Raw genomic sequence first — 72,089 nt, forward strand, 5'->3', positions numbered from 1 at the left:
CCAAATCTACAACAGCAGGGTGTCAGTTCTTCGGTAAGCGTCTTGTCACCTGGCAATGCAAGAAACAAACCACGGTTTCGTTGTCTACTTGTGAAGCTGAGTATGTAGCTACCTCCAGTTGCTGTTCTCAGGTTCTTTGGCTATAACAACAAATACAGGAATACGGTTTGAATTTTCTTATTACCCCTATCTTCGTAGATAATAATGCAACTATTTCCATAACTAAGAATCCAGTAAACCACTCTAAAACTAAGCATATAGAGATACGGTATCACTTCATTCGTGATTGCTATGAAAAGAAGTTGATTACCGTAGACAAAATTCACACCGATGAACAAAAAGCAGATCTTTTCACCAAAGCTTTTGATAAGTCACAATTTCAATACTTATTAAAACTTAATGTGTGTTGGATAACTTGTGAACCCAAACATCAGAGTCAAATTTTTGTTTTTGTAAATATTTTTTGTATAGTTATTTTATTTTAGGGGGAGAAAATTTCAAGAAAAACCAAAAACATCGAAAGAGTTGAAAAGGCCAAAAACAATATAAATTCAAAAATATCAAAAACATTAAAAAAAGGGGGGGGGGAGGTTGCTCCTCAGAAAATGAGTTTTTGAAACAAAAAGGGAAGATGATAGTACATTGATCATCTTGTCCCAAATCCAGTAAAAAGTAGGCATAAAAGGCTGCGTGCTTAATGGTATTAGTGCATTGGTAGGCCTTTAAAACAAAAAAGTAAGGGAAAGTAAGTGATGTGAACTTAAAATTGCCAAATTGATGGGGTGTTAGTTTCTAGCAAAAGTCTTAATAATGATGGCAGAAATGTAATAGCTGGTCATACTCAAGCCTTTTAATCAGAATGATTGTTTAAATTTGTTAAAACATAACTATCAGTAAGTGGTTAACGCTTCAAGGATGTATGGTTTTATGGCCTTAAATCGTGTATTGATGGGATGCTTTAAGGTTCCTGGATCCATTGGGTCTTTATACGGTTTATCATTTGGGTATTCATTTCGATGAATATTTAAACAAGCTTTAAAAAGCAAATCCGCAGACTAAGCTGCTTTATAAGTCATTAAACTTGATCGCACAATTACTTATGTACTAAATTCATTACTGACTTGATCAAAATCCGCTGTTAGACATACGTTGTCCCCTTACTCGCGTCTTATTACCATTAAGAAACGGACCACAAGGGACACAATGTATGCAAGCTGACAGATGAAATCGTGCATACTCATCCATGGGAAAGGACCTTAGGGTATTGCTAGATAACGGGGGTATGTCTTGTAGTGGGGATTATTTGCTTATATGCTTAAAATAAAAGTCTTTTTATCTTATGATTCTAAGGTTTAAGTCAAGTTGGGGTGACTATGTGAAAATCAAATTACGCCTGAATCAAGATTTGAACTGATAAATCCTGATATCTTGTGCCTAATTAAACCAATTAAACGTATCACAGAAATTCCTGAATCATTTGTTTAAAAAGGTTTAGGTGGAAAACAATATCAATAACTGACTTAACACCAGTTATAATAAACGCTGAAACTAAAACTGTGATGAAAGGACAATTTGGTCAATATGATTCCCTGCTCAAACTCACAAAAATATGTGATTTCAGTATTGATTAATTTCTAGTCTCTACGTTCAGTTGTTAAGATTCATTTTGATATTTGTTTCTATTGAAAAACCAAAAAGATTTCCTTTCTGATTTAGTTTCCGACTCTTGATGTGCAGGTGAACTATCTCTCTAGGGTTTTTCATTGGTCAACAAATCTTGTCATGTTCTATCAAATCAAAATCAAAATATCAAAAAGTTTATCTGTTTTTATTCAAGGTCATTAACTTGGACTTGGTAAAATACTGATTTGTCAAACCAAGCTTATTTAAGTTATTCTTATAATGCACAAGGACATTAATTTGTACTTGGAACATTACAGTGGTGTGATTTGGACATGAAATCAGAGATTTCCAGGACATACTTATGCAACGTATAAGTATTGAAACTTATACGGCGCATAAGTTATGCGCCGTATAAGTTTCATACTTATACGCCGCATATGTTGAGTAGTATATATAGAAGATATACGGCACATAATTCAGTACTTATGCGCCTGACCTTAAATTCTCTCTGTCCTGAAATTCTTTCATAAGTGTGAATTTGCTATCAAGGATTGCTTATTGATATTTGCTTTGGTGATTTACACACCAATTCAGATAGTTAAGGTGAGCTGTTGGTTTAGATTTGATGATGAACAGTGACTTAGACCATGGATATGTCATGTCTGCTTATAATAAACAAGTTTTGAACAAATTAATAATCATTATAGAATCGATTTGATGATACGAGATCAATGATAACAATTAATTGGATTATAATGGGTTCTTAGTGTCGAATCTGAAAAGAAAAACTTATACGTTTGACTAAATATGATATTTGACCAGTGGAACTTTGATAAGTAATAAAATTGATCTCATATGTATACTAAACAGACTTAAACGATGCTTGTGTGATAGGTGTTGAATCCTAATAGTTTGTAGAATTGAGATTTTGATGTTGGTCAAAACTAGAACTTATACGCCGTATATGTTTTGACATATACGGAGTATAAGTATGTGTTAACCAAAGTCAATGACCAAACATATACGTTGATGGACTTATATGTTATTTAGACATATACGTTGATCTCACACTTATACGTTACTTGGACATATACGTTAGAAAGTACTTATACGTTAAATCAGACTTATATGTTGGATTTGACTTATACGTAGATATATACATATACGCTGAATAGAACTTATCCATTGATTGAATTCAATGCTAACAGGTGTATCTGTTTTGTGTTTTCAGATGGGTAAGAAAGGGAAAGTTATTGATCCTAAGCACAACATCTGTGCTTATCTGAACGAAGAGGATCCTAAAGCAGTGAAGTTCAAAGTTGATGTGTTGTAAAACACACTTATTTTCCGCACCTTTTATCTACGTATTATATTATATTTTATGTGTTTTAACTTGTTTTAGATAGCTTTTACATATTAATCTTTATCTTGTAGGCTATGGGTGAAAGATTGAAGAAACCGAGCTTTTCGAGGAGTTTACGAGCCTTTTACGCATACGATTTCAAGAAACAACTCAAAGCCCGGTCCATATGCATCATGGAGGCCCAAGTTTTACAATGATATTATAATATAAAAAAAATAAAACCCTAGGCCACGATATCAATTCCGATCGGCTGTTGGGCAGGAGAGAAAGGAGAGAAAAAACGTGTTGTTCGGCTAGGGTTTGAGTTGTGACGGCTAGGGAAGGAAGAAGAAGGCAAGGACAAGTCTCGGGATAATTCACCATCGGTTTTTACAGCCAAGAGTAGCCCCAAAACAGCCCATATCCTTTCATCTTTTTCATTGTTCATACAATTTGATTTACTTGTTCAATTGATTAGTAGTTTTGCAATTACTTGCGAGATTGAATTGTTTATGATATTTGTTGATCATTGAATGCTTGAATTGATGTTTGAGATGAGTTATATGATGATTTTATTAAGTGTTCATGGCTGTCCAAATATGATTAGAGGCTAAACTTTTTAGTTCTACCTAGGAATGATGATAATTGTTAGTGTTTGATGAGCTTGTTGGATTGTTTGATTGATATATGTTAATTGTTATTGTAATGTTTAATTTAGACATGAAATAGGTTGTGTTTAAGGGCTGGAAAATTTTGTTCATTCATTGCTTAAACCCCTTGTGTCGGTTAATTAGTTTTGTGTTGATTGATCGGTGCATTGTTTGATTCTAGACTTTGTGTTTAGGGTTTGTTTGCGGTAGGTACAACCGTAGGGTTTCGTTGCGTGAATTTGAGGTTAAAGTACAGTGGTTAGGCACCTTCTTAGAGACCAAGAGGTGATAAGAAGTTGGGGTCGTCTCATTGTCTTTGCATGCTAGAATAAGAATTGCGCGAGAGCGAGTTCGTTTATTGTCAGGTTTAGGTGTTTTGAGCGACTAGTTGATCTATTTTGGTTTAGGTTGAATTGTTCCTCTATCCTCTATCCTTGGTTGTGTAGTATTCATTACCATTAGGGTCGAGTGTTGGTGAGACCGATAGGTGAGTCAACATTAGAACACGTTAACAATTGTTTCCCGGTTTGGTCGTTTTAGCCGATTAAGAGTAGTTAGGGTTTATTGAGTGAGACCAAGAGGTGATCCAGTGAGCCTGAGCGATCCTTATTTGTGTCATCTTTAGGGACCGGCGTCTAGATATCATCCAATCCATTAGCTTGTCAGGCCTACAGTTTGATTCAGGCCTAGGTAGACGTTTTTCTCCATCCGAAGTTAACATAGTTAGTTTGTCGTTAAGTCTTCTATTTTACGTAACTTTTGTCAATCATTTTAGTTAGTCCAGTTAAGTAATTAAAAATCAAAAATCAATTAAATATATTTCTTAGGTAGGTCTTGTCTAGGGTTAGTGATCGTTAGCGTCCTTACGTGTCCAAAAGTGATTATGCCATTTCTGAGATGATCTAGAATCTACAAGGCCATTACACATTTGGCAGATCCTTATGAGAATATTGTGACAGAATTTTGGAATATTGCCAAGGTCTTTGGAGCGGATATTCAGGCCAGTACAAGGTCAGTAGATTGTGGTGAATGAAGCATTGATTATGAAGGTTTTGGCGTTCGATGACGAATCAACAGATGTTGTTGATCTTGATGAAGGATGGTGAAAGTTTGTTTGCTCCGGATGGGCTACAGAGATTCTTTGAACAAGATAACTTTGAGGAAGACTGCATTGTCAAGGCCATTCAAGTATCTAGTTCATATTGTGGTTCATTGCCTTGGACATCAGAAAGGATGTTACGAGGAGATCTTAGATTACCAAATGAGCACGATGGCTGCTATGTGCTTGAATCTTAAGTACAATTTTCTCTCGTATGATTCTTGATAACATGAAGATGAATTTCGAAGAAGATCAGTGGCTGCAATACCCGAGATTTGTACAGATGTTTGTTGAGGATGTATTCCCAAATGTCAAGAAGGAGGGCCTAAGATCTTTCTAGATCATGTCACTGGGAATAATCTGGCTAAGTTAGCTTCGTATAGACACGTGAAAGAAGCTGATATTCCTAAGTTCAAAGGATTATTTGGGCATCTCAAGAATCCTGATTATGTGGCACCGTCTGATAATAAGTGGAGAAATGATGGAAGTGATTCTGACCAGGCTGAAGAAGAAAGATTAATTTTGGAGTTTAAACCAGTTGGCAAACGGTTTATCAAGATTGAATTAGATACAAAAGGTGAGTCTGTCATACCGAAGAAGAAAAGGCAGAAGATTATGAAGAAGTGGTTGTAACACCAGTCACACAAGAAGAAGTGTACTCAGCTACTTCTGAGAAGGATCCTGAAGAAACAGATTTCAGATTCAGAAGGCAGGAGACTGAGACTTGCCAATCCAAGGGCTAAGTTTGAGAAAAGGGCTGAAAGTTCAAAGAAAAGAAAATCGACTGATGAACAGGATGTGACATATGTTCCTGAAGTGGTTGTTGAGAAGCCTGTGAAGCCAAAGAAAGTTCATATAAAGAAAAAGTCAAAGAGGGCTACATCTCCTAAATTGAATCTTATTGATGAGCCTGATGTTAAAGAACCAAAGGTGATTGTGACTCCAATAAATTCGGCAATTGTTGTTGAAGAACCAGTTGTTGATTTAAGCAGAGATGATAATGGTCTAAAGACACCAGTTGTGGAACAATCTCCACAAGTTCAAGATCCTCATGTTTCACCTAAGGCAGCTGAAAAAGTTCCTGATTTTTGCTTATCGTCACTTGATGCTAGTTGTTTTGGAGATTTTCCTACTTTCAGAGATCATGATTCACTTAAAGCTATCGTTACTAAACAAGGAATTAGAATTCATAGTCTGGTGATTGAGAACGAGAGGCTGAGGAAAGAGAATACTGAACAACGAAAGATTATTGAAGATGGTGAGATAAGGCGAAAACCACAAGCTGATTTGTTAAATCTTCATATGAGATTCTTTAACATATTGGAAGACAAATTGGGAATAAATCTTGTTGAGGAAATTGGGAAGTCAGAAGACCGAGTGTTCACCAGAGTGTATGGTGGTGAAGCATTGTCTGAAGAAAGTAATTTCAAAGTACAATATGACCAAGATCGTGTTGAGGCCAAAGGTAAAAATAAAGTTGATGAGCCAACAGTACATATGGACATTCCAGAAGTTGGTGGATCATCATCGGGATTTGTGCATATTGATGAACCAGAACAAGTAGTTGAGCCGGTGATTGAACAGATTATTGTTGAACCAGTCATTGAACAAAGTGTTGAGAAAGTGATTGAACAGGTTGAACCGGTTGTTGCAGAGCCTGTTATACCTAATGATCCAGAGGATGAGGAAGGAGATGAAGAATTGTTAGATTATAAAGATTCTCCTTCTCAGGATGATAATGATAATGATGATCAGGATGATCCAAGTGCTAGTGGTGGTTTGGGTGTTTTGGTTGATTCTGATACAAGTGCAAGTGTTGAATCTGTTGTTGAAACAGTGATCGAAAGTGAACCTACTCAGGAACAACATCATACTAGTGGTAATGTTGAAGAGATTGAAGTACTTGATGTTGATCCTATAGCTTACAAGCCTCCTGTGAGATTTTCCTCTACTGGAGAAGAATTAGAAGAAGGTGAAATAGAAGTTACTCGAGCCGATCTTGCCAGAATGTTGAACATAACAGAAGAAGAGTTTGTTTTTTATTTTGAGAAAGAGTTGGGTTAAGTTGATGAAAATGTTCTAGTAAATGAACCTATTGAAGAGGAGGAGTTGGATAAGGAGCCAGTGACATATGTAAATGCGGCTGATCATGTACTTCCTAAATTTGATGAAGAATTTGATGAAGAAATTGAAATGATAAGTCAAGAGCTTGATTGTCAAGGGAATCCAATACCTTCTGACAAAAGCAAGACAAATGAGGAAGCTGAGGTGAACAGTAGAGAACAAGATGATTGGTTTGAGAGGAAGAAAAAATTGAGCCAAAACGCATATACTTGAATCCAGTCAAGTATTACAAGAAAGAAAAGGAAATAAAGTTGGGCAAAGTTGTGAGTATAGCTTATTTGAAGAAAATTTGAAAGATTGTTGTTAGAAGAACGTATGGCGTACGAGAGTCTATGTGAATTGAAATCTCTACCGTGGATGGATGTTGTGGACATAGTCGAGAAAGAGTTATTATATTGTCCTAAACGCGGGCCGGTGAAAGAGATCTGGGAGTTTATTAAGCGTCAAGCAAAATGCAGATTCAGAAGCTGGACTCCTCAAACACCATATCTCCATGTGTCTAAAGTAAAGAAAGATCCAGAAACAGATGATTTTGTGAAGACTTGGAGATATAAAAAACATGAAACTCTTAAAGTGATTCCTATGTACCCTATGGATCAAGACTTCCATGTTTACTTTCGTTGGTGGTATTATGACTAGAACAGGGGTGAAGCTCAAATTGTTTTGAACCTAGATGGAGTGTTGGATGTGATAGATGTGATGGATCCCATGTGGTTAGTAAACTGCTCGAAGAAGGACATAGAGACGCTACATAAGTGCAAGATACAAGTTTCACGTGATAAACATCATGCGTCTACTATGCAATACCAGAAAGTGATCAATATTTGCTATAAGTATAAAATTCATTCTGGTGAAGTATGGAAGAGTAAGTGGTTTGAAATGGGTGAAGAGGAAGCTCAAAAAGAGAAAGAGAGAGAGAGGCGGAGATTAAAGAGAAGATCCAGATTGCATCATTGAAGAAATTTCAATACAAGGGTGTTGGTATATCTATTCCCACTAATCAGAATCCCTCAGATAAACGTTCATGGGAGGATATGAGAAGGGAGTATCGAGAAAGGGTTTTGGGATGAAAGACTGAAGATTGAAGATCAAAGACCTAGCAACATCCAAGGGGGAGTTTATTAGAGCATAATGTCTATTTCTAGGGTCATAGATGTATTAGATATGATTGTATAGGGATTGAAATGTAAAATGTATGTATATGTGTTTGTGATTAACGCATAAGTCCCAAGTACCGCATAAGTTATGTGACGCATAACTTATGCAACGTATATCTTATACGGACTCGATGCGTTACATGTTATTTCCTATAAATAGGGGACTTATGCGTTAATATGTAGACTTTTGATCATTGTTAGAGTGAGAATGTAGAGAGAGAAAGTTGTCATAGAGTCATATCTTGTAATCTTTGAAGTTATCAATGAATATGATGCTTAATGTTTACTTGTATTGTTCATTCTCATTGGATTCCGCACATTGAGACACAAGCTGTAACATCTAGAGATCGTAATTGTCATCATCAATAGGAAATCATCATCTTTCAACGGGTAACATACATGCGAGAGGTTTCCAAGTCAAGACATTGATACCCTTTGTATTGAGAGGAATATCCGATAAAAATGCATGGAAGACTTCGTGGAGCAAGCTTATGATCGGCATAAGCACGTAGATATGGGTAAACCCGATAACCAAAGGTGCGAAAATTATTGTAAACAGGCACGCAACAGAAGAGGAGCTCATACAGAGTCTTGTTGTTGAGCACAGGTGTCGCCAGACGATTAATAATATAAACACGGAGCTGAATGCGTGCACCCAATAAGAAGGGGTTACATGAGCATTAAAAATCATAGCCAAACCCGATTCCACAATATGACAATGTTTCCGTTCAAAGTGACCATTTTGTTCAGGCGTGTAAGGACACGATAATCTGTGAAAGGCGCCATTTGTGGCAAAGATAGTACTAACATTGTTATTAACAAACTCCGTTAACCATCACTTTGAAAAACCATAATCTTGCGGGAAAACTGTGTCTGAACGAAATTCATAAAGGCCATCAAAATCGAGTGACAACCTTATTTTGATTTCAATGGATATAACAACGTAAATGTGAATAGTCATCAACAAAGGCTGTGTCATAACGATAACCATGTTTAGATGTTACTGGATATGGCCACCATAAATCACAATGTACTAAGTCCAATGGATGTAACGAACGTTTTTCATTCAACTCAAATGGTAAATGATGTGCTTTTGACAATTGACAAGAAGAACAAACATTTGGTTTTGGCAATACTGAAGTAACAGAAAGGCAACCCAACTTATTTTAAAAAAGAAATAGCATCAAACGTCATATGACCTAAACGATTATGCCAAAATTCAAAGGATGCCTTAGTTCCCAAAGTAGCAACAACAGCAAACTCTTTAGGCCAATCATTCAGGACATATAAACCTTGCTCACACCTTCCTTTTGCTAGAACCTGTTTTGTTACCCTGTCCTAAATATAAAAGAACGGTTGAGAAAGTAAGACATCTACTTTATTTTCGGTTGTTAGTTTGCTAATTGACAAAAGAGGTTTTGTCAAATTAGGAACCACCAACATGTCACGTAATTGAATATCGGGAGTAAGTTGAGTATGACCCGTGTGAGAAATAGAAAGAATAGTACCATTGCCAAATGTCACATTTGAATTACGCACATATGGAGAAGCTTGTGAAACATGAGCTAGAGATGGGGCAATATGAGCCATAGTACCAGAGTCAGTGCACCAATCTAGTTTAGATTGATTAAAGGCACATTGAGCTTGAAATGCTTCTGCTAGGTGGGCTTCATAGGGGATGGCGTTGGATACATAAGAGGGTAAAGTTGGACATGCATTTGCAGAGTGACCATCAGTTTTACAAAGCTGACAACGTGGTGGTCTGCGACCCCTATAACCACCAACATTACCACCCCTATAACCACTAGTATTACCACCACTATAACCAGAACAAAGATAACCATGAGAAGGACAAGGTCCGCAGTTTTGAGAATGGTAACGAGACTGCCCAGCGTTGAAGGTTGTAGGTGGAGCTGAGGAGCCATGGAGAGATTGCGAAAATAACTCATGGCTCTCTGCTTGGGAGAGCAGATCGCGAAAACCTGGTAATGGTTTTACAGCCCTTATGGTCGTTGAGAAAGACTCAAAAGAGGGTCCAAGACCATGAGAAACCAATGCACCTTCTCTGAATCAACAACATGTTCACCAATAGCTGCTAACTAATCACAAAAACCTTAACTTTCTGCCAAATTCAGAAACTGAAAGAGTGTCTTTGGTTAATTGACGAAGATTATCACGTAATGTATGAACACGTTCAATAGAGAAGTTATTGTAGGCAGATTGTAAGGCCGTCCAAATATCTCGGGAAGTCGACAAACCAAGAACTTTAGATACGGCTTCCTCAGAAAGAGAGGAATGGAGAAGGATGATGGCTCGTTGATCAGTATCAAACCAAGTAGCATAATTTGGATTTGGAACCGATTTTTCCTCAACAGTGATGGTAGCGGCAGAGGAAGAGATCCATCAACATGACCAAGTAGTTTTTGATAAGACAAGAGAGGAACCATTTGATTTTTCCACAGCAAGTAATTCGTGGAAGAAAGATTAATATTTAGCATGTGTAGGATGGTGGACATGGGGAGGGTTCCATCAATGGCAAAGGCAGAAGATGAAGAAGCCATAACGAAGCAGAAGATGAGAGGCGGCAATAGGGTTAGGGTTTAGGGAGGGGAGAAAAAAGAAATCTGGGTCTATACCATGTGAAAAATAGGAAAACGTCAACCCAAATTAGGGTGATTATATATAAATAAATATTACAAGCTAGATACACTAACTAGAAACAATTACAATAATGGAACAATATACTAGGTGACTAAATTAGTTCTTTAGATACCTCGGTGACATTTTCTACGGAAGGTCGATTGTTCATGACAAATTATCGTACATGAGCTAGAAGTGTTACCATAGTGTGCCTTTAGGATGTGGGTCTTTCCTAGAATTGATGACGGGACGGATAACAACATAGTCTCCAGTCATGGTCGTTGATATATTGCAAAATACATATGTTTTCCCTGTAGAGTTTGTATCGTATTTGATTACTTTTAGTTCAATTTTGATTAGAATTTGTATATTACTAACTATTCGTGTTTTGTAGGTCTCGAGACTTAAAAGTTGCTGAAAAGAGCAAGAAACGAAGCTAAATGAGCTAACACCAAGAACCAGGAGGAAGTCGATGTGAACAAGCATTGAACCGACACACAAAAAGAGATGAAACAGGCTGGTCGCGACACGCGACCAGGAAAATCAACCCTGTTGCGCAACATGGCATTGGGTAATGTGAGCCATTTGTTGTTTTTGCATGTCACGAGACGTAACTAATATCCCTTGTGCTCCTCGCGCGACGCAAGGATCCTGTTTTTCCATAAAGTTTTGATGTCTGCAAGGGTTTTTAGGCTTAACTCTCCTATATAAACATACTTATGAAAACCCTAACATTACACACGACTTGAGAGCCACCACGGACGAATTTTGAAGCAAGCAATGCATATTTTGGAGTTCTCGAAGGCTAGGAATCAAGGTTTGAAGAGCTAAACAGGCGGGATTGAAGATTTTACAGGTTTTGTCATCCTGATTTCTCTATTTCCGTTTATTTTACTTTGTCACCATGATTTCCGATTGTGGATTATTTGATGTTTTGCTTGATTTAATAACACTAGGCTAACTATTATTGACTGCCTAGGCTTTATGATGAACTTTTGTTGGCGCTTAACCTTTGTGTTGGATTATGCTTTAGTTTATGGTTTTATGATTTAGTTAAAACAGTTTGATTTTATTCATTCGATGTATGTGTGTGCTTAAATTTGCTTGATGATATTTATTGTTTCACAGAGTCTTTGGTGAATGTCTTTCATATAACAGGATTATCTTAGGTCATATACTATGTGTTCTTGGCTAGTTTATGGTTTATTTGCAATAATGCCATAGAAACAATATTTCTGAATCGAGTAGATCAAAGTGTGTTGCTAATCTAATTATCTGTGAGGTAATAGATTATTTGATAGGTCTTTGTTGGTAAATTGCTAGATCTAGTTCTTTGTGAGGAGTCCATCTATGTTTGATTTATCGATTTTGTCTATCTAGTCGAGTTAATACATTAAACTACCTTTGATTTCGCTGTGAGGTAGGATTTCGTATAAATGTATTTTTTTCATAACTGTTCGGAAAACTGCGAGGAAGTCTGACATTAAAACTAGTGTTTTCAACAACTTAATAGAAATCCATAGGTGTCTTCTTGAGAAGGGTCAGAGATCTTGTTCGAGCTTTCTTTAAATGACTATTTTATGATCCCAGATCCACAACAAAGTATTTTCCGATTAATTGATAACTGATACATAAGGATTTTAGCCTAGATGGTTTCTCATCATCATTTGATTAAATCATATTAAAATCGTCCTTTGTTTATTTAACTTGCTTTTTATTAGTTTACATTTAGTTGTCAGTAAAACTAACTCTTCAAATAATAAAAATTAAATAGTCGTAGTTAGTTAAGTCTAATTAGTTAGTTTACGTAATTTAAAGAGTCTTATGGGTTCGATTTCTGGACCTACTTAGCTGTACTAGAGTCGACCGGTACCATTGCCGATTACTAGTTTTAGTTAAATTTTAAAAGTCTAGAATTATTATTTAGCGTCTAGATTAACGTATCCTTAATTAATAAATTTGTAACTACTTTTAACAATTCTGACATAAATAACCTTTTATCAATGAATAGACCCGAGTGGCAAGGTGGTTAAAAAAAATGAAAGAGGAGTAGATTTCTTTGCCCCTGTAGAGTTCTGAAATTAATATTAAGTGGGACCGCAACTGAAAGACTGACTGACCGACCGGTTTAAAGAAAAGAAGAAGAAGAAGAAGAAGAATAAAAAGAAAAAGAAAAGGCGAAAAGCAATAGCAATAATAGATATATAAAAGGGAGACGCAGTAGAGACTGAAAGCTTACTTGTTCTCAACAGCATCTGTTATCTGTATGCAGTAGATAACCATCACATTCACAATGCAATGCAGCAGTTGATTTAATAGATCAAAGGCAGAAGAGGATCCATGAAACTGGAGCGAGTTGCTCGCAAACTGTTTCACACTTGTGGCTCCTTATCGTTCCGCCGATCTCCAATCGACCACACAGTAAGTGTTTACTTACACCTCCGACTGTTCAATTTCTTCTCTTTTTACTTGCTAATTTGATGTTCATGTTCAGGTAGCTTCAGCTTCGGTTTATAGTTCGCCGGAACCTGAGTTTGACAAGGAAGTTATGGATGACGAATCAGATCTGCTTCATTCGTCTTCCAAGGTATTGTTAATTCATTTCAGAATTTCTTGGATTATTTAGTAAAATAGGGTTATTGATTATGGATTATATTTGGATATTAGTGAAATGGAGCCCTTAATATTCAATGGGGGTTCCTATTTCCATTTATGGATGACTAGTGGGAAACCCGCCTAAATTGTGAAAGATATTGACATAAACACTGCATTCTTGGGTTTAAAATATAAAGAAAAGAAATGATAAGATTGGATAGGGGAAGAAAGGAAAAGAAATTATATATTTAAAAGACATTCTCGAGTTAAAATAAAAGAATGGAAAATAAAGTGTTAATTACATTCTTGAGTTAGATAGAAAGGAAAAGATAGGAAAAAAATTATAACTTTACAATCATGTCCTTATTATTGAGTTAGATAGGATGGAAAATATGGGGTAAATTAGTAATATTATACATGACTATAAACTTTCCTTCCGAATCCGGTCATATTTGGCTGGAAAGTTTTGGAGGAAAAAACACTAACTTTTCTTTCCAGTCTCTTTCTTTTCTTTTAATGAAAAAACTCAAGAATGAAAAAAGTAAAATTTTCTTATCTTTTCTTTTCCAAACCCTTAAATAAAAAACTCAAGAATGCAGTGAAAGGGTATGTTTGGTTGGAGGTAATGGAATGAAGGGGGAATGGAATGAGAGAATGAATGGAATGGATAAGGGAATGCAATGGATTATTACATTCCTTTGTCTTGTTTGGTTAACCTATAGGAATACAATGAATTATTACTTTAAGTTGTTTGGTATCCAAAAAATATTGTAGAAATGAAATAGAAATAATAAAGATACTCCTATCTCAAAATACTTTTTACAAAAAAAAAAAAAAAAAAACTATAATGGCGACGGTGGTTGCTCCGGTGAAGAAAATGGTGGTGGCGGTGGCGGTGGCGGTGGCGATGGTGGTGGTGGTGGTGGCGGTCGAGCGACAGGGGTGGCGGTGGTGCATTGGTAGTAGTGATGGCAATGGTACAGTGGTGGTGGTCAGGCAACGCCGGTGGTGGTGGCGGTGATGGTGATGGTTAGGCTACGGCGGTGACAACGGTTGCGGTGGTAAAGCTGGTGGTGGTGGCGTGGCGGCGGTGGAGCTTGTGGTGGTGCCTATGGTAGTTGTGGTGGTGGTGGTGTTGAGAAAGTACGGTGAAGGATGAATGGAATGAAAAAAAGGAAGGGGGGTGGGAAGGAATGGTTTTGATGGAATATGATTCCATGTGTAATGGATGATTCCATTTCATTGAGCAACCAAACACCAATTTTTTCATTCCTACGTAATGAATCATTCCATTCCCCCTGTCATTCCTGCATACCAAACGTTACCCAAAAGTCGAAAAATTGATCAAATAAAGCATCAGCGTTAAAGAACACGGAACCTAATATGTTGGGGGAATCTATCATAAAATAAATTTGCTCTAGGAATATAGAAACAAAAGGCCAAAAAATTAACAAAAAAAAAAAAAAAAAAAAAAGCCTTCAGTAATATTCATTTCCATTTACGGATGATGAATGGCAGGGCTTTCTTAATACAATAATATCTGGAGGTATGTGAGCACATAATGCAAGTGTGCTGTGTGCATGTTTATGTTGCTTTGGATGTGATACACAGGGCGGTTATTAATCACTTTTGTTTCCCTCCCACACTACCTTTGATTTTGTTTTATGGATATTGTGCAAATGCGTCACGAGGTTCTCACACTTCACAACATATTATTGACCCAAGGGGTGTTGATCGGTTTTGATATTTGGGTTTTTGATGTTTAAAGGTCAACAACAACTAGTTTTATACCCGTCTGGTGGACGGGTAGTGTAATGTTATAATGACAAACTATTTATTCTTTACATCTCAAACCAAAATAGAGCATATTTAAGAAATATGACAAAATATATTTCAAAAATATTATTTGAAAAAAGAATATGGAAACTAATATTACAATAATGATCTAAATCCACTGAACTGTTCAACTAAATTATTCAAGAAACTAAATTATTATTGTAACAACACAGGTTTTGCGATGACACTTAAACTTATTTACAGAAAAAACAAACAAAAGAACGTTCACTTTCGGATCAACCTACCTAAATTGACCCGTTTCAACCTGCACCAAATAATTTAGGCGCATTACAAGCCAACTAAATTTAAAATTAAAAATAGAATGAGTTTAGTGGAGTTGGAGCTTGAGGAGAAACTGGAGGAGCTTGCAGGTTAGCATTACCAGCAAACTGTGACAAAATAAAAGTTTAATTAACATAAGCTGTCACATTTTGCAATAAGTTAAAAACAATAATTGGGTATGAGCAAAGTTGGTTACCATATAATATATAATTGGTTTAATCAGTTTTTGGTTATTCGGGTAACGGGTTGTTGGCAGATCGCTTAGCCCCGTTCATCTTCGGCTTAAGAGTGCTTGATCAGGTGAACGGGGCCTAATTAGCCTCCTAATTTCTTACCAGCTTTCTGTACAAATTAGTTGTAGTTTCTTGGTATTTTTGGTTATGATTCATTCATTCTTTTATTCTTGTGTAGACCATGTGTGCAATCTGTCTTGAAGTTCTTAACTACAACACATGCACAACTCCAGGCCAGGCTATATTCACAGCTCAATGCTCTCACGCCTTCCATTTCGATTGTATTGCTTCCAATGTCCGGCATGGTGGGATCACCTGCCCTGTATGCCGGGCAGAGTGGACCCACCTGCCCGGCAACCTAAAAACCCCACCTTGCAGTTATCTTTACGGCAACCAAACCGCTGACCCGATCCTCCAAATCCTCGACGACTCAATCGCCACTTTCCGAGTCCAAAGACGGTCAATCCTTCGGTCAGCCCGTTACGATGACGACGATCCAATTGACCCGGGTCAAAGCGTCGACCATCAACGCCTCCATCTCTCCATATTCACTGAACCTTCGGGTTACAAACTTTGTGTACGAATAACCCATCAACCCGCTATCGATTTAGTACTCGTCGCGTGCCCAAACGGGCCCCACCTTCGGCTCATAAAACAGTCAATGGCGGTAGTTGTATTTTCACTTCGTCCGATTGATCGTTTAGCAGTTGTAACGTACTCATCGGCTGCAGCGCGTGTGTTCCCACTTAGGCGAATGACATCATACGGTAAACGTGCAGCACTTCAAGTAATCGATCGTTTGTTTTACATGGGCCAGGCGGATCCTGTTGAGGGGTTAAAGAAAGGGGTGAAGGTGTTAATGGACCGCGCATATGAAAACCCACAATCATGTATTTTGCATTTGTCGGATAACCCAACCCGATCGTACCAAGATGGTTTTGACAGAGAGATAGCTATTCGAATACACCGGTTTCATGTCGGGTATAGTTTTGGAACATCGAACGGGTTTGTGATGCATGAGTTTGAAGAGTTTTTGTGTAGAATACTGGGAGATAAAATAAGGGATATTAATCTAAGGATTAGAGAAGATGGCAGGATTGTGGGAGTTGGTGAACTAAGAAGTGGTGAAGAAAGGCGGATACCGTTGAATAATATTGTAAACGAAGGCGGGAATGCTAATGTTCGGGTGGAGTATAGTTATGTGGAAGATGGGGTGCGGGGGTGTGTGAGGACCGGGGAGGTGGTGGTGGCTGCGGGGGAGAAGCGGGAGGCGGGAGGCGGTGGTGATGGAGATGGGAGGGGTGGTAATGCTGGGAACTGGGATTACCATGACCCTTATATGGCTAGAAGATGGGCTAAACATTTGCATGCCTTAAGACTTTAGAAAAACAGCAAGAATTGAAGTCCATTATTGAGTATTTATTTGTGTTCGTTCATTTGTGAAGTGTCATTTAATGGTAACTTTGATGCAGAATCAATAATACGTAGAAAACTGCAATAGCTGCGGCGTAAACATACGTGGTTGTCGTGGTTCTCTATTTAAATTTGATTATGTATTGAATATGCCCGGTGTTGTATAGGTAGTGTTGTTCATTTGTGTACCGGAACTTTGGTAAAAGTGGGCCAATCCTTGTGAAACAAGGTGGAAATGGACAAGAGCTTTGTGTGAATTTGGTCCTTTATGACATTTGATTATGCATCCATATATATCTTTAAACATGTTTTTTTTTTCTCATATATTTATATACTAGGTTTTATCCCCCGTATTACGGGGGTTGTTTGATATTTTTCGTTGTTTAATATTTATTTTTTAGATTTTAAATTTCTTTATTTTAAGAAAGTTAATAATATACTTAGGCCATGTTTGGGATTCCTTATTTGCACCTCTATTTGACTTATATAAGTTATTTTTGATAAGTTACTCCCTCCAAACTTATCAAATCCTCCTTTTTCCTTCTTTAAAAACTTAAAAAAGTCTCATTACCTAACACCTTTTTAACTTATAAAAGTTAATAAGTTATAAGAAGGAAAAAGTAAGGAATCTCAAACACCCCATAGAGTTTGATAATGACTGTGTTTTACAAATAAATGATATGTTATAACTCATTTAAAAGCTATATGGTTTTTGTGACATGTGACCCGTTTATTTTTTTTACTATAAAATTGTTTCTTAATTATAAATAATATCTTTTTTTTAAAAAAATCAGATATTAATTTTTAGTATATCCCTGTTTTATAGGATTTTCACATCAAATATTTGGTAAAAATAGTTTTTTAATTTAATGAAATGTTATAAACCGTTTAAGAGTTATCTGGGTTTGATGAGACCTATACACGTGAGTTCGGGTCAAATGCATGAGAACCCTCTATTTACAAATAAAGTAATCTGGTGGCTTGAGAGAAATTAGGGAGCAACCAGAGAGCTTTTAAAGACTTTCGTTTATATATATTATAGATTTGAAGTTAACACATATATCCAAGAAAATCGAACTGGATTAAACGAATTAATTAAGAGGGTAAAGTTAAATGTGTGAGAAAAATTTGTGGTCGCACAAAAAAATCCTTAAAAAAATTCAAAAAAAATAAAAATAAAAAAATCATAACACAAAATATCAATAAAAAACGAAAATTTTAAAAAAACCAAAATGTTTTCCTCACCATTCTCGTTAAAAAACGACGAAAAGACACAATACCGAGAAAAAAGACAGTGACGAAAATGAACAAACAACACTATAAATAAAAAAAGACACAATAGATCACAAAATTTTATACAATGCCGAACAAAAAATAGCGCAACGTTGAATAATATAACATAATATCAAGAACAAAAGACACAATGTCAAGGAAAAAAGACACAATCAATAACGAAAATAATCATAAAAACACTATGATAAATAAAAAAACAATATTTTTTCTTCAACAATTTTTGTTTTTTTTGTTTTTTTTTTTTTTTTGAGAATTAGAAAGATGGTGGAAATATTTTTTCGTTTTACATTTTTCTTTTTTTTTAATTAAATTTTGAGTTATAATTTTTTTTTTCATTATTTTATTGAGGGTTTTTTTTTTGTTAAAAATCCTTCTCATTCTTCTCATTTTTTGTCCCCCTTTGTAAAATAACATGGCCCTAATTAAGATACCAATGGTCCGGTTTTGGGCGTTGATAGTTGTTCAGTTAACATATTTATTTAATTTTGACATGAATAACAAACCAATATCAAAAGTGGTCACAAGTTCAAAATCGGTAAAGGTATCAAACCGAATCACCCTTCGCAAGCAATGAAGCAATAACATATTTAAACGTGTTCTAGTGGACTATGTGTCATTTGTTAAAGTGTCGGTTTTTAAAGTATTGAATTTGAAGAAACACTAACCGGACCCCTGGCAGATTACTGGTAACCTGGGGGTTAGATAGCTGTTTCCCGCGAGGGGTTAGACCCAGAAAAGATGGTTCTTCTGATAACCTGCAAAACAGACACCGTGAGCTCGTCACTGAGAAGGGGGGGGGGGTTCCTCCTTGTGACCACCCTCCGGCGTGAGAATCAGACTAGATTGCTCTTTAAATATAAATATATATTAAGAGATTGCTAGAGCAGATATCAGGTATAATATGATGATAATATGTTAAGATCAGATGATCATACCATTCGTGGTATTTATAGCCGGAGGTAGGTTTCCAAGGAGGTGTGGCCTGCTGAATAGTATTCATGTTCAACCAACAGTGGCCTACGCACGTGCCCTGCTGGTAGTTGGTGAGTAGGCAGCGGCTGATAGTGACCAGGTCTGCTGTGTACTATTCCTTTTTCACCAACTACAGGCTAGGCACGTGGTATGTCAGGAGTTGGTGAGTAGGTAGCGGCTAATAGTGACATACAGTACAAGAGCATGTTGCTCGCCATACTGTTGTCAATGAGCTGTCGTATCTTTGGACAGATCTTTTGCTCATACCTCGTCAGGTACAGTAAAAGATCCTCAGTATCGTACGGACTGGCTCATTTGGGCGGGAGTATTCCCCCTCCCGCCTTTGTGCGGGAATGTTCCCGGCTTGCTCATTCCTTCTTCAGGTGACTGCTGAATTATTATGAGTTAAGCCTTGTGCGTGTAGCCATGCTGCGCGGGTGGCCTTCCCTGATGGCCGGTATCCGTAACTGCGGGAACAGGCGGAGTACCTGAAAACCATTGGTAGGCGTTTCCTGCGGGGACAGCTTGCGTACCGCACGTGAGGACGTCACGTCTCTGAGCGTGGTGGGTCCTGCTGATCCAGTTGGTTTCTGCGCAGACGTTCCTTTAGTTTAGTCTTGCGGGTTCAACCGCGCAGACGTCCGTTAAGGAGTCTTGCGGGTTGAACTGCGCAGACGTCCCTTTTCAAGGTGAGTCTGTGGGTCCAACTGGGCTCTGCTGGGACCTACCTCTTCAAGTCCCCCCAGTCCAATGTTCTTCTCATGAATGTTTAATAAAGTGAGGTGAACTTTTGGACTTAAGCAAAGGGTTTTTGAAAAGGGTTGTTTTAAGTTTTTCCATGGGGATTCTTCCCACGGAAGTCCTAATGTCACGCAGAATTTCCCATTGTTCTGCTTGATCTTTGGGTATGATGCGGGTAGGTCTATAACCTCCTTGCAAGTCAGGAGCGTTAAGTACCTCTTGTGTAGATTCTCCATGAGGTTTTGGTAGTTTTGAACATAGTGATCAATTATGTTAAAACCACCAATTCCATCTTGAAGTTTCAAACAATCTAGTTCTCGACGTTCCCGCTATGCGGGGATGTTATTCCCGTTTGCGCAAGCATGGCCCAGAAGATCCTTCTTGGTTTCATTTCCCTGCGGAGTGCTAGGTATGTGAAGGGTTTCGCCTTGACACTGTACCCGCACCCGTCTTATAGTTACTTTACTCCCAAGGTATTCCTGGCATCAATTCCCTGCAGGTGCTAGGTATGTGAAGGGTTTTGCCTTAACACTGTACCCGCACCCGTCTTATAGTTACTTGGTTGCCGAGGTATTCCTGGCGTCAATTCCCTGCAGGTGCTAGGTATGTGAAGGGTTTTACCTTAACACTGTACCCGCACCCGTCTTATAGTTACTTGGTTGCCGAGGTATTTTTGGCTTCAATTCCCTGCGGGTGCTAAGTATGTGAAGGGTTTTGCCTTGACACTGTACCCGCACCCGTCTTATAGTTACTTGGTTGCCAAGGTAAGGGGTATATTCCCGCTTACTTTTGAATCTTTGAGACTTGCGTTATAAACGTTATATGAATTGCGCATGCATATTTTAGTTTATTTTAGCAATTTTCCCAGTGTTTTGGATAAGTTAACCTTTGAACGTGACAGAATAGGTGTGAAGTTTTGCTTCCTTTCGTGATTGTGCGGGTAGGACCGTCACTTGAACTTAGTAGGATGGCTAAACTTTACCTATACCTGACCTGCGTGTAGGTTTTCCTCATCCTTTTGTTGAGATTCTCTGTTTTGAATAATTTAACCGTTCGACGCGCGGTTGTCAATAGGTTAGTGTTCAGTTTCCTTTATCATGATTCATGCGGATAGACCGGCACTTTCATTTAGTGGGATGACTGAACTTTTCCCCTTCAACTGACCTGCGTGAAGGTTTGCCGTTTTTTGGGTTTATGCGGGTTTTGCCGCCATCCCCACGCAACGACTTTCCTCGTAATTATGCGGTGAAGACCGGCATATCCGTGTGGAAAGTTTACAAGTATAAAATCATCAGCGTCAATGTTCTAAAGAGAATCATTTCCATTAAAAGTGGCTCTGGGCCTTTTACAAATTTGGAATTGATCTACATGTAACACTTGCGTAATTGAGCTCCGTTCCATGTTCTTGGGACGGGAGTGCCATCGAGCCTTTCGAGCCGGTATGCGCCCTTTCCCAGCACTTGTTTGATAACGTACGGACCTTCCCAGACAGGAGTCAGCTTTCCTGGGCGATCTTGGTTCGAAGCCTCGTTGTTACGCAATATGTAGTCTCCTTCATTGAAGTTGCAGAGTTTTACCCGCGTGTTGTAGTACTTTTGCATTTGTCGTTTGTAGTTCTCTTCACGCATTGCGGCTAAGTCTCTGCGTTCCTCGGTTAGCATGAGGTCTAACCGTCTTTCCGCATTATTGTCCTCTGGTTGAATCATGACCCTTGGCGAGGGTAAACCAATTTCGACCGGGACCATGGCTTCAGTGCCATAAGTGAGGCTGAACGGGGTTTCTCCCGTACTTGCCTTTTTCATCGTTCTGTGTGCCCAAAGTACGTGTGGAACTTCGTCCACCCAGCCGGATCTGTGTTTCAATAGTCTTCTCTTTATGCCGTCGACGATGCTCCTATTTGCTCTTTCCACCTCACCATTACCCTGCGGGTGCGCCACCGAGGTAAAGGTGTGTGTGATTTGAAGTTCTTTAAGCCACTGTTGTAGCTTCTTGTCAGCAAAGTTGGTGCCGTTATCGCTCACCAAATTCTGTGGGAGCCCGAAACGACAAATGATAAATTCCCAAATGAATTTCTTGATATGTTTTGCGGTCGTTTGGGCTAAGGGTTTTGCTTCTATCCACTTGGTGAAGTAGTCGATGGCGACCACTAGAAACTGGACGTTCCCTGCTGCTGTGGGAAATGGGCCAGTCACGTCGATGGCCCACTTCTGAAATGGCCATGCAGAGGTGACTGGAACAAGTTCATTCTTCGGGCGATGCGTGTTGGGTGCGTAGAGCTGACAAGACCTGCATTTTCTAATGTACGCCAGCGCATCCGTATGCATCCCCGGCCAAAAGTATCCCGCGTTGTTTAGCTTAGCTACAACTGCGCGTGGACCTGCATGTATCCCACAGATGCCTTCGTGTACTTCCCTTAGGAGGTAGTTGGCATCTTGGTCGTCAACGCATCTGAGGAGGGGGCCAAGAAAGTTACGTCTGTAAAGGACGTCATCAATGAGTTGATAGTTCAGTGCTTTACAGCGTAGTTTTCTTGCCTGTGTTTTTGACTCTGGTAGTATGCCCGCCGCAAGGTAATTTATTATTGGTGTCATCCACGTTTCTGTGCCGGTTTGGATGACACAGATTTCCTTGTGTGGGACTGATGGTGCTCCCAGGAGTTCAATGCGGATGTCCTTTCCCAAGTGAGTGAAAGCTAATGACGCAAGCTTGCTTAACGCATCCGCAGATTTGTTTTCGCTACGCTTGACGTGTATGACTTTACAATCATTAAAATCGCGCATGAGGGTTTTTGCTTAAGCGAGGTACAGGGCCATTGTGTCGTTCACGGCCGTGTACGTCCCGTTTATCTGATTGGCAACTAACATGGAATCCACACGGGCTTCCAAGTTCTTTACTCCCATTTTACGCGCAATCCTTAACCCGGCCAAGAATGCTTCATACTCAGCTTCGTTATTCGTACTTGGAAAGTCCAGTCGAATAGCGTAAGTGTATTCTTGGCCTGTTGGGTTGGTAAGTTTTAACCCTGCGCCTGAGCCCTCGCTGCTGGCCGCTCCATCGGTGTAAAGTCGCCAGACTTCATCGATGTCTAGTGCTGGAGAGGGCTGAGCCTCGTCCTAGCACTCTTTCTCCCGCGATGCGGGGACTTCGGCAATAAAGTCGGCCAAGACCTGGCCTTTTATAGCTGGCCTTGGCTTGTATTTTATCGCGTATTCTCCCAATTCTATTGCCCATTTGGCTAGGCGTCCCGAAAGTTCGGGTTTGCCTAAAACGTTTGCGAGTTTGAAGTTAGTGAGAATAGTAATTGGGTGACCTTGGAAATATCGTCTTAACCTGCGTGAAGCCTGTACAAGTGCTAAGACTAATTTTTCCAGGGTAGAGTGCCGAGTTTCGACGTCTGTTAGGAGACGGCTAACATAGTAGATTGGCATCTGGATGCCTTTTCGCTCGACTAACAGGACGGCCCCGGTCGCTCTATCTGTGGCGGAGAGGTATAGGATTAATTCATCTCCCGCCTCTGGTACTGTGAGCGTTGGGAGTTCGATCAAACGTGACCGAATTTCCTGAAAAGCTGCTTCCGCTTCTGGTGTCCAGCGGAAGTGCGTTTTCTTTAGACAGTTTCTCAGCGTCGACACGAATGGGAACGACCTATCCGCATGATTTGCCAAGAAGCGGTTAAGTGCAACTAGGCGTCCGTTCAGTGTCTGAGCTTGTTTGATGGTGGTAGGTGATTCCATTTTAATAATGGCTTCGACCTTTTCAGGGTTCGCTCTGAAGCCATCTTTTGTAACGATGACTCCTAAGAACTTCCCTTCTTCCATCCCAAAGGAACACTTGCTCGGGTTGAGCTTCATGTTTATCCTTCTGAGTGTGTTGAATGTTTCTTCGATGTCTTTCAACATCGCTTCTGGGTTAAGGCTTTTAATGACCAGGTCATCCATGTATACTTCCAAGTTTCTCCCAATTTGGGCATGAAACTCTTTGTCCATCAGGCGCTGGTATGTGGACCCGGCATTCTTAAGTCCGAATGGCATCATTTGATAACAGAATGTGCCATCGGGCGTCCGAAATGCGGTTTTGTCCTGATCGTCAACGGCCATGTGGATTTGATGGTATCCTTTATACGCATCAAGGAAGCATTTAAGGCGAAACGGTGATAATGAATCTACCTTAAGATCAATTTCTGGTAACGGGTAACAATCTTTGGGGCATGCTTTGTTCAAGTCTTTGAAATCTATGCACATGCGCCATTGCTTGTTAGACTTTGGTACCATAACGGGATTTGCAACCCAATTTTGATATCTGCTAACGCGTACGATGCCCGCGTCAAGGAGTTCCTTGACTTGGGTTCTACACGCGTTAGCTTGTTCCGCCCCCATTACTCTACGCTTTTGTATGACCGGCGTAAAAGCCTGGTCACACTTGAGCTTATGCTCTGCTTTACTTCGAGGTACACCAGTCATGTCTGCTGGTTTCCATGCGAAGATGTCAGTGTTTTTTTGTAGTAAGCGTTTGAGTAATGTGCGCGTAGGATCAGTTATTGTTGGGCCAATGGTAACCGCCTGGTCGGGTATTTTCCATTAAAAGCCCATTCTTCTGGTTCGGTGATGGTGGGTTTAGCCATCTTTGGTTTGGGTGTTGATGAGACAGATGCGATGCATACCTGGGGAATACCGGTGACCATCGCCACGCCCTCAGCTGTTGGCCATCCCATCATGCCGTGGACTGAAGATACTACGGCGTTGAATCTTGCCATCCCGTCTCTCCCGAAGAGAATGTCGTACGTGTGGTGTGGCTTCCTCATTACGACAAAATCTACATCCTCTGTGCGGGAGAGTTTTCCGTCTGTGAGAGTGACGGGGAAAGATAGGATGCCCAGAGGGGTGTTTGTGCTGCCGTCGAACCCTTCCATCGAGGCGTAGACCGTTTCCAAGCGTTCCTTGTCTTCATCATCTAACTTGTCGAAGAACTGCCTGTACATAACTGTTGACGAGGCACCGTTGTCAACAAGAGTGCGGGAAGTGATGTAGTGTCCCAGCTGGCTTTTGATGACGATAGGGCCTTCTTTGCTGGGTCCTCCTGGCACTCGCGGGAAGCGCACCTCAGCTTCTTTCCATGCGCATGGTTCTGTCGTCTGTCTTTTTCTTCCTCTGATGTTACCACGAACCATGTGAATGCTGATGTCAACGGGCTTTCGTCCGTTGCTTTTGTATCGGTTGTCATTCTGCCCTCTATTCCTGATTGATGCCACCAGGTGTGTAAGTTTGCCTTCCTTGACGAATGTTTCGATAATATTCCTCAGAGATAAACACTTCTCAGTGGTGTGACCCTTTGTGCCGTGGAAGTCACAGTATTTGCTCTGGTCCGCGTCAGGTCGTTGTCGGACCGTTGGAGCTTTTGGCCATGGGAGTTTCTCAGTGGCAAATATCTCCGTGACGCTTTTGGTGAGGGGCGTCCACCTGGTGTGTTGGCCTGATGGGTGTGTATTATCCCTTCCGCCTAATAGGGAGCGAGAGCTGGATGAGGTGTCAAAGTTTACCCTTGACTGCCATATGCTTGGCTTCCTCCTTTTGTTTTGCCAGGCGGACTGGACGCTGTTTTCTCTAGTCCCCTGCGTGTAGAAGTTTGTAGTCTGGGGCAGATTCCCACCCAGTTGCTTCTCCATTTCGGCAAAGCGCTTGGCTGCCGTCATGATGGCATCCCATGTGGGTTGCATGCCATCTTTTCCCGTCAACGTGCGGATAAGTTCTGGGTATTCGGCGCCCTGGATGAAAGCGGCGCGAACAAGGTCTTCGCTTATAACGCCCAGACTCAGCTTTTTCGAGTCAAAGCGAGTGATGAAGTCTAGTAAAGGTTCATCCTTATCTCTAACGCAGTTGAGGATCGTCCACTGTTCTTCAATATACTTCCTCTGTTGACTGAAGTGTTGGCTGAACTTGTGTTGGAAGTCCGCCCAATCATAAATGTGGTGGACCGGTAAACGGTCAAACCACGCTCTAGCCGCTCCAACCAGTGTCATCTGGAACATATAACACCACGTGGGTTCCGTCCAGCTGCTGACGGTTGCCCCCGCTATGAATCTGTTCAGGTGATCATCTGGGTCGGATATACCATCATAGGTGCCGATGTTGGGCATCTGCTTGGCACTTTTTGGGGCGATTGCTTCCGCAATGTCCCTTGCAAACTTGGATGTTCCCGCGTTTGCAGCAGTTGGTCTGAAGGTTTTGGAGAAGTCACGTGGGTTTCCCCCCGCGTTTCTTTGTTTGAAGGTTTCTCCGAAATTCCTTCTCGTTTGGAAGTCCGTTTCCTTACGCTTCCCTTTCGCCCTAAGGCGAGGGTTTGCGTCGGTGTCGGATTCCTCCTGATCATCGTCCGAGGACTCGCACTCACTGCTCATGTTGAGCTGTTGGCGAGTGCTTCCAAATTCGTCAGCCTGTTGGACGGAACGTAAGCGTTCGTCCAACTCAGCTTGGAATTCCTTCTGATGTGCCTCCGCCCACGCTTTAACTTGTTCAAGTGTTTGGCGGGGGAGTCTCGTCTGCTGTCTTTCCACCTGGGTATTATTGAATCCCAGGGGATGGTTGTTTACAGCACTTGCCCCAGCTTGGGTAACTGGGGTAGTGTTCGTAAAATTTACTGCACTTGCCCCGGCTTGGGTAACCGGGGTAGTGTTCGTAAAATTTGTGTGCTCGCCAGTGTTCCCCCCAGTAGCTGGGGTTGTGGTTACCGGGGCTTCCTGGTAACTCGTTGGCCTTAGGACCGGAGTAACGTTAACCATCTTTCCAGAAGTTTGAAAAAACTGGAGAAAAATGAAGTTCTAGCTTTTATGCACGGATGGCGCCAATGAAGAAACACTAACCGGACCCCTGGCAGATTACTGGTAACCTGGGGGTTAGATAGCTGTTTCCCGCGAGAGGTTAGACCCAGAAAAGATGGTTCTTCTGATAACCTGCAAAACAGACACCGTGAGCTCGTCACTGAGAAGGGGGGGGGGTTCCTCCTTGTGACCACCCTCCGGCGTGAGAATCAGACTAGATTGCTCTTTAAATATAAATATATATTAAGAGATTGCTAGAGCAGATATCAGGTATAATATGATGATAATATGTTAAGATCAGATGATCATACCATTCGTGGTATTTATAGCCGGAGGTAGGTTTCCAAGGAGGTGTGGCCTGCTGAATAGTATTCCTGTTCAACCAACAGTGGCCTACGCACGTGCCCTGCTGGTAGTTGGTGAGTAGGCAGCGGCTGATAGTGACCAGGCCTGCTGTGTACTATTCCTTTTTCACCAACTACAGGCTAGGCACGTGGTATGTCAGGAGTTGGTGAGTAGGTAGCGGCTAATAGTGACATACAGTACAAGAGCATGCTGCTCGCCATACTGTTGTCAATGAGCTGTCGTATCTTTGGACAAATCTTTTGCCCATACCTCGTCAGGTACAGTAAAAGATCCTCAGTATCGTACGGACTGGCTCATTTGGGCGGGAGTATTCCCCCTCCCGCCTTTGTGCGGGAATGTTCCCGGCTTGCTCATTCCTTCTTCAGGCGACTGCTGAATTATTATGAGAGTTAAGCCTTGTGCGTGTAGCCATGCTGCGCGGGTGGCCTTCCCTGATGGCCGGTATCCGTAACTGCGGGAACAGGCGGAGTACCTGAAAACCATTGGTAGGCGTTTCCTGCGGGGACAGCTTGCGTACCGCACATGAGGACGTCACGTCTCTGAGCGTGGTGGGTCCTGCTGATCCAGTTGGTTTCTGCGCAAACGTTCCTTTAGTTTAGTCTTGCGGGTTCAACCGCGCAGACGTCCGTTAAGGAGTCTTGCGGGTTGAACTGCGCAGACGTCCCTTTTCAAGGTGAGTCTGTGGGTCCAACTGGGACCTACCTCTTCAGAATTGTAACCGGATTCCGCATTTAATAAAATCATTTTATTATTTTTTGTTAGTTCTTATTTTTGTTTTAGTTTGAACTATCAAACTTGTGCAAATAACATACTTATCGTAAGTTGTACCAAAGATGATCATCCAAAAGAGACCAGGGACTAGCTGTAACCCCTCTAAATCTCTCCTCTTTCCTTCCTTCTTTCCCATCGACGTTATGTACCCTCTCCCCCCCCCTTCCGATATGCTGCGTGAAAGTAGCTAGAAATCACGAGAACAGCTATCACAAATCATTAATTTGTTTAAAAAACGTTTAACATATAGTTTATCTTGGAATAAGATAGCTGATCGATTTGAATATACGACCTTATCAAACCACGGTTAATTCGACCTTGGCTATATATACACGTCCATAACGCAATTAAGCGAAACCACACAATCCCCTCAGCAGCGTTAACCTTTCCCCTAACTCAATTTCACCTCAGAAGTTGTTTAAGATCAAGATTGAGTTCGTGTTCTTGGTCGAAACCCTAACCTATCATTCACTATCAATTCAAATCATTTTCTGGTAATTGATTTTTGATTCTTGAACGAAATAGAGCAAGGATCAAAAGCCCTTAGTCAATTTCTATTAACAAAGTGCAATTAATCCTCAATTGGGTTTAAAATCAAATTGGGGTTTTATCAAAATTGGGGTTTTGAACATGAATTGTTTATTAATTTATGTTTCCATTATAGAAACAAATTGAGATATTGGCCTGATGGCCATCACATGTCTGCTAAAGCCGTGAGCCGGCCTCGAGTGCGAGTTCGAGTCCGAGTTCGAGTCCCCCAGACCCGGTTTTGTTATTTTATTTATTTACTTTTTAGTTTTAAATGTTTTTAAAAGCCTCTTAATAATAATAATAATAGTGACTAAACTAATAATATTTTAATTACATTTTTATTTTTAAAACTCTATCGATCCCAAATCTGTTATGTCGTATTTCCTTACTCGTTAGATTATTTATATTGTTTATAGATTTATTTATAGGCAAAAACTCGGAAATCTTCGTGGAACTAACCAACTCGTTTAAAACTTTTTCTCGTTAAGATCTATATTTTAAGGTGAGTTATTCGCACCCCATTTTCCGCTTTGTTTTGAGGGTAACATGCGTACCGCAAAGTATAATATTTAGTTTAAACGAGTCCTCAACCACAATTCATATTACTACGTTTACCTGTAATTAAGCGTTAATTGTTATATGCTTATTTGTCAAGGTATTTATTTATTGTTATGATGAACTTCATCCTCATCCTCGTCCTCATTGGAATGATCATACACACATCTTAGTATCTTGACTTAGTGTCATGATGAACGGATTTTATTAGTTATTATTTCAATTAATTGTTGTAGTTACCACATCCGCATTGAGTTATTATTTAATGCTGTATATACATCAAAACTTGTGTTTTGCTTATCAACCGTTATGTTGACAATATACATATATATGTATATGTATACATATATATATATATATATATACGGATGTTGCAGGTACATATATCGATGAAAGAAGTTGAAGCAAGTAGATGATACCGTTAGAATATCAACAAATATTTATTTGAAATTTATTTGTTTTAAGTTATGGTTTATTTGGATAATGTTTATTTAAATTTTGTGATGTACCATGGTTATTTTAAAATTAAATAATTATTTATGGTCACTATATCATTGTTAGTGTTTAATGAGCTACTGTGCAATCAGTTGCGTCCCAACATTCCCCCGTAGGTTGGGGATGTGACAGATTGGTATCAGAGTTTAGGGTCCCATATGTGCTTTGTTCTACCCTAATTTTTTTAATTTATTCGATTGCTTTAGCTTGTTAATTAATTATTTAAATTTTAAATAATTGATGCACTCACACAACTCAGAGGTTATCCTCATCCTCAAAATTATTTTCAAACATTTGATATTATCTTTTTATGAAATAAATTAAGAACTCCCTCGATTTATATTTTCCCTTCTTTCTTAAAGTATGGGAAGGTGTGGCGGGTTTTCGTAGTAACTTGAAGGGGGGGTGGATATTTGGAACGAACCCTGGCTAAATGATTCCGAAAATCAAAGAAAATATGCTATTCCTTTCCTGGGGGTTTAAATCCAAACATAATATTCGATCTTATAGGCCAAAGCGAAAATGTGTTATATACTTCAAAGCTTTAAGTGGTCTAGTGGTTATCTTGACTAAAGATAACTACATCCCTCGTTTATAATCGAATTCACGATGATACGTGACTAAACTCGGTTTTCTTATTATTGTTTTGTTGAATGAACGAGTGAAGTAAATGGGTGATTGTTCACTTCAACCCCCTCACCTTGTTTTTGATTATTTTGTTGAAGATCCATGATGATTCATGGACAACTCAACACCCAACATTTTGATTTTTACTTTGAATTTCGATTACTTTATTGGATAAACATGGTGATTCATGAAAGATCCAATCATCTATTTTCAAATATTTTAAAGTTTATTTGTTAATTAAAACACAAAAATTATGGTGGTTTATGGATGTTTCAGTTATCCGATAAAATTTTCAAATTGTTTAATATATTATTATTTATGTTTTAAATCTTCAATCCTCAACCTTAATCACAATTTCAACCTCAAAATAATGACTAACTTTGTATATTTTAATATTTTATTTTCATAACAACCTCATGAATTTCCTCATCTCATAAAATTTCTTATTTTGTTTTCATAGAATGTCTTCCGGTCGCTACGTTCACTCCTCAAGAAACAAGAACTCTAAGAAGAAAATAGCCTCATAGTTTTCCAAGGAGATGGCTGCCATGCTCCCCGAATTCATGATCCAAATGCAAACTATTAATGCCGTTACCGCAACCGCAAACCTTGTTGCTTGTTCATACAAGCAATTCACATATGCTAATACACCCCAATTTGTTGGAGATAAGGATACTACTACTCTCCTCCAATGGCTTGATCGCATGGAGAGCGTTTTCCTCCATTACCAATGTCCCGAGGAAAAGAAAACTACTTATGCCTTGAGTGTGTTTGAATTGAGAGCCCTTACGTGGTGTAACAATGAGAAATATTCCCGAGGAGCCGCTTGCTTTTCAAAAATCGATCTTCATTCGGGTTATCATCAACTACGTGTCAATGAAGAAGATAAACCCAAAACCGCATTCCGAACTCGATATGGGCATTACGAATTTTGTGTTATGCATTTTGGGCTAACCAAACTAAACGAACAACACGGTAGCTGCAACAAATGATTAATCAATACACGAACTAAAATACACTTTTATTAATAAATCAAGACCTGAATTATAGTACGGGACGGGTACAACGAAAATGAAAAAAATGTTATAAGGGATTCCCAATATTTAAGAGGAATATAAAGTACAAACTTGATGTGGAACCCTCTCTAACCCTTGATCAAAGAAAGGAAAGGAGGGCACAAGAACTAAACTCGTCTAGATATGCTCCTGAAAATCCTAATTGGACCATTCGTGAAGCTATGAGATTACGAAGGTATACAACACGTCCAAATGCTAAAGTTATACCTCATTGAAGAATTATTGGAATAAAGTTTGTTCCGAGCACTGAGAATGTCATCTTACTTGGTGAGAGAAAAATTCTTGGAACAGTTGAAAGCGATGATGAGATCAAATTCATGCACGAAGATGATCCGTGGGATATTGTTGAGTTGGAGATTCCACTAACACATGGATATTATGTGTGTTACAACCCAACCTAAGGCAGAAATGCCAGGGTACGAACCGTTGGTTCACAACTCACAAGTTACTATCATACAATTTAAATATAACAATATATAATTATTTATTTATTACAAAATTTCAATCAAGTACACAAAGATTAAAAAATTACCAAAACAAAAATAATACGTAATTATCTTTTATTTCATTAACTAAGGTCGCTCTAAGTGTTTCTTCATCTTAGCTTCAAATCAAATGATAACCTGCAAATACGTACAAAATAATATAGATTTGTCAGCACAAGATTGAGTGAGAAAAGTCACCAGTTTTGATATAATAATAATGTATAAGTAAAATGAGCAAAACTGATATTGTGGTATAAATCAATCAAACCATGAGCAAATAGTTGTGCCAGTTGACCGTTGCCTTGCGAATTGGGCATTGGCTACTATGACTAGCATATACAAATGTGGGTGTCGGTTGACCATCACCATCGAATCGGGCTTTGGCTACTAAGACGGCGTATGATCATACTATAATGTGATTATGATGTACCTCTCGAATGCGATAAAGTAAACAATTAAACAATTAAGCAATTAACATTTAATTGATAACGCACAACACTCATAGTTTGCTAGTGCGAATAATATATAATATGTAAATACTGATAAGTACGCAAGTGTCCCCAAAACTTTTAAAAGCTGTAAAAATGGGGGAATGACTTCTCACCTTGACAATTAAGCGAATAAACTAGGAGATCGAATAAGCGAGCAATGTTAATGTGACAAGTGTTCTGATCCAAACAGACCTGAGACTTATAAAAAATAAAATAGAGTCAAAACCGAGAACATAGCCGCTAGAACCAACCCATTTAGAACTTCAGTTATGAGATTTTCAGTAAATAAGCGAGCTGGTACTGACCAGAATTCGAACAGCGAGTCGGAAGTCGGGTTTTGATTAGTACACTCAAAATATCGAGATAAAACTAAAAGTCTTTTGGACCGAAAGCTAATCCCAATCGGAAGATATAGTAATTGAAAAATCATTAAAATTGACTTTTATGCCCTTAAATGGGTCGGAAAGCAATTGATTGACAAAATCCCATCAATCAGTAAAATTGATTGAGGGCTTTTGTTAGTTAGATAAAAACCAACATTTTTCATGAAAACAACTTACCCAGACGATGAATGGAACAAGAGATAATCAAGGTCAAAGTGGTATTGAACATCAAAGTCAAAACGTAGATGAAAGAACTTGAACAATCTTTAAGAAATTGATAAAAAAAGAAGGTGGATTTCGAGATTAATGGATGGTGGCTGATGTTTTCAGGAGTTTTTAGGGTTTAGAGGTGTGTTTTGATTAAGTATAATGAATTATAACTTGTTTATGAAGCAATCCACTCTATTAGGAAACGAAATAAGTTATTAATGGGAAAATCAGGTACAATAACTGAAATAATTCGGCTTGGACAACAAGATAACAACTTGGATCTGCAATAACATTTCTTGGAGTTTAAGTTTCGTTAATTTAATCGAAAATAGGAAAGCATTGGCAAAATTAGTCCCTGTAGTTCCTGAAAATGCATTTTTAACCATTTTAAGAGTTTCTAAGGACTATTTGGCATGATTGAAAGTTATGAAAGTATAAAATAAGTTAAATCACGTTAAATACCAATAAAATAAGTTTAAATAGTTCAAAAGATCCGAATTACATTCCCGAATCAGTTTAAAAATAAACGAATACAAATACGAAAAATCTGAGATGTTACAATGTGGAACTCAACATGTTCCAACAAAGGGTTGCATTGGTACTTGAAAGAAAAATGTATGAATGAGAAAGAGAGATCAAGAGAAGATATCATAGACCAGATCAATGAAGAAGATTACTAGATTTGTCTTTTGTATTTTTGTTTTTTGATGTAATTTTTATTTTATGTGCTTTAATGTGTAATGCCTATTTGGCAGAATAATTTTGTAATCATTCCTTTTAAGTAATGAAATTTATTGTTTTTAGGGATTTTATGTGTATTTTGGCAAGTGTATGTAACCTTGGTATGTTTTGGGTGCATCTGAGTTGGATTCAAACAAGGGGGAGATTGTTGGGTCAAATGGATGATTGAAATATTCAAAACCTCCCTAAAAATCACTAAGTATGGGTTCCGAGCAAGCCAGTGCACTCTAAGCAAAGGATTTATTTTCTTGAGCAAGATACCCACTACTGAGTAGAAAAAAGTCTTCAAGAATCTTCTAAGTGTTTAGTTCGAAAAGACTAATACTTCCTCCAATAAAGGATGTCTGAGAGCACACAAGTTTAATATGGAGCAAACTTGTTGTTGAGCAACTGCTTAAACTAAGTTCCCAAGAAACTTAGTGGGTCGAGTAAGTTGCCATTTGAATAAAAGATCACAAGCATGCTGGTAGGGAATTTATGAAATTATTATAAATGTTACTCCCAACAAGGTTCAGTCTCGAGCAATCTACAATACTCGAGCAGAATGGTGATTGTTCTAATAAATACTAAGTTAAAGACTGAAGTGATTTGAGCAAGGATCCACTTGCTTGTGGTAGCAATGCCGAGCAAAGTTTGGTTTTGCATGAGAAGAGGAAGCTTACTTGAGAGAAATGTTTGCACGATGCAAACATTTTAAGTTTTTGCTTACTCGTTGAAGGCCAAAGCATACTTTAAGTTTACAAGGTCAAAGGAGCTAGGATCTGTGCTTAACAAATATAAAACTTGCTCGAAGACCTTTTACACTTGTATATTTTACTGTTTTGTTAATGATTAGGGTCTCTAGAAGGAATGTTATGGTCCCTATAAATAGAAAGAATGCTAGCATTGATGGGACACCTCTTGACAGCGTCTTACACATCTGACTAGCCGACATTTCTTAAAACCATAATATTCCATTGTAATGAACATTTATTGACATATATGAGAATGGAAATCTTTTGAGTTAATCTGCGATCTGTGCTTTCCTATTTTAGTAGCTTACTAATGTTATTTGGTTCCGCCAGCTATTATTAGTGTTCTTCATTAATATTATTCCGTTATTGTTCTTGTTTGTTACGGCTTGCCGTTATACACATGAAATATCGTTCCTGACATCACTGTGTGGATCAATTAGTGAGAAAATAGGGTTTGGGTGGGCCCTAGTTTAAAATATAAATGTACAAAATGGCTCTTTGATGCATTAGAAAAAAAAATGTTGGTATATGAGAACAAAAGGTGTATGAGGTTGCTTATTTTAGGCTACTTATAATTTGAAAAAGTTAAAAGGTGTTTGTTATTTTGACTTATTGTGAGGGGATCAGTTAACAAGTCACCATATTGTGACTTATTAACTTCTGGAAAAAGGTTATAAGGAGGTAAAATAAAGAATCCAAAACAATCCCAAAGTAGGGAATTCTTTGGGTTTAATTTTTCGGGTTTCGGGTTTTTGGCCTGGAAAAAGTGACCCGATAGCCAACCCAAATAAATTTGGGTTGGCCGTGTTCAGGGTGTTCGGGTTCGGGTTCGGGTTAGTTCGGGTAGGGTTGTTTTGGTTTTCGAGTTGAAATGTAAAATGAAAAAACAAACAAAATTATTCAAAAAATATCATCATTCTACGATACTAATATCATGTAAAATCAAGCATCATATGATAATATGATATGATAATGTTCAAAAGTCCCATCACTAACTATAAAACATAATATTTCAAATACCAAATACTTAAAGCCAAAAGCAATTACAATGAAAAGTCAATAAATATTCGGGTTGTTTTCGGGTTTCGTGTATTGGGTTGTTTGGGTCAGGTTATTCGTGTCTTTCGTTGAGAAAAAATGACCTGATAACCGAACCATTTAAGGTTCGGGTTGGTCGGGCTTGGTTTTTCTGGGTATTCTCTAATTCGGGTTCATTTGGATTCGAGTGGGGTTTGGTATTCGAGTAAGGTTAAAAAACACACCCCTACCCCAAAGTTTTAGGTTCAGATCCATGTAATGGCATTTTTAAAAAAAGCTTTCCATGCCTATTTCTTAACTTTAAACCTTTTTTGTATTAACCTACATAATTTGTTTCACCACATAACTTGAACCCTCACACATTCTCAAAATCCTTTGATAAACTAGACTAGAAGCCGTTGCTTTTTATCTACACCTCCCAATCCTAGTTTTTTTTTTTTGAAATACAAATTTCTATAAACAAGCCAAACACCCATCCTATCGAGAAGATAGCATGGGCTGGAACAATACAAACAGATAAACATTACTTAATAAAATATTTCCAACTACTCCAATCTAATCAAGCTATTGGCCCTGTTTTTAATTCACAAAAAGTTAGAACTTTTATTTCTCCGAAAATGTTTTTGATCTTCAAAGGCTTATTTTTGAAGATAATGTTATTCCAATTCCTCCATATACACCAAATAGCCACCATAATTATAGATTGAGCCATTTTCCTCTTGTGCGCAGTATCCGGAATCTGTTTAACAACATCTAAAATGCCATTTACTGAATCGACGTGAAAATTAGGTATTTACACCACATGCTTATTCTTTGCCACAGCACTGTCGCAATATAACAAGACGTAAAGATGTGATCAAGCGATTCTCCCGCCGCCCTACAATTGCTGCAAATATCCGGGCCTAAAAACACGTTTCGTTTAATTAAATTATCACTTGCGGGATGACGATTTTGAAGGGCCCGTCACACTATAGCATTCACTTTCAATGGAACACGATTATTCCACTCCAAAATGTATTTCTTTAATAACGGGCAACCTCCCAACCTTAGTTACTAAAATACCTTTCATAAAAAAACTTACCGAGCCAGCCAGTCACATTAGTAAACCCATTTACAAGTCAACATGTTTACCCAAAATAATATCACCTTTCATTCAATCCGACCCGATTGAAGCCATTTGGACGGGTCAATGATGTAAGGAAGTGAATAGCCAAATGTTGACAAAAAAAAAAGAGAGAATCTAGCCAAGAGATATAACAATGAAAAAGACAAAAGCAACGTGAATAGCAAAGCAAAGCATATAACAAATAATAAACAAACTCACTCCGGTGACCTTCAACTCCCCATTCCATTTTTCAACTCAACTCCAACAAGAAGAAGAAGAAGAAGAAGAAGAAGAAGAAGAAGAAAAAGAAGATATTATTATTGTTATACCACCACCGCCGGCATCATCATCCTCCTCCACCGCCGGCAACATTCGAATCTTCATCAGATCGGTACATCTTTTTTCCTTCAAATCAATTGCGTAATTAGGTCTTCCTCCCAACCCTAGGTAGTAGTATGTTTGATTTGATTATATTTCTTTACTAATCATTATTTAATCTGTTGCTTTATTACAAGTTATGTCTTATCTGTCGATTTAGGTTCTAGACTTCGGGACCTCTGATTCCTTAATTTTACTGCTAATGTTTCTATTTAACCTAATGCATATTTGCTGGCTGAACTGGAGCCATATGACAAATACTCAAATATGAATATAATAGCATTTCTTACGGTCAACTAGGTCAAACGCGCTATTCGGGCTTACTCCAAACCATTAAAAAGTAATAATTGGTTCTTAACTCGAATTAGTAAGGGTCGGGTTTGTTATAGTTATTTAGGTTCGGGTTAATAGTTATTCGGGTTACGGATAAAAATGACAGCCACCCCCATATAACAGTCCGTTAGCAAAGGAATCACATGGACAAAAGGTGGTCCCCAGAATAACGGCCGCGATTGTAAGGGCCCCGCCATAGTGTATCATAAAGTCTCCTGAGATAGTGAAGTGTAATGGTCCCTCGGGGACCATTGCAAGAATACCACCATGTAGATGCGATTGGGTATAGGATGTAATATAAGTATGTAATTGTAAGAATAACGGAGCTAATACCAGAATTCATTTACACCCACAACTGTGCGTTCTTAGGTTTGATCATTACTCTCGTATTGTTCTTGTTATTATCACGCTCATGCAATTACACGATGAAGTTGATATCCTCTTAGATCAAGATGAGTTCTGCTTAAACATTTAGCCTGTAAGATAAGACCAGACTTTGTTCACTTTCTCTTGGTTTTCTCATAGTTGTCTGGTACTTCTGTAGTGTCTAGCCTTCTATTAATATTTTTCATTGATTTTGTAATTGGCTTTAACCGTATATTGACCCATAGTAATTAAAAGCCCTTGCTTCTTGCGCATAGGCCCATTTTTTTGGTGATGCCCAATATATGCGCTTCTAGTTCCTAGGCCCACGCTTCTTGAAGTTGACGACACCTCTATAGGTATCGATGATTGATCAAGAACAATGATCATTTGAACCTTTACTATTTGTTACTTTTTTGAACTTTTGGTTTTCCTGTTTTAACTCTTGGTACTTTACTTTGAACATTTTGTTACTCAAGTTTTGGAATTACATTTGAATGTTGACTCTTTTATAACTTTTGGTACTATTTAGATGATATTAAATGTTATATAATAGCTTTGTTTATTCTATATGAAGAATAGTATTATTTTTCTAATACATACTATATTATATATATTTTTTTTAATTTAAGTTCTTAAGCCCTCACTTTTCGTGTGCCATGCGCCTAGGCTCCAAGCGAGTCCTATACGCCTAGCGCCTTGATAACTATGGCTGACCCGAATATTTTGGGGATGACCACAAGTGGTTCTGTAAACCATGCTTTTATTATCACAATATGACAAAGATATTATAACCATTTATGCCCGATTATGTCTTGAGTTCCTAAAAACTCTATTTGTTTATCTTTTTAAACTATTAAGTTTTAATATAATTATGTTATGGTTTGGCCTTATACAAGCAAAAGTGGCATAGGTTTTTTTAAACATATTCTCTGGCGATAGTATGCTAATGATATTTTGTTGTTTAAATTTACGTTCTATCTTAGATGCCATAAGCTGCTAAACTACCATTCTGATACCTGACGATAACCTCACTCACTTTCTACTGTATCGAATATATTTAATTAAAAAACTCATTTTACTGTTGTGAGAACATTTATGTTTAAACTGGTAAAGAGTTTACAGTGAACTAAAAACAGCAAGGGTGGCTATGAGTCATTTTGATACATATTATAAAACAAGAAGGTATGTGTGTGTGTGTGTGTGGGATACTTCTCCCTCACCAAATGCACTCAATAGTTTTTATTTTATTGGTTAGAATATTTTTATCATTGCAGTTCAAGTTCCGACATTTAGGAATACCTGTTTATTGAGTTTTAAACTTCATACTTTACTTTGTCTCTATGATTCACTTCGAATTAGGTGAATAACTTGTATACCAAGCAAAGAGTGGTGGTAGTTAACCTTTAGCTTGCAAGAACTTATTATGCGTGATTAGAGCTTCAAATACCGGTTCAAATAATAATGGATGTGGCGAATGGTGTCAACAACTCTCCTAGTCTAGCTTCTAAACAACGACTCCGTTGGACTCATGAGCTTCATGAACGCTTTGTCGATGCTGTTGCACAACTTGGTGGCCCCGATAGTGAGTTACCTTTATATTTATTGCATATGCTTCTTGCACTTTCTTTCCCCAATCAGCTATTAAAAATTTGAAACTTTTCTACCTTTGACATAACTTTATAAAAGAAGCGTAAAATGGCTACGTCTTTTTATATGTTAATGACTGTACAGGGGCTACTCCAAAAGGCGTGCTCAGAGTCATGGGCGTTCAAGGTTTAACCATTTATCATGTGAAGAGCCATTTGCAGGTAGGTGACATGTTACTTTTATGATATGTATACAGACTAATGTTTGGATACATTGTTGACTTTTTGGATGACTGTTATTTATTCAGAAATATCGGCTCGCAAAGTACCTTCCGGATTCTTCTTCTGAAGGTATTCTTCAATATTATTATAAAATAGCTGATTACAACCTTTATTATAGATAATGTTACCCTTCTTTTACAATTTACAAAAAACATGTGGCAATTTCGTTTATACCCCTGAAAACATGAGCAATATCATATTTATCCAGCAAAAACGTTAATATCAAATATAACTATACCTAGGCTTGTAAACGAACCGAACGAACGTGGCATGCTTGTGTTCATTCGTTTAACTGTCACAGAACAAACCATTGAACATGAATAATTAAATGAACATGGTTTTCTTGTTGGTGTTTGTTCGTTAAGAAAATGATCGTGCTGATGCTCGTTTATGATCGTTTGTTAGGAGTATAAACGAACGGTTCACGAGCGAACATAACCGAGCGAATATCAGTTGAAGTAAACATGAGCATCAATCTGTGGGACCTAAAATTAATAAAACACTAAGTTGTTGTAGTGGGTCTAAAAGTTTAAATGAATATATAAATGAACGAAGCTAAACAAACACAAACTACCAAACGTTCACAAACATAAATGATGCAACGAGACATGTTCATGTTTGTTCGTTTAATTAAATGAACAAAATTTTTTGTCATGTTCGTTTGTTTATTAAATAAATCAACATAAACGAGCTTTTCGCTGAATGGTTCACTGAACGTTTGGTTTCATTAAATGCGATTTTGGTATGACCTACCCTTCTCTTTCTTGCACTCCAAACATCTTAATGTGATTTTGGTAAGCGAAGGGCATAAATGTCATAAATTTGAAAATGGGTCTATTTGATATTTTGATTGTTAGTTGCTTATATATGATATCATACCAAGTTTCGAGGGGATATGTGAAATTATCTCAAGAAAATAAATGAGTATGCTGATTATATTGTTCAAATTTCTGATGCAAGGAAAAGCATTCGACCAGAAAGAATCGGGTGACATGCTTTCTAGTTTGGACGGGTCATCGTGAGTCCATACTTATCTCATATTATTCTGTTGTGTTCATCAAAGTAATGTTGTTTTTCGACTTAAACGTGCTTGTAACTTATTATGTTTTTGTACAGTGGAATGCAGATTACTGAAGCACTCAAGCTGCAGATGGAGGTACAAAAGAGACTGCATGAGCAATTAGAGGTATTATTATTCTATATATCATCCTTTTACTTCTAATAAATAATAATTTAATATGCTACAAAAACCATTCTATTTAGTTACAATGAATCAATAATAATAGGTGCAAAGACAGCTCCAGTTACGGATCGAAGCCCAAGGGAAATACTTGAAGAAAATTATTGAAGAGCAGCAGAAGCTGAGTGGCGTTTTATCTGACACGCCTGGTGGCATCGAAGACCACCCGGAGTCCAAAAACATAACCGACCCCATGACCCCAGTGGCTCCTGCTGCTGCTGAAAGACGTGAGCCATTAACACCTGACTCGGGTTCACCAACAGGAGAACGGTCCATGAAAAAGCAACGAGTGGGCATGGGGCTAACTCACCAAATGCTGGACCCATCATTCCACCAGCAGCAGCAGTCGCTTTATCTGACCGGAGAGCAGTTTGGTCATTCGGCTGGGATGCCACTTGACAATGAGAATTGATTAACATGTAGTTTGTTTTGTACCTGTGCAGTTTATAGAATATATAATCTGGTTGGTTAGAAGGTCCAAAGAGTTGTAAGATTGAAAAACTTTTAATTTGAGTTTTCATGTTAAGACAAATTAGATTATATTATTAATCAATGTATTTGTTTGTTGTTATATTCAAGTTACCACGGAAAACCGCCACCGACCATCTCCACTGCTTACTGTAACTCTGTAAACGAACCTAGTGAATTGCTTGATGAATGGAAGATGCATGTCCGTTTTTTTTAATAAACAAATAAACATGAACAGAAAATTTTTTTTGTTTATTAAATAAATATGAAAAAATGCCTTATTTATGTTGGTTTACGTTCGATCCTTTCATTTATGTTCATGAATATTGGTTTAGGTTGTTTCATTTAAATTTGATTATGTTTGTACGTTTACATTTCTTGGTAAATGATCCAATACAATAATCCGTACATTACGTACGCGACACTCTTAACCTTTGATTTCAAAAACACTCTAAACCTAAAATCACAACTTCGCAATTTGTTTGTTGTCCACCACCTCTTTTGTCCCGTCAAAGTCCACCATCCACCGTCGCGACCATCGTCTACCGTTGTGTGCACCGTCCTCTTCCATCACGACCATCGATCATTGTTCACATGTTAATTGATCAATTTCCAATTAAAATTGAAATTGTTGAATCTAATTGATCAATGAACCTTGAAATTGATCCAATTAATCATCAATTTGAAACTTCAATCGATCAATTTTGAGTTTTAAATGATGTGTTTTAACCTTGAATGTATCAGGATTTAAAGTTGAACGTTTTAGGTTTTAAGACTGAACGTTTTAGTTTCTAAGCTTGAGGTTTTAGATTTTGGAATTTGGCTTGAACGTTTTTGTTTTTTATTAAAATTGAACGTATTTCGCATACGTAATACGTTAACATAACCCTACATTTCTTACAGTACCCCTAAAAACCATTAAGACCCATTACAATTTAGTTTGGTTTTAATAACTTTTTAGGAGTATGCCGCATAACACAGATTCACATTACTACAAACACGAACAAGCTTCATCTGACGCAAGGTTACAAGAAACGATTGAGCTAAGTAATCGACGTATATAAAAACAAGACAAAGGTAAAGATAAGATACATAAGTTGTTGAAAGCTTCAACTACATAAATCCCATTAAAAGAGCACATCCATCCTCTCACACAAATATTCTTCAACCAAACACATGACAAAACTCTTAGCGTCTGAACGCATTTCCTTCACTCTTGTGTTGTGAATAATGCGTTCGCCGCCTAACACTTTCCTCTATCGTTGAACTGCCCCCCTTCTCCGCCCCATAAATGCTTTTATGAGCGGCATCCAGAAAGTTCTTGCCGCCCGAACTTGCATGACTAACCTCCTTAGCATCGTCATCATCCGCCTGCTTCAACCGCCTCCATCTTTGTTCTTCATGCAACTCAGCATCCATTTGCATCTCCTTCAGTTTTGCAGCTCTATCCTCTTGTGAAAGCCGACCTTTCTCATGTGTCGGTGGGCGGCGATTTCTATCTTCCCGGTCTCTTTTTGCAGACTGAGAATTAAGACGGGTTTCTCTTTCATGTTCAGTATTCGTCCTGTAACGTTCATTATCTTCTGAAAGCCGGCCTTTATTATGTGTTGGTGGGCGGTGGTTTCTGTCTTCCCGATCTCTTTTAGTAGATTGAGAATCAGAACAGTTTCCTCTTTTGCGTTCAGTATTCGTCCTGTAACGTTCGTTATCCTTGTATTTTGAGTCATGGCGGGGACTGACACTTCGTTCTTCTTCGTCAGAGTTGATACGATGTTTAGATGATGATGATGAATGATGCTTTTCGCGTTTTGATTTCTTGTGACGGTGTTTTTCTTTGCGGTTTTCTCCATCTGAGCCTTTTTGTTTATGTTTCTTGGCTTCAACCTAACAAACAACAATATTAATGGAAATCAGAATAATTTAAAACTCTCAAATAATTTAATAACTTTCAAAACTCTTATCAACCAATCATATCAATTATTATTGTATATATTTAATATTATTTTAGGGCTGTTTTATAACTTCTTATATGTAGTTTTACGATTATCTAATACGTAAACTGGTTTTTACACATGTTAATTGTTTATTGCACACATATGTAACTTGGTTAGTGCACATGTGTAAACTTGTGATTACATAATATGGGTTCATTTGGGTCACCTCACTGGGTCAATTTGGGTCTACTCAAATTAGCTAATGGGTCAAAACAAGCAAATATTATAAATGTAACTTAAAAAGGATCTAAATAGGTTAGCATCACCAACAACCATTGTTTTCTCCACCACATGCTCGTTGTCATCGGCACAACCACTGACGCCGCCACCTCCACCGTCAACACTCCACCGCCACCACCACCAACGCGCCCACCTCCGACTAAGCTGCTCCCACCGCCGACGCCACCAACGGGTCGCACCACGGTGGCTGCCACTCCACCAATGCTGTGCCCACCAGCGCCACCCTCCTCACAACCAATGACATTGCGCATATTGTTTCCACTTCTTGGTCTAACAACCAACCTCGTCCTGCAAAGGTGGCTAAGGCCATTGTTAACGTTTCTTCCTCCGTCGTCACGATCCCGCACACGGTGGGCGAAGATGTAATGGATAATAACATGTTGTGTATAATAATAATTGTAAGTATTTACGTTCTTGCATTGATATCAATTTTGTACAGTTTTGAGGTTGTGGAAAATGTTCATAAGTCTTTATTTTTAAAGAACGATGGCACGTTTCAGTTCATGCTGGTATGCCCCTTCATCTCTACACATTTATTTTCTTCCACACCATGTTTTTATATTTAAACATATATTCTTTAATTCTTGAAAATAATGCAGCTCTCAAGATTTTTAGTAGTCAAGGCTCAATTTTTAAAATTGTATTCTGTTTTATAACCACCGGCTTCATTTCGCCATGAATCCGTTTTAACCCGAACAAAATTGGCACTTTCCTAAAACGACCCATTCAGAACCCATTTTGACCGGAACTCAATTTGATATGATGTATGTATGTATGTATGATAACAATTATATTATGATAAAAAGAATCGCATTGACTTACAGATTTGCGGATCATAGCCATCTGAACAGGATTATTCTTGACACGAGCTAGTGCTTCATGTTCACGCTGCTTTATCATAAGCAAAGGATCTGAGTGCAGTTTCCTCCATGCATCATTAGCAGACTTCAAATAAAGCTCCTGGAGCAGAGGGCTTGGTGGGGGCGGCAGGCTGTTCTGACTCAAGCGTCTTGAATCCTCCTCCTCCTCCTCCACCGTCAGAAGTAGCCTTCCCTACGGACAATCCAGAATCATACAAAAAATCCAATCCTGAAACAAGAAAGAATTAGTCGGAAAGCAAACCCTAATAATAATAATATTAGGAAAAACTTACGGGACAAGTCCAGCCTGTTCCTGAAGAGCACGAAACTCGGCTTTCTCCCGTTCCTCGTGAATCTGCTTTCGGAGCTCTTCGAGTTTCCTTTGCTCGGCTTCGTGTTTCTGTTCGGCTTTCCACACGTTTTCTATGTTCCGGAGACTGCCCGTGTGCCACCCTTTCTTGTTCAGAAATTTCATACCCATGATTGCTTCCTGATTACAACACAACACCCAGATAGATGGATGATGCCGTTTGCAGGATTCTATCGATCGATCAATTTGGGGATCGGAAAGAACAACATATAATAATAATAATAATAAATGGGGTTTGTATTTTGTCGTCACTCTTCCATTATATACGGCACAAATGAGGAGGATACATAAGGTAATTTATATACTTCCTCCGAACCATTACGAGTTATTAACATAGATCGAATGATTACCTTTTTTACATACCAAATAATAATGTTTTTAGAAATTGGGTCCATCAATATTGTTTATTAATACTAGTTTTGTAGGATTAAGGGTAAACTTGAAAATTAGATAATAAAGTTTGAAAGTAGACATTTGTAATGGGACAAATAAAAAAGGAAATGTGGACACTTCTAATGGGACGGAGAGAGTAACAATTCATACCCAGTCGTGGATTTTTTATAATGCTGGTTGTTTTTTTGTAATTGGGTTTTTCGTTTATTTGACCGTTAAATTCAGGGGTAAAGTCGTCTTTTCAAGCCAAATAATAATAATAATAACAATAACAATAACAATAACAGATAGATAGATAAACATACAATATTTATCATCCTCATTCTTGTCTCAATTGGAAAAAGAGGTTTCAAAACCCAGCTAAATTAGAATTAGGATTTTGTCATGGCTGCAATTGGGGCTATGTATGTATTGAATGTGTTACCAGATGTTGTGATTTTGATTCTGTCTTTTTGGATTGGGGTTGTATTGAGAGTTTTGGTTGGGTGGGGTATTGAATTTGGGGTTTTGATACATCAAACATGATTTCTGAATTAAACAAATCAAGAGTAAAAGCTTGGTTTTGGTTCCCTATAGCTGTTTTTTTACAAGTGCAGTATAAATACCATTCTTAACTAGAAGATCATCATGGGTCCCTTGTTCTACAATCTTTCCATCTGACACAACTGTCACACCCCAACCTATGACGAAAATACCGGGTGCGAACCGTTGGTTCATAGCTCACAAGGTACTATCGTACCATTTAAAATATGACAATAACTAATTAATTTATTTATTACAAACAAGTATACAAGGTTCAAGTCATGACAAAAATAATCCAAATTCCAAAACAAAATAAAACGCAAATATCCTTTAATTTATTAACTAAGGTCTCACTATATGTTTTTTCAGCTTACTTCAAACCAAATGATAACCTGCAAATGCTTACAAAATAATATAGATTTGCCAACACGGGTTGAGTGAGAAAATTCACCAGTTTTGATGTAATAATAATAATATATAAATAAAATGAGCAAAACTGATATTGTGAGTATAAATCAATCAAACATGAGTAAATAAAGGTGTCAGTTGGCCATGCCTCTCGAACACGGGCTATGGCTACTATGACGGTCGTATGATCATACTATAATGTGATTATGTTGGACCTATTCGAAATGTGATAAATAAACAATTAAACATATAGCAGTTAGTCATTCAATTGATAACACACAACACTCATAGTTTGCTAGTTCGAATAATATCTAAGCATGTAAATATTGATAAGTATGCAAGTGTCCCCAAAACGTTTAAAAACTGTAAAAATATGAGTAATAACTTCTCACTTAGGCGAGTTAGATAATAGTAACAAGAATAAACGAGTAAACCGTTTTTAGCGCACTGACTGAGGTATTCTGAACATACGTAAAACATAGAGATAACAAACTACAATTAAATCCAACAACATAGCCGCTGGAATCAATCCAAACAGATGTCTAGAACTCCGGTTATGAGATTTTAAGTAAATTTAGCGAGCTGGCGCTGACCAGAATTCGAACAGTGAGTCAGAAGTCAGGTTTTAATCAGTACACTCAAAATCTTGATATAAAACTAAACGTCTTTTGGACCGAAAGCTAGTTCTGACCAGAAGTGATAGAAATCAGTTGGTCAACTTTGTTGACCAATGTGCCCTTGAACAGGCCTGAGTCCGATTGACCCGTCAATTCCCCTCAATCTCATAAATTGATTGAGGGTTATTGATCATTGAACAATATAGAACAACTTTATAGAAGACAAATACCCGGAAAGTGCTTAGATTGATAAGGAAACAGAGTCAAACACCCGGAAAACACCAAAGTCAACTTAAATACGAGCAATCTTTGAGAAAATAATAAAGAACGAAGAGGAAAACAGGTCTTTCTTGAGGGTGATGGCTTCTGCAGAGTATATTAGGGTTTGGGGAAGAGGTTTTCAGATTATAATGGCTTTGTTTATATAGGATTAGTAAACAAAAGCTAATTTTAGTCAAATGGCTCGTTTAAGCAACAATATCTCGTTTAATGATCCAATCAACTGAATATAACAAACCATAAAAACAATAAAAAAGAAATAAAATAATCAAAAGAAAAAATGAAGAAATAAAAAGGAAAAGAGAAGAAATAATACAAGTAAAAGGAAGAATGGAGAAAGTAAATAAAGTAAAAATTCCATCCCACATTGGTGGAGAAAAGAAAATTGAAGGCTTCCACCATGGTTTAAATAAGATTTCTAATTCTTGTCCCACATCGCTAGATTATAAAACTTTTAATCTCTTTATAAGGAAGAGATCTCACATGATAATATTCTTATGTGCCAAATCATACCCAGTAGTTTTAGCGGAGGGTGCTTTCACAAGCGCACGGGCACGGGCACGAGCTCGGGCGAAGTGCGATGGGCGCAATGTGGCGTTTTGATGGCGCACTTCGCACGCTCGCATCGTCGGCCTCTTAAGTGCCTCCTTATTATTTTTGTTCCTTCGTGCTACGCGAAGGAGTGAAGATAAGCTTCTTCGCGCTACGCGAAGCAGTAGTAGTTATCCATAGAGTCCTTTGTCTTTCACGTGACGCGAAGTATCTCTTCGCGCTACGCGACGTGAGATCCACGCAACGGTGCCACATGGAATTAGCTAGAGCTAACTCGACAACCCTATACCTAATTTGCGCGACGCGAACCAATTGTGTAGGTTTCTTTCACGCTACACGAAGGAGCCCAATTTCAAGTATAAATATGGTTGAAATCTGGACCGTCATTCTTCGTCCCATAATTCACGTTCTCTCTAAAATTTTCTCATATATAAGAGTGTTGGTATAATTCCCTGGTAGTTGTAACGATACCTTTTCTCCGATTGAAAGAAACTTTAATACACGAATCCGAAAGCTCTACCTGAACAAGGTAAGACATTGTGCTATCGTGTAAAGTTTCATGTCTCGTGATTATCATTATGATTATGGGGTTTATGCTAACTTAGATATACTCCATTGTGCTTAACTTAGGTGCTTAATATCAGGAGGCTTGTTAATTATAAACTTTCAAGGTGAGACATTCGAGTTTTTGCACAACTCACATTTACGTGAGACAACTGATTTTCCAATACTGTCATGATGCTTTTCTAAACCCATTAAACTCATGACAGATAGTCCAAATGCTTTCAAAGGGTTTTAAGTACATTACCATGATTAAGTCTCTTTAAACTTACGGGATGGTTACTACTGGTATTGTGGGGTTTTGTACACAAGGCTTGCCTACTGGGTTATTACACGTTACTTATTGGACAAGTGTTAGCCAATAAGTAATATGACCACAGTCACAGATACGGTCGAGTGACAAGTACCTTTTGGTAATTTGTAAGCAGACATATGTAAAAATATCTTAATGCTGTAACTGTAAAATGTGTCATTTATAAATGAATTTACTCACCAGTATTTCCTGCTGATCAAATATTTTTAAACATGTTTCAGGTGACTTGTTAGAGACAAAGGAATGATGCATGCGGGCTTCCAGCTTATATAAGTGCCTTGTCACTAGAATAAAGAAACGTGTTTTGTAACTTTGGGTTTATCCCTATAAAATCTATATTTGTATAAAAATGGGGTTTTAATCCCAGTTTATGAAATAAGAATCATGGTGTTTTTATAACTCTGATCATTTTTCCTAACTATGGTTCTGATGAAATATTCCGCTGCAAAGTATTTTAATAAACACGATACCACCACTCGATGTTCGCGGCTCCCCTCCCGGGGTATAAGGGTCGGGGGATGTGACACAGAAAATCAACCAAAATTCGTTCTTGAGGAAGGGGCTAATGTATATGGACATGTACCAAGTCTAGGAGGGTTTTCTTGGAGCTTAAAACACGCGATTTGGTCCAAAATTAAGCGATATAGCATTAAATACGAGTTAGGACTCAAAATAGAAGAGTCTTGCTGATCTGGGGGTCTGGCCGCACCATACGACCTGATGAGGCCTTCCACATTGCGCAACAAGGCATGGGGGATAATTTGATCATTTCCTTTTGTCAGTTTTGGTCTCTGATGTTCCCAAAATGTCATTTTTGGCCTTTTAAGAGTTTTTAAGCAATAAATGGCAAGTTTAAATAACACAAAGAGTGTAAAATGAAAATACACCAATGAATACTTATAAATGCATTATTTTATTAATAATCAAGTTCCGAATTACATTCCCGAATTGATAAAACAAATACTAATACGATTACAAAAGATCCGAAATGTTACGGTATCCCCTACTTTTGGGAATTTCGTCCCAAAATTAGAGAATTAACTATAGCGAACATATGAGGGTACTTCAGCTTCATTTGATCTTTACGCTCCCAAATAAACTTTGCGCCATGTTAGGTTCCTAACAAACCTTAACCAATGGTACGCGACTTCTTTTGGTAACTTTGCCCTTGTGGTCCATAATCTCAATGGGTCTTTCAATAAAATGCATGGTCTCATTGATACGAATTTCATCGAGAGGTATTTGAAGATTACCCTAGGCAAGACACTTCTTTAGATTTGAAACGTGAAAAACAGGGGTGAACATTTGAGATTTTTGGGTCGGATTTTTGATAAGGAAGATTGGAATCTTCTCAACCTCCTCAGGAAACGGCTAAGTATGGACTTCGAGCAAGCTTAGACTATCGAGCATGGTTTTACTACTTTGAGCAAGGTCTTTAGAACCATTTGTGGTTGATTCTTCTAAGTGTTAAAGCTTCGAGCAAGCTACACTTCATCAAGTAAGAGTGTTCTTCTATCGAGTATGGATTGCCAATCGAGCAAACAACTTGATCATTCAAGTTATAACTAAGTGATTCCGAGCACATGGTGACCAACATGGATGCAATAAGAAGATGTCATATGTTCAAAGCAAGGACTTCGAGCATGGTTCAATCCCCCGAGCAAGATTTACATCCGAGCGTGCTAAAGATTGTTCAATAAGTCTATTAGACAAGACTAAAGGCATCAAGAAGAATGGGCTTGCTCGATGGGCTAATTCGAGCAAAGCAAGGATTGGTCAAGAGGAATGAAGCTTGCTGGAGGAGAATATCTTCACTGATGATATTCTAAGTAAAGTATGCTCGAAGACACTCATCGAGCATACCCAGCATAGTGAGTCTGCTCGAGCAAGATGCTTTTCATGCTCTAAGACTCTTACACTTGTATTTGTTTTTGTCTTTCATGATGTAATGTTTAGGGATTCTAGAAGGAATGTCAGGGTCTATAAATAGGGTCCTAGGTTTCCATTTAGGACGGGATACGGGAAACATTCTAACGAATATTCATTTTGTCTCCTCGTACATCCGCCGCCGTTTACATGAAACCCTAGACATTCCTTTCACTGTTTCATTGACATGATGTATTAAATACAATGAATATTTGTCTTTGATTCTCTTTACTGATTATCATTTATTGTTTCGTTTGTTATTATATCACCCCTTCACTCCCATCCGTTGGATGCCCTGATTCCACCGGGATATTCAATAGGCTTTTGGGTTATTGAGTCTGTGTGTTCTTGTCAACTTTATTTAGATTTGCACTAGATTCTCGGTCCTGACAAGTGGTATCAGAGCCACTGGAAGTTCGCTGAAGGCCACGAGACTGAAGGCTTGTGATAAAGCTTGAAGCTTTACTGTGTTTGACTGCTTCAAAGGTCAGATCTGCTGAATGGAAGACCAGGAAGTATCTACGAACAAGATTCCAAGACTTCTTGGACAAGAGAACTTCATAAAATGGAAGGTGCTCTTTGAAGCGACTGTGAACTACAACGACCCCGAACTCTGGACTTCTATCACAGAAAGACAGTATGTTCCTTCTACTGCTGCAAATAACAGTGCCACTATTGAACTGAAAATGAAGAAAAAGATGACAAAGCACTGTCTATGCTAAAGCTAGGTCAATCATGGGAAATACTGACAACTATCAATCATCACGAAACTGCAAAAGAGATGTATGATGCAGTTATTAACATGTTTGAGGGTAATACTGAACTAAGAGACAATAAAAATGATAAACTAAAGTAACAGTTGGATAGATTCAAGTTCAAGGAAGGCGAAAGATTGAAGTATGTACTACAGAGATTCATGGTCATTGTAAATGAGATTAGAACGACTGACTTGCAAATCTCTGACTTTGACCTAAACAAGAAACTGTTGTCTTCATTGTCTGGTGAATGGTACACAGCCGGCAAATTTATCAAGGAAAAGGCCAGTTTTCCCAACTTTAAGTTGGATGATGTGATAGCTTTCCTAAAAGCTGCTGAGCACGAGATGATTGAGAATCACATGATCAGAGAAGACAATCCCAGCTTTCCAATGACAAATGCGCTTGTAGCACCAATGGGAAATCTCTCTGTCAAGAATCAGCAACAACCAATCATTGAAGAACCAGCAAACAAGCTCGGTGTGTGGAGGAAGTCAGTCAAGGTTCAATGTATAAATGATAGAAGATGACACCACCTCATCAGCAAGTGGACACCCTCCATACACGCCAAGAAACTCAAGCAATGGAGCAGACTATCAAAATCTATTTTCTATGTTCACTGATTCATATCATGCCTTTGTGGCCAAGAACCTGATCAACACAAGCATTGTACAGGAAGATCTTGAGCAAATTGATGCAGATGACTTAGAAGATATGGATATTAAATGGCAGGCTGCCATGTTTGCTGTGAGAAGCAAGAGGCTGTACAATAGGACAGGAAGAACAAGCTTCTCTGAACCTAATGGAAGAATAGGGTTTGACAAGTCAAAAGCTATCTGCTACAACTGTCAGCAACCTGGACACTTCGCCATAGAATGTAACCAGCCCAAGCAAGTGGGAAATCAAGTGAATCAGAATCAGTTCTACCAAAATCAAAACCAAAAGTTCCAGAATCAGAGAAACCAAATGGTCACCCAAAACCCCTATCAACAACAAAACAGACCTCAACAACAACATTTCCAGCCACAAAGAAATAACCAACTACAGATTCAAAACAATCAGAACAGAGGACACCCAAATGCTGTGAATCAAGTGAGGGATCAAGGAAATGCTGCTGTCACAAGGGTACCACATGATGGGGAGTTTGACTGGAGCAACCATGCGACAGAGATGGAAAAGGCAAATGTTGCTTTCATGGAAAGGGTATGGTATATGGACAGTGGTTGTTCAAGGCACATGACCTGTGACAGGGGAGCTCTTGTAAACTATGAAAGAAAGTATGAAGGTCCAGTTGCCTTTGGCAATGATGAAAATGGTGGGAATATTATTGGAAGAGGTACTCTCACGAATGGCAAGGCATCCTTTGAGAATGTGCTGCATATTGAAGGACTACAATATAACCTACTCAGCATTTCTCAAGTCTGTAACAAAGGATACAAAGTGGCTTTCAATGATGAACACTGTCTAATCCTAAAGCCTGAATTTGTGATTCCAACTGATATGATCATGATGATGGCTCCAAGGAATGGCAACCTCTATGAGCTGAGAATGAATACTGCTACATCTAGAGGTGGTTCATGCTTTGTCTCCAAAGCCACTGAAAATGAGACAAAAATGTGGCATAGCAAGATGTGTCATGTCAACTTGAAGAATATGAACAAATTGGTGAAAGAAGAACATGTTGTTGGACTCCCTACAAGAGAATTTAAGCTTGAAGAAAGATGTTCATCATGTCTCAAGGGAAAACAACATAAATCCTCTCATAAGAGCAAACTGATTAATACAATTGATGAGGTATTGGAACTGCTCCACATGGATCTGTTTGGTCTTGTGAGTGTTCCAAGCATTAGAAAGAAAAGATACTGTCTAGTCATCACTGATGATTACTCAAGATTCACATGGGTTTACTTCTTGGGAACAAAGGACGAAACACCTGAATTGATCAAAGGATGTGTGATCAGAATGGAAAATCTACTTGACAAGAAGGTGAAGGTCATTAGAAGTGATAATGGCACATAATTCAAGAATGGATTAATGGAAGAATTCTGCACTTCTAAGGGGATTTTTCAGTAGTATAGTGCTCCAAAAACTCCTGAGCAGAATGGTGTTGCAGAAAGAAGAAACATGACTTTAATTGAGGCTGCAAGAACCATGATTGCTGATGCAAATCTGCCAGTTACATTCTGGGCAGAGGCAATTAACACTGCTTGCTATGTACAAAACAGGGATCTATTAAAAAAGACTCAAAATAAGACTCCATATGAGGTTATCTTTAAAAGAAAACCTCATGTGAAGTTCTTAAAGCCTTTTGGATGCAAATGCTTTGAATACAAAGGATTATCTCAACAAATTCCAGTCAAAATCATTGGAATGCTTCTTTGTTGGCTACTCATCTCATTCAAATGCTTACAGAGTCTATGTTAAGGAGCACATGATAGTGATGTGCGAAAAATATATATAAATAAAATGCGATTCGCAACTAAGCTTTAAAAACCAAACAACCTAACCTAGTTCACACAATCGGCAAGTGTACAGGTCGCGTGTAGCAAAGAGAATGGAAATCTGGGTATCGAACTTAAAGACACTAGAGGTGGATCGGATACTAAACCCTAACTAAGTCATTCCCTAAAAACAATATTTAATTAATTATTATTATTAATTTTTTATTTTATTTTAATTAATTTAAACTAATTTAACTAACTTACTTAACTTAACGGAACTAACGGGAAAACTTAACGGCACTAACGAGGTTTTAACGAATATGGAGAAACGACTAACTAGGCAAGAATCCTATTGACAGTTCAACGGCTAATGGAATTAACTAATCACACGACACCGGATCTTAAAAATAAATAAATCAACTAAGGCTCACTAAAGTTCGCTAGATCACCTCTCGGTCTCACCAACTAACCCTCACGAATCTAAGAAGATTAAATTAACCTACCTGGATAAAGATTACTAAGGTACCCTATTGACGCATCTCCTCTCGGACTCAACGACACAAAACCCGCTAAAAATCGGTACTAGTGACTCTAGGGATAAAGGGGTAACAATATCTAACTTGATCTAGGAACTTATTCGCACGCAAATCTAAACCAGACAAAGCCAAAACTCGCTCTCGCGCAATTCTAACTTAACCAATAAAGACGCGAGACAAACCGACTCCCTATTACCTCTCGGTCACAAGAAAGGTGAACCTATTGAATTTTAATAATTAATTGCACAAAATATTCCTATGGTCGCGCTACCCACAAATAGATCAAAAACAACAAGTCTAAGACCTAACCAAATAACCCTAACCGAACGACACAAAATCATCCAATCAAGGCAATAAAGGGAATCACATGCAAAAATTATATAAAAACAATAACTAACACATCCAAGATCGAATTAAATAAAGCTTTTCAATAATAATACGTCGTGTAACTAGTCAAAACCAAATAAGCCATCAAACAAAATCAATATTCATCTCAACCTAGGTAGTTCAAGAGGTTTAGCCAATAATCATAACCAACGACACAAAAATATAATAAATATTATGTTTCATTGTCAAAAACCTCACCACGAAAATAATAATATAACTTGGTGGCGAATTCTTTCTTGTCCTTCGTTTCACACAGCTTTCCTTTGAATAGAATAAATGCCCTTTTTCTCTTGTTTAATTCTTTCTTCCTCCCAATAATAGCTGCCTCTCCAATCACTTTTTTTTCCTCTTCCGACCCTCATCCTCTCTGCCGACACCAGTTTTATATCTAATCCCTAAGACCCTAAAGCTTGAGCAATACTCCACCGTATGGGCTGCCAAAAACAAATCATGGTGGGCCTAAGTATTACATCCAAAACCTTAAGTAAAAGAAACTGACTCATGACTCATGTTTAAAACTGACATCGTGCCTTTCAATTCCCCTTTTACTCATATTATTATATGTGTGAGTTTTATTATTATTATTATTATTATTATTATTATTACTACTCACGTATGGTAGCATACATAAAACTCTTTTTAGAAAACTACTAATAGCTTTACATTGAACATGTACGAAGTTTCATTTGTTAAGTTTTGTAAAAATGCTCCGATTTAACTTGTTATCTTATGAGACCTTTAGAATCCAAATATGAGCTAAAAAGTAGTTATATTCAATAAAAACTTAGCTCAAAATTACTCAAACTGTAGGAAATATTTCTATAATAGTATGTATGTTTTAGCTCACATCAAATATCCCCACACTTAAATCTTTTTCGTCCCTGAAAAAGAAATCCGCACAGGATCAGAACCAAACAACAACGACAACTCTCGGTTTATTATTATTATTATTATTATTATTATTATTATTATTATTATTATTATTATTATTATTATTATTATCTTTTAAAATAGCAGAACAAATAACCATGAACCCAGACATTTTTTTGTCCACTTATCACATTTCACCTAATAAGCCAGATCAGGCCGATTGTCAGTATTACAATTCTCTTAAACCCATGCCCCTAATACTTACCGAGACAGATAGGGTGTGAAAAGTATATTAGTTTGTATGACAAAGTGAGACCCACAGTAAAGAACAATTTCTTACGGTTTTACTGGACCCGAGCCACCCCAATAGGTGGATATTGTTTATCCACCTAAGCTTAAGCATCAAGGTCTACCTAGCAGCCATTAGATATGATTAAGGTATGTATTTAGTAACTAACTAGTAAGTGTTCCCCACTGCATGACATACCTCCGTTATCAAGTAATACCCCAAAGTCCATCTCCATAGGTGAATATGCACAAATTTATCTGTAGGGCTTACATATGACGTGTCCCTTGTGGTCAGTTTCTTAATGGTAATAGGACGCGAGCAAGGGGACCCCGTATGACTAACAACGTGGATGATCAAGTCAGTAGTGTATTTGTACTTTGAAGTACGAGATGATCATGTTTAATGACTTATGTTTGGCAGAAAAACTGCGGGTTTGCTCTTTGAGCTCTTTTAATATTCATAAATCCACTTAGGAGATATGAATACCCAGATGACATATCGCATAAAGACCCATGGTCTCCAAACCCCGAAGCATCCCATCAATACAGGATTTAAGGTTATAAAACCATACGCCTATGAAGTGTTAACCACTAAAACTAGAAGTATGAAATTTATATTTATATCACAGGCTACTTGGGCATACCCTAACGTTAAACCTACCCAAGCATCGGATGATTAGTCTATTCAGATTTTGATAACATTTTTAATTTTTACGATCAAACTAAACATAAGGCTTGAGTATGACCCGATCTTTCATCCCATTTTCTATAGTCTAACATGCATCCCACTAAAAATCAAGAATTTTAAAGGGTTCAATTAAGTCAACAACCAAACCGCCCTTTCATTCTTAAAGGCTGAGCCTACTAACACACCGAACACTGAGTCTAAACCGTTCAGCTACAGTACTTATGTGTAGGCCTATCGACACTGCTCTTATTTATTATATATATATATATATATATATATATATATATATATTGTGACATTCGTGACAAAACTGGATACACCTTAGTACTTACAAACTCGAATAAGCGTTTAACCGCTTATTGCGTAATGAACAAACGAATAACCGAACGGCTCTGGTTATGACCCGGATGTCCCAGGGGAACATTTATAAATGATATACGTTTAATATAGGCCAATATATTAGTATTATGGCCTCAGTTTGATAGAAACCAGTTAAACGAAAACATGCTCGTTTAACTACCCGCTATGGATTTAATCGCGAAAGATAGTTCCGAAACAAGCATTGTATCATCCGTTAGGCCGAAAAAGATTTACCAAACACTTATTGGGAATTTTTTAAGCGATCCGTGAAAATATTTTTTATTTTTACAACTAAATAGTATGTTTTTATAAATTTATACAAAAATGGCCGAAAAACGATTGTTTTTGCACTGTTTGTCTTACCCGGTATATTTTTTGCGTCAAAAACTGAACCCGAAATAAATGTGCACTCGGCATTTCACATATGGACACAAAACTTGAGAGATTTGGGCCAAAACTAGGCCCAAATGGGCTTTGCCCATTCCGTATGCATAATGGCTAAACCCCCCTTAAATTCTTCATCTTATTATATAATATATGAAAGATATTTTAAGATCAGTTCTTTTACAAAATCTGGAGGATTCTTGCTGCCTTCTTCAACCAAGTTCAAAGACACTAGGTAAAGATTCATTTTAATCAAGTTTTCAACTTGTTAATCATGTTTAAATTCATATAACCATAGCTTGATTACTGTAAATTATTTCTAACCATGCAAAAATCCTAAAAATGGTCCAAAAACCTGTTTTGATCATACACATGGTTAGGAATCAGAATTATACTCTTTTTTGGCTATAAACACGGATTAAAGGGTTTAAACGGCGTTTTTACGGTCCAAAAGTTCGGTTTAATACCCTGGCCGAAACCCTAAGTTCCAAGGCTGTCATACTGATGAAACATGCTTGTTTTGTGACATAGGACCTGTATCTAACTTGCATAAAAGCACAAGAACTAGAAAACTTGATTAAGAGAGCGAAAATGAACCAAAATCGCAAAGGTAATACCGATTTACTCGATTACGGGCTGTTTAGGATTCGATTGTGATGTGAATGTTTTTAGGCTATAAAATTTGGTAGGGACATAAGGGACCATAGGAATGAGTCCGTGTCAAAATTTGGTAATTTTTCGACCATCAGAGAATATTTGACGAATTTATTATCGAATTGGGACGTTTATTTGGGAAAAATAGTTAAAATGCTTTAAAAATTATAAGCATTTTTGGGAACTAAGATTTGATATATTATGATCACATATGAAATTTGGGGCATTTGGAAAAAGCTAGGTATGTCTTACGCATTTGCATTCATTCGGATTTTCATAGTCGTTTTTGGCTCGAAAATGATATTTGGAAAGATTGTTAGATTCTGGAATTGCTACAAGTTATTTTGGGAAGTGTTTTGGTCACTCAAGAATTTTGGCAGATTTTTCGGAAATCATTTGGTATAAACAAATGATATTCGGGCTAATTATAGCACATAAAGTGATTTTTTTAAATTTATAAATCAGTAAATAATTCCAGAAATATTTTTATAAAAATATACATATTTTATTTGATAGGTCTCTAAATTTTCATAATCTAATGATTAACGGATAATTAATTATGCTAATTTGAAGATTAAACAAGTTTAATTCTGACGAAAACCGGCAAGTTCGTGATTAACAAACTTGTTAGAATATCAGAACATCAAGAGTGATCAAAAAGCATATTTTCGGATTAATTATGTAAAAAACAAACTAAATAAACGGAAACGAGCACACATTGTGTGCGTTTTTCTCCAAATCAAACTAAATAAACGGAAACGAGCCCCATAACGAATCCAGACCCCTGCATTGTGATCTTTCTTTATAACTTAATCATTTTATCAACCAACACGTTTACCCAAGCTTACATTCCCATAAATGTTTACCAAACGCATAAACGAGCAACTTGGTCCAGCTGGTGAAATAGCGAAACTGAGCGAAGTTCGATTTTAAACATTAGACATTGAACAACATCACAATCTAAGCCTATTGACACACTCTGGGCGTTACAGCCACACCCAGACTAGCTATACAGCACAGCTTAGTATAAAGATTATAGTAATATTAAAATATTAATATTAATATGATATTGAGTATAGGGACTAAGTGATAGCAAGGGAAACTAACCCCAAGCTGATCTCGCACTGAGTGCCTACAAAACCGTGAGTTTCATGACCCCACCCTTTAAACTGTGTTACGAACTTTTGGGGTGAAAAGCATGTTCATATGCATTATCTATCTGAAAACGGTTCAGAACCAAAAATACCTGAACCTTAATATATGAAAAATTCCTAAAAGCATAATGATAAACTACGTGCTGATGAAAGGTGATTATTATTGTGATTGATATATTAAATGGAAACACTACGAAATCCAAAACATAATGAAATCATACGTGAAAACCTGTTTATACAAATACGCTATATAATGCTAAACACAACAGGTTGGGGAAATAACGTGGTCTGTAACGGCCATGGGTGAATAACGTGGTGTGTAACGGCCATGGGTGAATAACGTGGTCTGTAACGGCCATGGGTGAATAATGTGGTCTGTAACGGCCATGGGTAAATAACGTGGTCTGTGATGACCATGGGGCTATTGTAGGCGGAAGGGGGGCTACAATAGTACCAAACTAAAGTTGAGTATGGCCTATGAGCCAAGTTCTGCTGCAACTTATAAACTAAAGTTGAGTATGGCCTATGGGCCAAGTTCTGCTGCAACTTATAAACTAAAGTTGAGTATGGCCTATGAGCCAAGTTCTGCTGCAACTTATAAACTAAATTGAGTATGGCCTATGAGCCAAGTTCTGCTGCAACTTATTAAACGAACTAACTTGATTATGAGATGAATGTTAAGAAAATTATGTGATTATGCGTATTGTGGACGGATGGGGAGCCACAGTGTTTGGTGATACGTGATAAATACTATATGTGTATATGTGTCTACATACATACTATGTGAATAGGCGTAGGAAATACTATGTCTAGAAAATACTAATTATTTGAGTGTACACTATATAATGTTTGAGTTTATGTAGAATCATTGTGGGCGGAAGGGGGACCACAGTGGTTGATGATACGCGGAACCGTTGTGGGCGGAAGGGGGGCCACAGTGGTTGGTTAAACACGGAAATTGGAAACACGTAGTACGAACAAACAATCACGATTTTACCGAAATTTCGAATTCATATTATAAACTTGCATGTGTGCATATGACACACACAAGGATACGGCTGTACATATTTATACAAACGTAAATACATATTTTTACATACGTGGGTACATACAAACTATGACTGTGTGGTACGCAGAACTGATTTCGTTAAACTTATGAAACTCACCAACTATTCGTAGTTGAGCGTTTTTTAAACATGATTTTCAGGTAATCAGAAAAGGTGGAATAGATTGCTTATGTGTTTCGTGTTGGGATTGTGATCGGTGCTATGAGCATTCGAGTATGAAGCGAAGTAGTTAACGGACTAGTTTGATTGAATCACTTAGTTTGTAAAAGATGTCAGAACGATGTAATATATTGTAAATTAGTTAGTAATGATTCTTCACGAACAATGTATTTGATACCAGTTGTATCTGTTGCATTTCTGTTTTACGCTTCTGCAGATCGCTCAATGAGTTGTGACATAAGTTGGTATCAGAGCCATTGGTTATAAAGGATTAGGTTATTCCTTAGGATACCTATAATATACCTATAATATGGGAAACTTAATAATGAGTAACGATAGATACTGATGGATGCCGGGATGAACTCGTGGGGCAAGTGAGTTATTATGGTCCGGAACGTAATAACAGACTTGCTTGTACGAGGGAATTCGGGGAGAAGTCGCGGAACATACTGATGAGTAAAAATGGCAACATACGTGCATAAAAGTGATGTTGAGTATATATGTAACGTGCATACATGCTTATCTGAAACGAGGTATAGGGATACGGGTACGTACGGTACTACCGATATTATTGAATCTTATCGAAACGAACATTATATTCGGTTATGATCAATACTAATCTTTATATTAATTAAAATTATGTTTTACCAAAATTAATAATATATTTTATTTCAATTAATATTATATCTGTACCTAACAAATAAAATATTTTATTTTTGCCCTAATTAATAATATCCTCTACTCTGATTAAAGCTATTGGAAAATGCTATTTTATGACTAACTGTTACACCAAAGGATATCAAGATCGGGTAGCCTTATGACAAATAAGGAAACGGTGTTGCCTGTAAACGAGAATGCGAGAGCGCTTAACCGAGTTCAAACTAAATCTGGTGATATGACGGAACCACAAAGGGGCTTAATATGCAAGGCCCGGGAAAGAACCGTGGGAGGTGTGTCCTACAGACCATGATTTCAAGAAAATATATATATACACATATAATATCTCTCAGCCTGGGTCTAACCTTTATTTCATATACTCGTTTCTTTGACACTAAACTAAACTATTTTTTGGTCATCCTTCCATTTATGTTGTTTGAAAAACAAACACCATCCCTGGGGAAAATACTTAGTGATGAATCTAAGTTATTGAATTATAAATATAATAACTACTTTATTGAGTCCCTAATTCTATAAATAGACCATGACTACCAGTACATATAATGTATTAATGATATTTCAAAAAAAAAATATTAATAATAATAATTTCCTTTACATATCACCAGCACAACTAATTCTGATGAACCTCCTTAACTAGCAAACTCTTCGAATCATCTATGTTCGAGAACCTTCAACCTCTCCTATATTTCGCTATTTCAATCGATTATTATAAAATGAAAACCCCATAATCATGAAATGATTGCGTGCCCCGACAGGAATGGAACCTACTTACCTCCAACCGGTAAACTACTACTTTTACTAAGCCCGACATGTCTACGAATACTGAATGACCCGGCGGAAGAATATATTTTATGATTATAGTTAACAAAAATTCAGAAGACAGGTGGAATGTATATGTGCATTCCCATTATAACGTACTGATTACACTCGTAACGAGCAAATATCTACTTACGGGAGAGAACGAACAAAAACAACTTCCCAATAATGGGATCATATTGGAACAATTTTCGTACAAGTTGTGAACTTTTAATAATTGTTATATCGCATACTTGGATAGATAAGGATAGTACGATATTGTCGTGTATAGCTTCTGATACTCCATACAAGCATATGGTGGTGCACTATGCTAATATGGAGGACGATTTGGGGTTTTTTTAATACAAACATATTACCCCTATTGGGTTAAAATTTCTTGTCATGAGATGACAACTTTCAATGTATATGCAAACTTGGCCTTTGTTAGGCTAGTTTTACATACTATCCTTAGTATTCAGACTTGAGAACAAACCCGTGTGATACATACGTGTTAATTGAAATACCTGATTACTTGTTAATGTGATTCCTTTTGTGATTAATTGCATAAGTGAATTTTGTTAATTATGCTATGACTGGTTATTATTATAGAATGGCCCCGAAGAAAGTAAACACATTGTCTAAGGCAGACGTAGCCGAGATGATTGCTCGGCAACTACAAACAGTACTTCCAACTATAGCGGCACGATTCGCTGCCGGTATTAATACAACTATGAATACAAATCAAGTGCCGAACACTAACGTGGCCATAAATACTAATCCCCCGACAAATGCTAATACAACCACAAATGCTCCCTCGATAAATATTGACACTGTCACAACTAATACTCCCCTGTTGAATACTAATTCTACTCTCAATAATGATATTCCCCCACCGAACCTGAACGATAGTCGTAACAGCCAAAATCGCCCGCGATACGGATATCAACTTAAGAACTTCATGTTAGGTAAACCTACGGATTTTAGTGGGACTGAAGGACCAAATGGACTGGTAAAGTGGATCGAAAAATTGAATCCATCATTATATCACTAACTGTTCACCAGATTGTATTGTCAAATTTGCTACTTCTACGTTTGTGGACCACGCGCTAATGTGGTGGAATACTGTTGTGCAAATTCGGGGACAGGAGGCAACCAATCGTATGTCTTGGATAGAACTTAAAAGTCTTATGATAGAACACTTTTTTCTGATAAACGAAATTCAGAAATTAGAACAAGAACTTTGGAATCTAGAAATGAAGGGTGTAGATTACTTGGAGCATACCTACCGCTTTAACGAACTAGCTCATCTAGTTCCATGGTTAGTCACCCTAGAACCTAAACGTATTGAACGCTACATTTAGGGTTTAGCCCCCGAAGTCAGGAGTTTAGTTAATTCAACTGGCCCTGTAACTTTTGAAAATGCCGTGTTACAAGATGGCATTGTAACTTATGATTTGGTTAGAAGTGGGATGCTGAGAATTTCTGGGGAATTGTCTGGTACAAAACAAACCGAGTATGGGACGAGAGTACAAGGAAGACCAACGAATAAACGTGCACGCTCGGCAATACAAAATTACGTTATGATCAGTTCTGATGTGAAGCAAGATAAGTATAATGGGCCTTTACCAAGATGCGGGGAATGTGGTTATCATCATGTTGGTGAATGTCGGACCAATGTGTGTTACAAATGTGGGAAGGTGGGGCACTATGCCCGAAATTGTAGAACCGTTATAAATACTATAAATCCACCAACCCAACTCCAGGACTCACAACTACCCCAACCTGATACGACAACAACCAGTCTACCAAAACCAACCCATACTAAACCGTTATGCATGTTATGAGTGTGGTAGTGTGAAGCACATTAAGAAAGACTGCCCTAGATTGAACCCAATTGTGATGGAAAGACAAAGGCAAGGACTGGCATCGACGTCCAACTCGACTAGGGGTCACGTATTGTGAATAAACCGGATAGACCAAATGTAGTAACATGTACGTTCTTAGTAATGCCTAATATACTTTAATTTATTTATTACAGGCACTGATAGACGTTTCGTTCCTACAAGTTATTACCTTAGAAAGTATACCGTCTAGTAAAATATCAATTCTGTATACTATAGAAACCACCAAAAGTAAAACTATAGATACTAACCATACTACTCGAAAAACTACCCTCTTAACCTAAACAACTAGCTATTCCCTATCGATGCACTACCGGTGGAAGTGAGGAGTTGTTGTGTAATAGTCAATATGGACTAGTTAATTGAGTTCACAAGGAAATTATATATGGAGATAGAACTGTTATACTACCTCTTTTAGATAAAGAAGTGATCCAGTACATGGAACATAACCTAGTACCCTAATGCCTTTCGTATCCTCGTCCTAAATTATATATTATTACAGTTACATCAAAGATGTAAGGGAAATTTATGGAGGAACTGGTATAAGAAAGATCATAGGCACATGTGTTGTAAAGCTGTGCAATATAATAAGTTAAGGGGAAATACTAAAAATCCTCGGGAATGTTACAACAGTTTGAAATACCCTATTGGAGGGGGGGGGGAACAAACTACAATGGACCTCTTAAAACATGTTCCTGAAACATACCGAGAAAACAATACACGCTAAATGATAGTTCCCTGACTATTCCACTCAGAATACTTTCTTCTAAATTGTAACAACTACCCAACTGAAAAACTAGCCTTAACAAAATCTTATCCTTGGTGAGTTGTGTATGAAACTTTAGATCCCTAATCGACCTGAACACGGTTTGTAGTCCTCTAACAAACAATCACTATTCAAAAATTAGAGGAAAGTGAGTCCGGTAATTTCAATCCTTATACATTAACAGTCATTCTAATATTATACAAGTGGTAGTATATTACATTACACGACCAAGAATATAACTCGCCACCTTATTCAATTGAAAATTGGCAACCCCTAAAATATAAAATCCGAATCGATTTCGGAAACCATGGATAAAGCTCGTAATATTAAAAACAAACTGACAGTCGCTTAAGACTAACTAGAGTACTATACCGATGTATGTGAGATGGTAATGATTCTTGAAAGGTGTTAATTGAGTTAATGAAATTGACGAGTTAACCTGAAAATACATGGAACTGTACAAAATTGCCTCGAAGGTTAACCCCGCGATGTATTAAACAAAATTATTTCATTTCCAATATCTTATATATATCGAATCAGAACGAGTGCCTTATTGACAGGACGAATTTAGTACCACCTGAAAACTTGTATACAACTAAACTCTATAAAGGAACCCATGGAAATGTTGAACGGAGATGTAACATCCAACTTTTGTTAAATAATAAATGACGGAAAGTTTTGTTATTAACTGTGTGTCGTTAAGTTAGTCGTGTGTTAAGTGTTTGGATAATATTTGGATTTGGAATTGTGAGTGGGTTGTGGGGCCAATGACCCCCTATATAAAGCCTAACCCCTCCACCCTTTACCATTTTGTTACCTTTCACCACACACACACGCAAGAACACACACACTTTCTCTCTACATTCCGGATCTAAATCCGTGTAAAAAGAGGAAGAATCTCATGTGAAGACATCAATAAATAACAAGAATCACGTCCAGATCTACGTATTGTCCGGATCTGAACTCGAACCCGAAGGAAAAGGTAGGTTTCGGTTTAAATGGTTAAGTTTTATGGTTAGAATCAGCATGCAAACAGATATAATGATAGATCGGGTTGTGATATGTAAGGAAAAATATAAACTTGGTAAATTATAACCTCTCGGGTGCACTTTAAGATAAAAAGGTGGCGTTTGGACTATGAGAGATATGGGTTCAGGATCAGGTGCATGGGGTCAGAATGTGTCGAAAGTTGAAAAAGAGTAAAAATCAGGTCCTGAGGAAGAGTCACGAAGTAAAATGGCTTTAAAATGTAAAAACGAAGAAAAACAGGTATTTCGCTTCGCATAGCCGTGAGAAGCGAAACAGGTATTTCGCTTCGCTCAGCCATGAGAAGCGAAAAAGTTATGCGAAGCGAAATTCTATGCGAAATTCCTCCCATGCGAAGTTGTTTAAGTTGTTATTAAAATGTGACCCAATTCATTTTCTGATGCGTTTTTGTTAAAGGACCTATTAACGAAAATAAAATTTTTCGAAGTTAGAGAAGACGGTTTTCGGCCAATGTTAGACAAGACGGGGTATGTCGGCATTTATGGACATGATGAACAGGGTATGTCGGCCAATGTTAGATAAGACGGTTATCATTTTCATTGACGATATATTAATTTATTCAAAGACCGAGTCTGACCAAGTTGAGCACCTGAGGGAAGTATTGGAAGTTTTGAAGAAGGAGAAACTGTATGCAAAGTTCTCGAAGTGCGCATTTTGGTTGCGAGAGGTGCAGTTTCTAGGTCATATAATCAATTAAGAGGGGATTACTGTGGACCCAGCCAAGATGGAAGCGATAAACAATTGGAAGACTCCGCAAAACCCGACCGAGATACGCAGTTTCCTAGGGTTAGCTGGCTATTATAGGAGATTCATTCTGGGCTTCTCCAATATAGCCGCACCATTGATTGGCATGACCCGAAGGACTGTGGTGTTCGATTGGGGTAGGTGGCAAAAAGAGGCGTTTGAAGAACTAAAGAAGAGGCTCACACAAGCTCCAATCCTTGTTCTGCCCGATGGAGAAGAAGATTTGGTAGTTTGCACTTATGCTTCATATCAGGGGTTAGGTTGCGTGTTGATGCCACGAGGGAAGGTTATAGCTTACGCGTCTAGGCAATTGAAAGTTCACGAATGTACGTACCCGACGCATGACCTAGAGCTAGCCGTTGTAGTACATGCTCTTAAGATCTAGAGACACTACTTGTATGGTACCAAGTGTACTATATACACGGACCACAAGAGTTTGAAATACTTCTTTGAGCAAAAAGAGATGAACATGAGGCAGAGAAGGTGGTTAGAACTGATAAAGGATTATGATTGTGATATCAAGTATTACCCGGGAAAGGCTAATGTGGTTGCTGACGCCTTGAGCCGGAAGAACGCAGAAGTTATCGCGATAGTAAAGTCTTATAAGCTGATAATCAACTCAGATTTCTTTGAAGAGATCTGCAAGGTCCAGTCAGAAGTGTTTGTAGATGAAGGGTTGATGAAGAAAGAAAGGATTTTTGGCCAGCAGAACGAGTTGATAGATAATATTCAGGGTGTAAAGACCAGGTTTGACCGGATGTGGATCCCACGACATGGGAAACTTAGAGGTCGAATTCTAGATGAGGCCCATAAGTCTCGGTACTCGGTACTCAACCCCAGCTAGGGGCTCTTCCCCTTGGACCCTGCTAGGGGCTGCCGCCCCTAGACCCCGCTACCAGGGGCGCTGCACCCGGACCCCCGTTAGTTGAGAGTTTCATTAACTTAGTGTTGGAAGTAGTAGTAATGGATAATTGACACGCATAATGTATTGTACAGTTAGCCGTGCACAACTAAGGAAGGGCATTACCATTAACGGCGAGAGAAACTGGCTCTAGGTGAGTTCTAGCCCCATTTCCTTGTTATGTTTTCGGGGCTGTGTGCATACTCCTATGTGGCAGTTAAAATGCTTATATTAAGTGATAGGTATATGATACGTGTATGATCGTGCATTGAATGTTATTACTATATGATGGTTATGTGAATGAATATGTATGTAAATATTATATACATAAGACAAGTAAAGTATGCGCTTATGATACAGACCAGACCCTCATAATATCTGAGATGATAGGGATCAGACCCTTATAATATCTGAGATGATAGGGACCAGACCCTCATTGTTGGTGCATAAATGTCAGTAGTTCATAGTCTAGTGTCTGTAATCGAGTCTGTAATGTTATTTATGTTTTTGTTTAAGCGAAGTTGTTAACAAGTTCGCCTAGGCGAACTTGTTGAACAAGCGAAGTTATGGACAACTTCGCCTGAACATATCAGGCGAAGTTGTCGTGTATTTATACTAGGTTACGGCTTAGTGTTGAAGTGGTTCATCGAGTTGATCTAAGCTGGTTTGAGTTCATTGTAACGTGAGGACGAGAGTCTGTATCAGTGATTCATATCACGTGAGTTTAGTTATTAATATATAACGTGTTTCGGTTTATTCGTGTGTGTTTGTTTGTTTTGCTTTCTACGCTCGTAACGATCTACGCAGGGATTCCGCACCTGAGTAGACCGAGATATCTCGTGTGATCCGTCAAGGGAACCTACAATTGGTATCAGAGCATTTGCTCGATTGTGTGGTTCGGGATATTCACGCGGGTGTAGAAATCGTCCCGTTTCGACTATTCGCGGGACGTGTTTTCTGTGTTTTTGATCATTCTTACCTCCTACCATCGTGTTCAAGCCTTTACACCGTCAAAAACCTCGTTAAAATCCGATTTACAGATTTGCAAATCTTCCGTGTTCAGTCTGTAATGTTATTTATGTTTTTGTTTAAGCGAAGTTGTTAACAAGTTCGCCTAGGCGAACTTGTTGAACAAGCGAAGTTATGGACAACTTCGCCTGAACATATCAGGCGAAGTTGTCGTGTACTTATACTAGGTTACGGCTTAGTGTTGAAGTGGTTCATCGAGTTGATCTAAGCTGGTTTGAGTTCATTGTAACGTGAGGACGAGAGTCTGTATCAGTGATTCATATCACGTGAGTTTAGTTATTAATATATAACGTGTTTCGGTTTATTCGTGTGTGTTTGTTTGATTTGCTTTCTACGCTCGTAACGATCTACGCAGGGATTCCGCACCTGAGTAGACCGAGATATCTCGTGTGATCCGTCAAGGGAACCTACAATTGGTATCAGAGCATTTTCTCGATTGTGTGGTTCGGGATATTCACGCGGGTGTAGAAATCGTCCCGTTTCGACTATTCGCGGGACGTGTTTTCTGTGTTTTTGATCATTCTTACCTCCTACCATCGTGTTCAAGCCTTTACACCGTCAAAAACCTCGTTAAAATCCGATTTACAGATTTGCAAATCTTCCGTGTTCAGTCTGTAATGTTATTTATGTTTTTGTTTAAGCGAAGTTGTTAACAAGTTCGCCTAGGCGAACTTGTTGAACAAGCGAAGTTATGGACAACTTCGGCTGAACATATCAGGCGAAGTTGTCGTGTATTTATACTAGGTTACGGCTTAGTGTTGAAGTGGTTCATCGAGTTGATCTAAGCTGGTTTGAGTTCATTGTAACGTGAGGACGAGAGTCTGTATCAGTGATTCATATCACGTGAGTTTAGTTATTAATATATAACGTGTTTCGGTTTATTCGTGTGTGTTTGTTTGATTTGCTTTCTACGCTCGTAACGATCTACGCAGGGATTCCGCACCTGAGTAGACCGAGATATCTCGTGTGATCCGTCAAGGGAACCTACAATTGGTATCAGAGCATTTGCTCGATTGTGTGGTTCGGGATATTCACGCGGGTGTAGAAATCGTCCCGTTTCGACTATTCGCGGGACGTGTTTTCTGTGTTTTTGATCATTCTTACCTCCTACCATCGTGTTCAAGCCTTTACACCGTCAAAAACCTCGTTAAAATCCGATTTACAGATTAGCAAATCTTCCGTGTTCATCAGGCGAAGTTGCCGTCACTGTGCGTAGGGTTTCGGCGAAGATATAAGGTTAAGCGAAGTTATCCACAACTTCGCCTACCTTCTCAAGTTCGCCTAACTCAAGCGAAGTTCTCTACAACTTCGCCTACCTCTTAAGTTCACTTACCTCAAGCGAAGTTAAGAATCAGCGAAGTTAATCAGCAGTGTTATCAGCGAAGTTCTTCAGCGAAGTTCTCTACAACTTCGCCTACTTCAAACGAAGTTATCTGTAACTTCGCCTACAGTACTTTAATATAAAAAAAAAAAAAAAAATTTCTTAATTTTTCAGGTTTCTTACTTTTTGGGAAAGATGTCGTCGATCAACATCTCTGAGTTAGTGAAGATGGAAGTTGAAGCAGGGTCAGCTACCAAGGCCCCAAGATTGCTGAAGGGAACCGATTTCGTTGCATGGAAGGATCGGTTCATACAATACGTCAAATACCAGGATGTGAAGATGTGGGTATGCATCCAGGATGGTTATATTCCACCAGTTATGGAGTATGAAGGTCGTGATCAAATTAAAAAGTATAGTAAAATGGAAGAAGAAGAGAAAAAGATGTATGAGGCCGAGAGCAAGGCTCATGCTGCTATTACTATGGCTCTTCCTCAAGAGATCCTTCATACGTTCAGAAAGTATACGTCAGCAAGAGAGCTTTGGGAAGCTCTTGAGACCAGATTTGAAGGGAATGTAGGAATCCGTGCTTCAAAGATAAAATTGCTCAAAACCCAGTTCTCAGTCTTCAAGTATTTGAAGAATGAATCCTTAGATGATATTATCACTCGATATTACCATCTGATGACTGAATTGAGCAACTATTCAATTTCCTACCGAGAAGAAGAAATAGTTGAGAAGCTTCTAGATGCTCTCCCACCAAATTGGGAGATGTGCACTTTTCTGATGAGGGAAGACAAGGACTTTCCCACATATGATCTTGAAACGGCAGTCAACAAGCTCAGAACCTTTGAGCTTAACATGGTCAGAAAAGAGACACCTATGGATCAGGTTCAAGATCCAGGTATGTATGGAGCTAAAGTCAACACTAGCTCAGGATCGAAGACTGAATCTGCTGCCTACTACACAAAGGGAGAGTCGGGCCCCAACTCATCACATGAGGGGCATGTGTCAGTTAACACAAATGGGGATGTTTGCTATGTAGCAGCTGGATCGAGTGGTTCTCAACCCCAGGTAAGCAAGAGTAGTTGCTCTCCAAGTTCTCCCAGCAACAACTACTCCAAGATGCCTATGAGTGTCAAGTCTGCTGAAGAGCAGTTTGGTCTCTATGCTTCTTTCATTGCTTCCTATGAGAACTACATTCAAGGGAAGATTGTTGATCCAGCTATGTTGGATGAAGATTACGATCAGATTGATGCTGACGATATGGAAGAAATGGATTTACAATGGCAAATGGCCATGATCGTGAGAAGAGTAAAAAGGTTTATGAGAAAGACGGGAAGGGAGTTTGTCGGTGGAAAGCCAGGGTTTGACAAGACGAAGGTGAGATGCTACAATTGTCAGCAAAACGGTCACTTTGCAAAAGAATGCAGGAATGAGCGTGTGGAACGAAGTCAGGGTAGGTCTCCACAGCAAAGTGAGGGTAGAAAAGATTATAGTGCCATGATGTCCAGAGAAGATGGTGAATACAACTGGAACCTGCTTTCTAAAGAAACTTTTGAGCAGGCAAATTTGACAAAGGTAGAAACTGAAGAAAGTGAGAAGGTTACCGGAGAGGAAAAAGCTCTTATGGTAGACGTTAATGACCAGCTCTCCGAGGTATGTTCTAAACTTACATGCTCTAAATGTGAAAACTTGTCTGAGCAACTAGCAACCATAACTGATCAGTATGTTCGTTTGGATGCTGAGTTTAAAACTTTAAAAGAAGATCATCACTTTATTAAATCAAGAGACAATAATTATAAAATTAAAATAAAAGCTTATGAAAAAGATGTTAAAAGTCTAAAAACAAAACTTGCTGAAAAAATTGAAGTGATTGATTTAAGCTATGAAGTTTTGGAAGAAAAGACCAAACTAATTGCTGAGAGAGAAAAACAGATTGCTGACCACCAGGTGAAAGTAGTGGAAATGAATCGAAAACTGGAGCAGTTCAGAAATTCCTCTGCTATTCTTGATCACCTTGTTAGTGATCAAGGTTCCTCTGTCAAGAGGGGAGGAATCGGTTATCATGAGGTTCCGCCACCGTACAATCACAATTACACTTTTAACCCTAGTGTTCAGAAATCTGTTGACTTTGAGGTTGCTCAGACAGTGCCAATTAAAGTAACTGTTAAAGAACCAAATGTTAGTAGAGGCGAAACAAGTTCGACTGTTTCAAGTGTTAAAATTTCTGATCCAAGTCCAGTCTCATCAGATTCGGATAAGTCATCCGAGTCTGGTAAGGCAAAAGAGGAGGTGATATTACCCAATGGTGGAGAGAAAGATAAGACGAATAAAAAGAGTACTCCACTAAACCCGTACGTCCCACCATATGTGAGACGAACGGGCGGTATTAAAGCCTCGACATCTAAAACACCGGTTGATAAAAAAGTTGAGCATAGGTGTTGTTTTAGATGTAATCAATTAGGACATCTTGTTGCAAATTGCCCTCTGAAGCAGCGATTCAGAGGTGTGAGGCCTACTAAAACTGAGAATAAGCCTAATAGTTATTATCATGCTGCTAAAAATGAAAATCATTTAAAATTCAAAAATGTGACTAATTCAGGTTTTCATAGAAACAAATCTCAGTTTTACACTGCTAATAACCAAACCACAAGCTATAATTCTTTCAATTCTCAAAGGTTTGGAAGGCCTCTCAATCAATCTTCAAAGAGGTATCCTAATAGGACTTACAGGAATTATCGAGATACTAACTTTGGAAAGCCAAAGTTTGGGATGTATACATCCAAGACCAATTGGTCTTGGGTCCCTAAATTCTAATCTTTTGCTTTATTGTGCAGGAACAGTTGAACAGGGCTGCCAACAATCTTTGGGTTGTAGATAGCGGCTGTTCCCGGCACATGACGGGTAACAAATACTTGTTACACGATTTGAAACCTGTTCAAGGAGGGAGAGTGAGCTTTGCCGGTGAAAGTGGTGGCAAGATTACTGGAATGGGAACGGTGTCAAACGGAAAGATGACTTTGGAGAAGGTTAACTTTGTAGAAGAATTGAAGC

General features: G+C 38.2%; 2 protein-coding genes and 1 pseudogene across 3 annotated transcripts; 2 read left to right on the plus strand and 1 right to left on the minus strand.

Annotated features, from left to right (window-relative positions):
* The first annotated feature begins 13,201 nt into the window (after nucleotides 1-13,201).
* LOC143621650 (E3 ubiquitin-protein ligase WAV3-like) lies at nucleotides 13,202-16,965 on the plus strand. Its single transcript, XM_077093008.1, has 2 exons — nucleotides 13,202-13,222; nucleotides 15,760-16,965. Exon 2 carries the CDS (start codon nucleotides 15,763-15,765, stop codon nucleotides 16,963-16,965), a length of 1,203 nt encoding a protein of 400 aa, XP_076949123.1. The 5' UTR covers nucleotides 13,202-13,222; nucleotides 15,760-15,762.
* Nucleotides 16,966-38,818: 21,853 nt separating this feature from the next.
* On the plus strand, nucleotides 38,819-41,177 carry LOC143621651 (myb family transcription factor PHL7-like). Its single transcript, XM_077093009.1, has 6 exons — nucleotides 38,819-39,081; nucleotides 39,231-39,307; nucleotides 39,394-39,436; nucleotides 40,328-40,385; nucleotides 40,484-40,553; nucleotides 40,654-41,177. Exons 1-6 carry the CDS (start codon nucleotides 38,961-38,963, stop codon nucleotides 41,017-41,019), a joined length of 735 nt encoding a protein of 244 aa, XP_076949124.1. The 5' UTR covers nucleotides 38,819-38,960; the 3' UTR covers nucleotides 41,020-41,177.
* A 1,086-nt stretch (nucleotides 41,178-42,263) lies between these two features.
* On the minus strand, nucleotides 42,264-44,651 carry LOC143621653 (uncharacterized; annotated as a pseudogene). The gene is made up of 3 exons (XR_013151573.1): nucleotides 44,452-44,651; nucleotides 44,132-44,398; nucleotides 42,264-42,959 (listed from the first exon to the last, which is right to left on the minus strand). The product of XR_013151573.1 is annotated as an uncharacterized LOC143621653 (transcript).
* Nucleotides 44,652-72,089: the final 27,438 nt, after the last annotated feature.

Source organism: Bidens hawaiensis, unplaced genomic scaffold, assembly GCF_021521415.1.
Source record: "Bidens hawaiensis isolate Kalapana, Puna unplaced genomic scaffold, B.hawaiensis_p1.1 tig00002924_1, whole genome shotgun sequence".
Taxonomy (NCBI): domain Eukaryota; kingdom Viridiplantae; phylum Streptophyta; class Magnoliopsida; order Asterales; family Asteraceae; genus Bidens; species Bidens hawaiensis.

Coding starts and splice junctions, on each gene's coding strand:
- LOC143621650 (XM_077093008.1), top strand. CDS start 15,763: ATGTGTGCAATCTGTCTTGAAGTTCTTAACTACAACACATGCACAACT.
- LOC143621651 (XM_077093009.1), top strand. CDS start 38,961: ATGGATGTGGCGAATGGTGTCAACAACTCTCCTAGTCTAGCTTCTAAA. Junction 39,308..39,393: donor ATGTGAAGAGCCATTTGCAG/GTAGGTGACATG, acceptor TTATTTATTCAG/AAATATCGGCTCGCAAAGTA. Junction 40,386..40,483: donor TCTAGTTTGGACGGGTCATC/GTGAGTCCATAC, acceptor GTTTTTGTACAG/TGGAATGCAGATTACTGAAG.